General features: G+C 35.2%; 2 protein-coding genes across 2 annotated transcripts; both read left to right on the top strand.

The window, feature by feature from the left end:
* The first annotated feature begins 9,466 nt into the window (after window positions 1-9,466).
* Window positions 9,467-12,498, top strand: LOC120083319 (probable serine/threonine-protein kinase PBL10). The gene is made up of 6 exons (XM_039039018.1): window positions 9,467-9,988; window positions 10,594-10,916; window positions 11,041-11,176; window positions 11,276-11,418; window positions 11,499-11,622; window positions 11,728-12,498. The coding sequence occupies exons 1-6, from the start codon at window positions 9,937-9,939 to the stop codon at window positions 12,147-12,149; spliced, it is 1,200 nt and encodes a 399-aa protein (XP_038894946.1). The 5' UTR covers window positions 9,467-9,936; the 3' UTR covers window positions 12,150-12,498.
* A 7,104-nt stretch (window positions 12,499-19,602) lies between these two features.
* LOC120083517 (factor of DNA methylation 4-like) lies at window positions 19,603-26,248 on the top strand. Its single transcript, XM_039039292.1, has 9 exons — window positions 19,603-19,821; window positions 20,233-20,305; window positions 20,520-21,044; window positions 21,253-22,064; window positions 22,184-22,365; window positions 22,824-22,892; window positions 24,313-24,600; window positions 24,779-24,989; window positions 25,789-26,248. The coding sequence occupies exons 3-9, from the start codon at window positions 20,527-20,529 to the stop codon at window positions 26,019-26,021; spliced, it is 2,313 nt and encodes a 770-aa protein (XP_038895220.1). The 5' UTR covers window positions 19,603-19,821; window positions 20,233-20,305; window positions 20,520-20,526; the 3' UTR covers window positions 26,022-26,248.
* Window positions 26,249-72,089: the final 45,841 nt, after the last annotated feature.

The following is a 72,089-nucleotide window of genomic DNA, read 5'->3' as shown; positions in this document are numbered from 1 at the left end:
TAATTATATCACATGTAATTAATTCCCTCAATTGATTTGAACAATTCAAATTAATCCAAAATTGATTCTCATTAAATCTCTGTTGAGCTAGAGAGGAGACCTCATGGACCTGTAGCTTGAAGCTCCAATGGTACTTGAATAATTAATTAAATTAATTATTCAACATTCATTAACTGTCGGACACTCCACTAAAGACCGACAGTTGCACTTCTTTGCACTACAAATATATTTCTGTGTCCATTGGATATAACTATTGGGGTTGATGCCCTAAATCTCGTAGGGTCCTGTAGTTTGTAAACCATGTATGAACAAACATTTCAGTGATTAATAATATTTGATATTTTATTCACTTATGTCTGTGAAATATATGATATTTTAGTTGCATTAACCACAAACCAATAAACTAATATCCATGGTTATCGTTATAACTTAAACATGTATATAAAGACATACAGGTGGATCGTGTTTAAGTGATAATCTAAATGGTCTGTAGTATATGGATAAGGCTGGGTACCTTATCCTAGTGACATTACGAGTATGACCTACTTTGTAGGTGTTACAAATGTTGTAAAGTGCTACAAATGATCTGATCCTGATCATTTGTGTATTAGACATGCGAACGGGGATATTCTATACAAAGGAGTTTGTATAAGACCAAACCACGAAATGTTTAGTCTCGTTATATAACGTCGTTCATAATTGAGACTTTCATTTTACTAGGATGACCATAGGTAACATGACCTTAATCCTGAGTGAGTTGTGAACTCTTGCCTATGAGATGGTCTTTTGATTTGCATGGGTGAGAGAGGCCAGATCGCCGACTCAAAAAACCTACCATTTTGGGGATTCGTCTGATTAGGGAGCTGGGAACTTAGCTATACAAGAAGGAATTCACTCCTTCCTTAAAGCAGGGGTAAGTAGATAAATTGCTCCCTTACAGGTTGATTCTAGGTCTTGAATAATATGGTGTCACACCCTCTCTTGGCCGAAGAGGGGTTTAGTCATAGTAGGATTATGATATATTGTTCATTAGAGGAATCAGTGGTACTTAAGGAGTTAGATGTAATTACAGGGGAAAAACGATAATTTGACCTAGCTGTACTTACGAGCAATTTGTGAAGGGTCATCGTAATATTGATTGGTTATATCCATGGACATAGAAATATATCTATAGTGAAAAGAGTGCAACTGTCATTCTTTAGTGGAGTGCTCGGAAGTTAACGGATAGTGGATAATATGATTAAAGATTTTAATTAGTTATTCACGTACTATTGGAGTTTCAAGCTACAGGTCCATAAGGTCCCTTTGGTAGCTCAATGGATTTAAATTGAGAAAAAGTTTTTGGGTTAATTTGAAATATTCAAATTAATAAGAGGGAATTTGATTATGTATGATTAATTAGATTAATTCAATTATATATGATATATTTGACATAATGCATTTGATACATTACGATTTGAATGGAGGAACAAATATTTGAATATGATTCAAATATATTTTCTATGAATAAGATTCGTAGTTATTAAATTTAAGATAAATATGATTTATATTAAATGCCATAAAATAGAGAAAAAGAGCTATGGTTTATATATTGTATATGATGCAATATTAAAACTATAGATTATAAATATAATATGATAAGTTAGTTATCATATTTATTTATATTTATTAATTATTTGATAATTAACTTCTTTTTCTCCATAACCACCCTTAGTGGGTAGTTATTTAGATTTGTGGCAAAACGAGATAAATGAAATTGGTTTCATAATTCCAACGAGTGATCAGCATTCACTATTACACGATCGAGTATCTACATGATTCTTCAGAGACTAAACGATCGAGCATCATAGTCTATGTGATAGATTTCATCGTTTATACGACTGCCTTTGTCTGCTACTCGATCATCTTCCTCCTCAAACTCTAAACTTCCCCTCTAACAAAAATTAGCCAGAGTTCACCACTCCTGGATTCTCACACCGAGAATACCAAGGTTACCAAGTGGTAGTGTCTCTGTTGGTTCGAGGATCGAGTTACTGTTTGTTGTTGTTTGAGAGAGATCTTGTTGTTCGACTCATTCGTGAATGATCGAGGGATTAACTTGAAGAACGATTCTTCAAAGGTATAATTTCTTAACTTTTGTTCATTTGTTTCGATAACACGCTGTAATTTAAGTTTTATGCATAATCTGTTCTTGTATGACTGTAAATATATGCATTCAATCACAATAGGATTTGGACGATCCGCTTCCACTCAAAGGTTCTCTGTAAATAAAGTTCCTTTAAGAACCAGTCAATAGTGCGATGATCCTTCACAAATTGCTCGTAAGTATAACTAGGCCAAAATTATCGTTTTGCCCCTATATTTATATCTAACTCCTTAAATACCACTGATCCCTCTAATGAACAATAAGTCATAGTCCAAATATGACCAAACCTCTCTCAGGACAGGAGAAGATGTGGCGTCACATTGTTCAAGCCCCGGAATAAACTTTTAAGGCAGCAATTTATCTACTTTCTCCGACATCGGGGAAGCAATGAATTCCGTCTTGTGTAGCTGTGTTCCTAGCTCCCCGATCAGGCGAATCCCCAAAATGGTAGGCTTATTGAGTCGGCGACTTGGCCACTCTCACCCATACAAATCAAAGGACCGCCTTCATAGACAGGAGCTCACAACTCACTTAGGATTCAAGTCATGTTACCTATGGTCATCCTGGTGAAATGTAAGCCTCAATTATGAACAACGTTATATAATGAGACTAGTCATTTTGTGGTCCGAACTTATACAAACTTCTTTGTATAGAATACTCACGCTCACATGTTTCCACATGAATGATCAGGATCAGATCATTTGTAACACATTACAACAATTGTAACATCTAGAAAGCGGGTCATATTCATAGTGTCACCAGGAGAAGGTATCCACTCCTATCCATCTACCACAGACCATTTAAGTTATCACTTAAACATGATCCACTATACGTCTCTACATACATATTTAAGCTACAGATGATAACCTTAGATGTTAGTTTATTGGTTTGTGTATTTAATGCCACTAAATGTCAAATAAATAAAATCTTTGTACAAAACGATTAACTGGACCTTACGAGATTTAAGGCATCAACCACAAGACTCTAACTCTCTATCTTCACTAGAATGAACTCTGAGCTTGGATACCTTGTTGAAGATTTATGCACTCCGGTGGACTTTCGAGTCTGAACATCCCTCACTTGGGGAATAGGTTGCTCCCTCTGCTTATGTACTTCTCCGTGAATCACTTCCTCATATGCATCCTTCCCATGAATTTCTTCATCAAATGAAGACTCATCAAGATCACCATCATCATCAACATGACCTGGTACATCACCATCAAGTTGTATCTCACCAACATCATCATGTACATCATCAACATTCTCATTTTTCGACTGAACAACAAAAAGGAGTAGAAGTAGTATCATTAGCAGTATCAAAACATAACTCTAAGTAGAAGTGTACTTTGTACTAAGAAGATCTGCACCCTTCTCGTGCTCAAAGAATACTAGATCTCTGCTTCTCACTACCTTTTTCTTTTCTGGATCGTAGAGTCTATAACCATACTCTTCATCACCATACCCAACAAAAATACATGGATTGGTCTTCGAATCAAGTTTTGACCTTTGTTCTTTAGACACATGCATGTATGCCTTGCTGCCATGGACTTTAAGATGCAAATAAGTGGGATCATGTCCCTTCCATGCTCTCTTTGGAATGTCTAAATCAAGAGGAATTGATGGAGATCGATTAATTAAATACACGACACATTGCACTGCTTCACCCCAAAATGTTTTAGGAAGATCAGATATTATAAGCATACACCTCACCTTATCCATAATGGTTCTACTCATCCTCTCAGCAACACCATTATGTTGTGGTGTGCCAAGCTCTGTCTTCTCATGTCTAATGCCATGTTGTGGACAATAATACTTGAACTTATTTGAAGTATACTCACCACCATTATTAGATCGAAAACATTTCAATTTCCTTTCAGTCTCCCTTTCTACCATGACATAAAACTTCCTAAGAACTCGAACACTTGACTTTTTGTCTTCAATATATACACCCAAGTTCTTCGAGTAGTATCATCAATAAAAATGACAAAATAGTTATTGCCACCAAGTGAATCCACCTGAAGAGACCCCAATTCTCCTTGGCTTCTGGTAGACTTCCTAGAAAAGGAAATTCTATGTTGCTTACCTACCAACAATGATCACAAGGGTCCAGAGAAACTATTTTATCAACAGGGATAAGAGATTTACCTGCCAACAATTTAATCTCCTTATCACTTATATGCCCTAGCCTTCAATGCCACAAATTTGGAGAATTCTTTTCTTCTACTACATTCAACTCAGAAGAGCATATGCTCAAGTTTTTTTTATACAAAGAGCAATACAACCCACCTCGAGCAACTATTATTGAACCCTTATATAATTTCCACTTACCATCACAAAAGGTATGTCAAAATTCTTCTTGATCGAGGACATTTGTAGACAATAATTTAAGGCGTAAATCAGGAATATGGTGGACATTCTTTAATGTAAGCATGTACCCAACACTTGTCTTCACATGAATATCACCTAACCCAATTATGCTAGCTGAGCTTTCGTTTCTCATCTTCATATTACCAAAATCACAAAATTGATAGTTCGTGAAATACTCTCTTTTGGGAACATAATGTATGAAGCACCTGAATCTACTACCAATTTTGTGTTTGAACTCTCTACATGATGATGCTCATTAGTTGCTCAAATCAAGGTGACAGCATTATCACTCTAAGAAATAATTGATGCAGTATTTTTATCATCTTCTTCTTTTTGTGAGTCTTGCTTCTTACTTTGTTCTTTCTTCCAATGATAGCAAAACTTTTTTATATGGCCAACTTATTACAGTAATGGCATGTCCTAGTCTATTTGTCTCTAGACTTGACTTCCCTTTTGAGTTACCATGGTCTTTAGGTCCCTTACTCTTGTTTCTTCCATAGTTCTCAGCAATAAGAGCATGTGAATTATCAACTCTCGTCTCCTTTCTTCTTATCTCTTCATTCAACATGCTTTGTTCGATAACATCCAAAGACAAAATACCTTCTGGAGCGGAGTTATTAATAGTCACAACTAAGGTTTCCTAACTGCTTGGCAAAGAACTCAACAGAGCAAAAGTCTGCAATTCATCGTCAAAATCAATCTTCATAGTAGTCAACTTATTAATAATATCCTGAAAATCATTTAAATGCTCAGAAACCAACTTCCCGCCCTTCAATTTCAAATTAACAAGTTGCTTGATTAAAGAAGCTTTGTTATGTGCGGTTTTCCTTACATAAAGACCTTCCATTTTCTTCCATAACTCATATGGGTCAGACTCCTTAGACACATGGTTGAAAATGCTAATATCAACCTATTGCCTAGTAGTCGCCAAAGTTTTTCTCTTTAACTTTTCCCAATCTTTTTCTTCCATTTTCTCTGGTTTTGCAGGTTTAGAAATTGTGCCATCTACTTTTCTTATTGTTTTAATTGGATCAAACAAATCTTTGCAATATAACAAATCCTCCATCATCAATCTCCAAATGGAATAATTGGCTGATGTCAATTTTATCATCGAACCACCTCCACCATTACTAGTAGACTCCATAACAATGATTAAATTAAAACTTGCTCTGATACCAACTGATAGGACCTAAACAATCTAACAACAACTCACTAGGATCTCCTCCAAAACAATCAGCCAAATAATTGTTCTCCAAAACACCACGAATAAATCACCAAATAATCACCAAACAATCAACCAAAAATGGACAACAATTAACAATAAAATTCTAGAAGATTAAAAACAAAGAGCACACACGATTTATACGTGGAAAACCCCTTCGATGTGAGGAGTAAAAACCACGGGACTTGTGAGGAGTCCACCCTTGTAAAGTTCTTTTATTATGATAAAATTGAGTGAAAAATAACCCAAATCAGTCATATAAAGGTTCACTATCCACCAATACTTTCAGACATAAAAGATGAATACTTGAGAGATAAAAAAAATGAAAATCACCCAGTTTTACACGTTCTATTCGGCAGAGATTACGGATAAATCAGAGCTCCAAACAACGATCAACCGTTCAAAATAAGACTTTATGTGTCTCGAACAGGTTGACCAAATTTCAGCACAATCCAACAGTTCAAACTCCGACAATTGATAACTTTGTGGAAGCTGCCGCTGCAAAATCGAACTACTATCTTCTCTTCGATTTTTTGTTTCTTTTTCACTCTTCTTCCCTTAGGTCATCCCCATATCACATAAAAGAAAACCTAGGGCTTACAAGATGGGCTAACCCAAAAACTAGGCCCAACTGGACTCACACAAGTTTAAAATAAAGTCTTGCTTGTGCCACAAGTGGGCTGGGCACCCACAACACATCTCCCACATTCAACATCGTCGACAGAAATCTAAAAACATGTCGACAATTCGTCTCCCAACGTCACGAATTTTGTCGGTAAACATCTAAAATTAGAAGTTCGATTCCTCACTCCAATTTTTTTTTTAAATATCGACGTATTTAAAAATTTAAGAAACTATTGAACATAAAATTGGAAGGGTAAGAAACTTCAATGAACTTATAATTTAATCAAATTAATTATTTGTATACAAAATTTGTATCCTTGAAAATCAATATTGGACTTTGGTCGGTACTACTAAGAAACAATTCTTCTTCTGAGGAATAAATAGTACATTTTTCTACCTACAATAGGACCTGGACCCATGTGATTGCTTGAAGTAAGTGAAGAAAATTGTGGAAAAATAGATTTTATTTTATTTTTAAATTAGGGGCATTTGTTTGTTTCCTAAGAAAACGATAGAAAATTTGACCACAAAAATGTAAGGCTTTGAATATGTAATAAACTGCCAAATTTGAACAAAAACTGTTGCACGATCTCACTGAAAATTCTATTATGATTGGTAGGCGAATTTGTTTTTTTTAATAATAATACTTATGATAATATCTTCCTATTTTTTTAAAAAAGAAATATATTACTAATTACTGTTTTATTTATTTATTTATTTTGAGATTATTCTCAAATAAAAGAAAATGAACCAATTTATTTACAAATATGACAAAATGTCACCATCTAATCGTGATAGATTGAGATAAATATTTATCAATATTTATCACGATTTATCTCCTATTTATAGATGTATATCGCGGTCTTATCATTAATAGATAATGATATTTTACTATATTTAAGAATATTTTTAACCGTTTACCATTTAAGACAATTAGTTCCTCTATTATATATTGCTTTTTTGTGACTATGGAATTCTTTTAAATGTGTAGGGTATATTTATTTATTTTTGGGACAGTTGCAAATATAGATATTAGACTAAAAGTATTAACAAATATAACATAATGTAAAAAAAATTGCAAATATAGCCAAATTTAAATAGTCTATCAGACCATATTATTGGTATGAGTGGACAGTGATAGATCATATCACTAGTAAGAGTCTATCAATGATAGAAGTTTATAGCGGATAGATTTGGAATTCTATCAACGATAGAAGTCTATCGCGGATATATTTGGAATTCTATCAATGATAGAAGTCTATCGTTGATAGACTTGTCTAAATTTACAATTTTTTAAAAATGATGTTATATATTTGATTATTATTCTTAAAAATACTACTAATTGTAATTATTCTTTATTTTTCCACCCATGCACATTGATAAATGAACCAAGTGTGTTTATGACTTAAAAAAATATATTAGTTGACCATATTTTCAGAGCTCACAAAAAAGTACAAAATAAATAAGATTTTTTCTTTTTAAAGAGAAAAACTAATTCGTTGTAGATTTAAGACTACATAAAACTAAAGAAGATAGAGGATTGGAATGTTGTGCTCATACTGAAAGCTGAATTTAGATCATGTTGGACTCGTTTAAATATATTTCCATAAAATTCCTTATCAATTTTATGTGAATTACGAATAATAATAAAAAAAAATCCAGTACAATGGGCTTAGTTAGGATTTTTCAAATCATTAAATGCTTGTGCATAATCCTACTATTAATTTGTAATTTTTTTTTTTTTTGAATTCAACAAATGACTTAATTAGGATTTTTCAAATCTTTTAATGCTAATTGTTCCATGCTCATAAGATAGGATTATTGATTTCATGTAATTTATGTGTAATTGCAAACACACTCTGAAAGTTAATTAGATCATTGATTTTATGAGTGTATTCCTTTCAAATTATCTTCTTAATCCCACAAATTATTTTCTGTAATTACAATTATTTTTCATAAACTTTGATAAATAATTTAGGTTAAACAAAACTATTTGCAATTTAATTCATGTAATTTTCTAAATAATTGTCTCAAAGTAAATTAGAAATTAAATATTAACATTAGAATAATTGAATTAATATGCCTACTTTAGCAATTATAACAATCACTATAACTTAGAATTAATTTATTTGTTTTTTAAATGGAACTTACCAAACATAATTTTACACTACTTTACAAGAGATTTGGGTTTAGAAATCATCAAAAGTAATTTCAAATTAAGCCTAATTCATGGATAGATGATTTAAATTTTGAATGGTTAATATCGTTTATCCCCGTTTTTGTAAATAATGAAGAATGACCTTTTGTCATTGTCAGAATAGACTAAGAGCGTGTTAATTATCCATATTGCCCCTCACAATTTTAGTGAGTTTGAATGAAATTAAGATTATTCATACAGTAGTACTCCGACTCTTCCTTTCTCACTCCCTCGCACTTGCACTCCTCCTTGCTCTCTCACTCACATTTTTCTTTTACTTTTTCGGTCGTGTTTGCACTCACACTCCTCCTCGCTCTCTCTCTTGCACTCTCAATCTCTCATTCGTGTTCGTGTTCCCGATCTTCTTGACTCTTTCACTCGCACTTACCACTCTAAACCATCATTAATGGTGGATGAGAGACCATATGAATAATTCACACACTCTCATACATTTTAATATAAATTAGGACAAACGGTATTAACCATTTAAGGTTATACGTATTAGAAAAACGGTAGAGTATAGATGTTGGTATTCCTATCTCAACGAAGATGGATCACAAATTTAGGAGCAAAAGCAAAGAAGAAAAACAGAACACACGGTTATGGATATTGGCAAAACAGAGTATTGCAGTGATGATTGATGGAATTCTTTTTTACTTTCTTGTCAATTCTATGGCTTCTCGTCCTGATGAAATCAAATGGTGGAGAATCGCATCAGAATTCTGTAGCCCCAAAACCTTATCTGTTTTGCTTCTGCTTCTATTTGACCAGGTAAAAAGCTTTCAAAAGAGTCCAGAAAAAGAAAAGTTTCTAGGCCAAAATGCGGGCCCGTGGACTGACCGCCATTAGTGCAAATTTCTCCACCTTCGTCCACTGGACCCCCTTCAACCATCTCCCACTGCTCCATTTCTTTATTCATTCTTGCACAATTTTCCCAGTCAAAGTAGTCTCTCAACCCTTTTCCCCTCTTCTCTCTCTCTCTCTCGATTTGTTTTCAAAGATTCCTTCGCATTTCGATTCGACCCTTTTAAATGTTTGTTTTCACCTCCTATATCTGCCTTCTCAACTTCGCTTCTTGCTAGGGGCTCTGGTCTCTGAACCGAACCTGTTAATTGAATTTACTCCCTCCCATGTTCATTGGGTTTTGGGGGTTTTCCTGCTCTTTCGGTTTTTGTTCTTGTTTATGCTGTAAGAACTTCAATTCTGAACTTGTGATTGCATGCAAGTGTTTGTGGAGGGTTTTGAGCGATACCCATTTGACTTAACATATGAATCTCCATTTTCGAACTCGGATCTGTTGAAATTTCTTGCTGTAAGCCGCTGAATTTTGTGATCCGTAGGGAGATAAGTGGTCAGACTGTGAGATTTTGAACCAGTTCCATGGGGATTTGCTTTAGCGCCAGGATTAAAGCTGTTAGCACATGCAGTACAGGTAGAGAGCTCTGAAAGAAAAAAAAAGCCATAGAAATGAATATCATATCCATTGTGTTTAAGTTTTTTTGTTCATTTCTTTGCTCTTCTCCATGTTCTTCCCTCGTTTGATTATTGGGAAATGAAAAGGGGAAAAAACATGTTCTCATGATTCTGCTTTTAACAAATGGTTGGAGTTTTGTTCTCTGAGTTTTTGACATTTGATGTCTACAGTACGTTAGTTTGAAGAACTTTTGTTGCTTGAATGATTGAGATCTGTGAGTCAACTCATTAAAACAAAAGCTCTGAATTTAGATACAATGGTAAGCATTTTTTGTTCAATTGTTTGTTTACTGTTTGGTTTTGGTTTCTTTTTTATGCATTCTTTACAACTTGTGTTTCACTGGACTCCCACGAGCCGGCAGCCATATACTTTTGTGTTTGGAATTGGAATATTTTTGTTCTTTTGCATCTTTCTGGTATTTGGATGTGCTTACATGAATCCGAATTTGGGAATGGTGCTCTGCTGACAATCGAAATTGTATATGCAATTCAACTTGATTTGACAATAATAGTTTTAGTTCAAGTATGGAATAGGGATATCTATCTTACATTTAAGTTATGCAGGAGGAAACTTAACCGGTGTTAGCCGAGATGCGATCAATCTCTCTAGTTCAAGCAGCAACAGCAAGTTCTCATCAACATCAATTCCTCGGAGTGAGGATGAGATTCTTCAGTCCACAAATCTGAAGAGCTTTAGTTTTTCAGAACTTAAACTGGCTACTAGGAATTTCCGTCCTGATAGTTTGTTGGGGGAAGGTGGGTTCGGTTCGGTTTATAAAGGTTGGATCGATGAGCATTCATTTTCTGCTGCCAAGCCAGGGTCTGGCACGGTCGTTGCAGTGAAAAGGCTTAACCTAGATGGTCTCCAAGGTCACAAGGAGTGGCTGGTAAGTCGATGTTCGTTACGGTAAAAGATGTCGGGACGTTTATGATTTCTGCTTTATCTTTGACTTCAACAAAATAAGCTATCAAGTATCAATCCACTTACCTTTAGTTTCTTCAATACTGTAGGCTGAAGTCAATTTTCTGGGACAACTCCATCATTCTCACCTTGTGAAACTGATAGGCTACTGTTTGGAAGATGAACATCGATTGCTGGTTTATGAATTCCTTCCTCGAGGCAGTTTAGAAAACCATTTGTTTAGAAGTAAGTTCTCATCTCCTTCACTGATTAAAGTAAGAGGCTCAATCGTTTAGGATTCTCAGTTTATTTATTCTTGCAACTTGTTTTTTTTAAACCTTTCAGGAGGTCTGTATTTTCAACCTCTTTCTTGGAGCCTTCGCTTGAAGATCGCTCTTGGCGCTGCAAAGGGACTGGCTTTCCTTCACAGTGATGAAAACAAAGTTATCTACCGTGACTTCAAGACGTCAAATATTCTCCTTGATTCAGTAAGTAGTTGTTACACTGTAGCAGAATTTCAGTTTTTGGCCGTTTTTTCTGAAGAGTCCATTCTATGGTATGATTACAGAACTACAATGCAAAACTCTCTGATTTTGGGCTGGCCAAGGATGGACCGACAGGCGACAAAAGTCACGTCTCGACCAGAATTATGGGGACGTATGGATATGCAGCACCTGAATATCTAGCCACAGGTAATACTTAGCTAATGATTGCACCGATGTGCTTGTTTTAGCGAAGAAAAGGAATCTTTTCTATGATCTCTTCTGTTAATCTTTTATTTCATCCTGACTGTTTAGGTCATCTTAGTGCCAGGAGTGATGTGTATAGTTTTGGGGTTGTTCTATTGGAGATGATATCTGGTCGAAGAGCAATTGACAAAAATCGACCACCGGGGGAACAGAATCTGGTCGAATGGGCCAAACCCTTGCTTGCTAATCGACGCAAGACTTTTCGTTTACTTGATGCACGTATTGAACGCAACTACTCCATGGAATCAGCTTTTAGATTAGCAATCCTTGCATCACGTTGCCTATCTGTAGAACCCAAGTTCAGGCCGAGTATGGACGAAATTGTTACAACGTTGAATGATCTCCAGGATTCGAAAGGAACTGGAGGTACAAGAAGATCCAGGACTTGTAAGCAAAACACAGACAATGGCAATTCACACAAGGAAGTCGCTGCTTATCCTAGACCATCTGCATCTGCTCTCTTTACATAAGTTTGGGTCTTCGGAAAAACATAACGAAAATGAAAACCCGACGAGGTGATCTGAGAGAGGAGGAAAGAATCCCGGCTTATATATTGTTGAGCGGTTGTATAGTCAGTGTTCTTATTTCCACTAATGCATACTTAAATTGCTACATGGGAAACAGAAGTAGGGAGCAGGGTTGAAAATGCTATTGCTGTAGCCTGTAGTGATGGGTATAGCTATTTTGTGTTTCAGTTTTGTAATGCTTTTCTCCTTCTTCTTACCAGATTTCTGTCAAGTGGGATCTGTGTTATTGAGTTTATTGTAAAATGCATAGTTAATGAATGAAAAAAGGATTTGTATACAACCATTTGGCACTTGCTTTGGTTTATTTTTGGAACTGTAAAACTGAACCGGGTTCTAACTTGAATTGATGACGGTTTTTGGTCGATTTGATTTCGATTTGACGGTTTTTTTTTTTTTTTTTTGTCGATTTTCGGGTTTTTTCCTTGCACCCCTATATTTATACACAACCATTTGGCAGTTTGTAAACTAATGAAATGTTAACTCATTTTTTTTAATTAAAAAAATATTTTTGTTATATGATTGAGTTGGATTGCATAAAAATGAGTGCACCTAAGTATGTGCACCTAAGTATTGCTCTATTATTATCATTATTATTTGATTTCAACAATGGGAGAATTGTGAATTGAGCAATTGGTATTTTATCTGTTAAAATGGGAGAATTGTGAGTTGAGTAATTGGTATTTATATCTGTTAAACTATGTTCATTCAAACTAATTTATTCTCTTTTGTACAACTTAGGCTTAAAATTCGTAATTTAACCTTGAATTTATATCAACTCTCTTTTATATTTCTCCTACCTTCACCTTTTCAAGAACTGGAGAGGATTATTCAAAAGTCCAAATCTGGTAAGAATAGTTTAACCGAGCTTAACTTTTAAAGAGAATTTTTTGTCAAGGATAGAGGTTTGATAATTTATTATTGTAAATTGGATGAAACAAAAAATAAAGAAAAAATTGTCTTTTCACTCCCTTAGTTATAAAGAATAGTTGTGTTTAATTCTTGGGTTTTCAAAATGTATCCTTTTAATCCTCAAATTTTTAATAATATATATGTTTGGTTCATGTATCTCTTCGGTTCTTGAATTTTTAAGAGTAAGTTTAAAAGAACCTTCAAATAGTTTATTATTATTACTTTAAATAATGATATTGCATTTTAAATTTAAAAAATATTTTTTTGAAAAAAGTAATATATATTAATATTGTAGACTTTATTAGAATAATTATGGATGTTTTAATTATTTAAGTTTAAGACTTTATTACTTTAAATTCCTTAGATGTTGTAATCTTTAAGATAGCTAATGGTTGAATTTTAATTTTTACAAATAATGAGAATTTAACATTTTAATTATATCTTTTAAATTGCATATGTATTATTGTTTCTATTAGCAAAATTGGATTTTTTTTTTAAAAAAAATAATTTTTTTTAATAAATAATGACAAAAATAGGGTTAGGGGGAAAGTATTCCCAAAAATAGGTGTTTAAATCGTGTATCGGGTACACGATTACACTTAAATCGTGTACCAGGTACACGATAAGGCCTAAATCGTGTACCGGGTACACGAGTATCTGGCCACTTGGCACGCCCAGTCTGGCGTGGCAGCCATGCAGGTTTGACTGAGGGAATCATGTACCGAGTACACGACTTCCACGCCTTAAAAGCTCCGCTCGAACCCTTCTTCTTCCTCACCGAAACCCCTATTGTTCTTCCTCACTGCCGCTTATAATCATTTTTCCTCACCGAAACCATCGATTTCTCCCTTCTACCTACCAAAATCTCGTTGATTTTCCTCACTGAAGCCTCTATTTCACCGAAAGCTTCCAAAATTTCGATTTTGCTCGACTTTCAGTCCTCCATTTGATCCTCACTGAATTCTCCATTGTGGTGGTCGTGTTACTCGATTTTCCTACATTTTTTGCTGCCGCATTTTACTTGGTATATTTCTTTCTCTAGTTGGGCTGATCTGTATTTATATGTATGTTTTTGCATGTTTTTGGGCTGAATTTTTGTTGGTATATTCCTACATTTTTGTTTAGTTTATGTATAGTGTATGTATAGTTTATGTATGTATAGTTTATGTATGTATAGTTTGTGATAGTGTATTATATAGTTTATGTATAGTATATGTTGTATAGTTTTGTGTATGATTTAGTTTATATATAGTTTGTGTATGATTTAGTTTATGTATTATTTAGTTTATGTATAGTTTATGTATGATTTAGTTTATGTATTATTTAGTTTATGTATGATTTAACTTATGTATGATTTAGTTTATATATGTTTTTGGGCTGATCTTACAATTTTTTTATTTGTTTGGATTGATTTAAACTTAGAAATCTTATATGTATAGCTTATGTATGATTGATTTAAACTTAGAAAACTTAGAAATTAGAGTTTGTTGGGTTGACATATTAACATATATTTTTTTTTTTTATCAACTATAACAGTTTTAAAACATAATAAATATATTGATGCATACTGAAGATTTAGTAATTCTTGAACCTGAAAATGATGGAGATAGTGACATCGACATTGAAGTGGATGAATTATTTGGAAACGACGGTAGTGGTGAACAAGATCTTGAGTTGGTACCATCGGAAATATTCAACCAAATAGATTGGGAAATGACAAATTCAACGTGTGAACTAGGGTCTACTTTGGAAGAAAGGAATGTAGGAGTAGATAACTATAGTTTAATACAAAAGGGAATGTTGTTTAATACCAAAGAAGATTTACAGCTTGCTGTAAAAAAATATTGTGTGACAGAACACTACGAAATTGATGTAGTGGAATCAAATTAGGATCTTTGGTATGTTAACTGTAAATCCTGGAGTGACGGTTGTGCTTGGAGGCTACGGGCATGTCGGCGCAAAACTCATGGGATGTTCGAAATCACAAAACTTCAAAGAGAACACTCATGTTTGTTTTTAGAGTTGACACAGGATCATTCACAGCTGAATTCAAATTTCATGAGTATCGAAATTTAAAATTTGGTTAGAGCTGATCTTGGAGTACCTGTGGCCCTACTTCAAGAAGTCATTAAAAGACAATATGGCTATAATGTCAATTATAGATAGGTGTGGCAAGCCAAGAGAAAAGCGTTAATTGCTGTATTTGGCGACTGAGAGAAATCATATTTGGAGCTTCCGTATTGGCTGAGTGCTGTTGTTCATTACAACCCAGGAACACGAATAGACTAGTTTTTCCTTCCCTCGGATGTGCCAGGTACGACTATTTTTGAACGAGTTTTTTGGTCTTTTGGTCCTGCAAGAGAAGGGTTCAACCATTGTAGGCCATTAATCTAGATTGATGGAACTATCTATACAGAAAGTATAAGGGGAAATTATTGACAGCCTTATCTATTGATGCAAACGGACATATATTTCCCCTTGCTTTTACTATCGTAGAAGGTGAGAATTCGTCCAGTTGGTCATGGTTTTTGTGGCCATTGCGTGAATATGTTATCCAAAGAGAGGGTATTTGCTTGATTTCTAACAGACATAAGGGCATTCTTGCTGCAATTAATAATGAAGAAATTGGTTGGAATGAACCCAGAGTGTACCACCGATATTGTCTTCGCCATGTTGCCAGTAATTTCAATAGAAAATACAAATCGAAGCAACTAAAAAATTTGGTGTTTAAGGCTAGAATTCAACACCAAAGGCGTAAGTTCATTCGGTGCATGAAAGAATTGAAACAATTGCACCCTGAATGTCTTGAATTTTTTTTCCAGACATTGACTTAGAAAAATGGACACAGTCACATGACGGTGGGTACCGCTATGGGTGGATGACCAGTAATGTAGTTGAATGCATGAACGACATTTTTAAAGGTGCTAGAATGTTACCCATTACTTCTTTGGTTAGGCTAACATTCTATCGCAAATCAGTAAAGCACTCGATCGTGGGGACATATATACAGAATATGCCCTAAAAAAACTGAAGAGGTGGGAAAAATGAGCATCGGCACATACGGTGACATCCATTGACAGGGAAAGTCAAACTTTCAAAGTACAAACTAGCATAAGTATGATTTCTCCCTACAAAGGACAACACACCTAAGTTTTAAGCTTGAAAGAAGGGACATGTTCTTGCAATAAGTGGCAATCATTCAAGATTCCATGCTCTCATGTAATTGCAGTTTGTAATTACATGCATATGACATACCTACCACTTATTGATGAATGCTACAAATTGTCTAATGTCAAGCGTTGTTATGAAGGCTGCTTCCATCCAATTCAACACCCATATTATTGGCCAGAATTATCATTTACAGAAGTTTGTTCAAATGCGGACTTACTCAGAGAACAAGGTCGGCCAAAAAGTACGCGAATTCATAATGAAATGGATTGAAAGAAGCAAGCCAAAAAGTGCGATGTACAATTTGTAAAAGAGAAGGACATAATAGACGCACTTGTCCACACCGTACATTGGGTGCTTCGTCGTCTTCGGGTCGTTAGAATTTTTATTTTTATTTTTTTACTTGTATATTTCATGTATTTGTATTCTTTATGTATTTATAATTTTCATGTAATTGTATATTTCATGTATTTGTATTCTTTATGTATTTATAATGAATTTATGAAATGAATTTATTTAATAAACTTATTTTATGTAATTGTATTTTCTTATGTACTTTTTATGTATCTTTTATGTTATCGATTCTATTATGTAATATAATTTGAATTTTTTAGGTAATGGAGCCTGGTCCTTCTAATCCTGTACAATTGTACCAACGAATCACGCATCGTTCACAGACAGTATGGGATAATTCTTCCACTATAGTGTTGAGTTGTCGGAGGAGGGATGCGACTGCATAAAGTACTATCTCATTTGATCACCGCATTATTCCATATGTTTAGGAGGCGGGTTTTCTTGGGGTTGCACAGATTGGTTTCATCCAGCTTGATTGGCACCTGATTACTGCTCTAGTTGAGCGCTGGAGACCAGAGACCCACACATTTCACCTGCCCTGTGGAGAATGCACTATTATGCTGCAAGATGTTGCTATACAATTTGGGTTAAGAGTGGATGGGCAACCACTGACAGGCTCACTACAGTATAACTGGAAGGACGTTTGTGAAGAGCTGTTAGGCATTCTACCAGAGGATTTGAAGGGATCAAGATTAAGTATCCCTTGGTTGGCGTCCCAGTTTCCCGAATTACCTCCCGATGCCGACGACATCAGCATACGTAAGTACGCACGAGCATACATCCTACAGCTTATTGGAGGATTTTTATTTGCCAACAAGTCAAATACTCTGGTGCATCTCATGTTCCTTCCATTATTGTCTGATTTCGAGCATGCTAGTACGTACTCGTGAGGTGGTGCATGTCTTGCATGGTTGTACAAAGAACTTTGTCGGGCTTCCAATACATAAGCGTTGGAAATAACGGGGCCACCGATACTATTACAAGTATGAGCTTATAATCGATTTCCAATTGTAGCACCACAAGTCCAACTATAGGCCCTAGATCATCGTCCACTTAGTGTCAGGTATTATTTTATTTATATATTTATTTCTTTACCATTTTATATAACAATATAAATTAATTGTAGTTTTCATAATTTTAGATGGAGTGGTGTATTAGCTGCCTCTGAACAGTCAGCAAATATATTGCTCGTGTACAGAAAAAAATTCGACATGCTGACACCCAATCAGGTAGTAAATATGTATATAAATGAATATTTAAAAAATTTTATATGTATACTTATTATTATTTTTTGTCAGGTTATTTGGACGTCATATTCACAGATTTGGTCATCCTTACCTAATTATTGTCGTGATGGTGAAGACATCTGGTTGACTGTTAGCCCTCTTATATGCTTCCATATAGTAGAGTGGCATCATCCAGATCGTGTGCTGAGACAGTTCGGTATGCGATAAACGATACCTTCGTTGTCCTATACACTCCTAGAACTACACCAGATCGATTTAAGAGGTAAGCACGACCAAGACTGGCGTCGAATCCATGCGGAGTATTTATCCTACTGGCATAGACGACGTGATCGTTGTGCACAGAGAGAATTAATAGATGGACCAGCTGTATCAGACGACTACTTTCCCTGGTACAATTCGATCACGAGGCGGTTTATCTCACCAGACGGCGCTTACTATTACTGCATGGTAAGAGATTTCAAATCAGACATTTTCCATATGTATAATATGAATATTGTTTAATATTTTTTTTATTCTACAGAATAATTTTATCGACGATGTTCAACAATATTCAATGCAGAACAACCTACCAGAATTGGGTTCAATGTGTCAGCAAACATTGATCAACGTAGAAAGTATTATTCAACAAACAAGATGACTCAATGTTGCTGACATCGATCGAAGACGTATTCTTCGTAGACGACAGCGACAACGGGGTGAACCTAATTTAGAAGGACACGAAGACAACTCACATGAGGAGTAAGGGCCAAGGGTCGTTTTTAAATCCCACATTGTATCATTTTCAAATTGCAAATCTCAAAAGAACTAATTGTAAATATTTTTTAATATCATGGTATTTTTTTTTAATATGAGTGCAAGATGTTTTTATTGTAGATTAAATATATAATTAAGTTTAATAATGAAAGAATTAAGTTTAACAATTTAAAAAAAAATTATAAGCAACAATGAAGGAATTAAGTTTTAACAATTAACTTTAAAAAAAAAAGGAAAAAAATTTATAAGCGAATCGTGTACCGGGTACACGAGTTCGCTTGACCGGTCAACCAGTCAGCTGACGTGGATTAAATGTTACATGGAAATCATGTATCGGGTATACGATTTCACTACCCTAAATCTATCCATACTTTCCCAAAACACCTATTTTTAAAAATATTTCCCCCAACCCTATTTTTATCATTATTTATTAAAAAAAATTAAAATTTATAATATTTTGTTTAAATGAAAATTGTATTGAAAATGTTTAAGGAATTGTTAAGAAAATATATGTGACTGAAATAAAAAATTATTAGAAAAATAAAGAAAAGAAAAATTTTCCGTGGAGACTTGATCTCCACCTCATAGACATCTCTACTAATAGATAATAATATTTTGTTAAATTTGTATATAAATGGACTCATTTTTTTATATTTAAAAATATCAATTTTTATTCTCTCTAAAATTATTTTTCTAATTTTAAATATTATATGATTACTTTAAAAAAATTACTTCAAGACTCCAGGGGGTAAGAAACGTGGATTTAAAAGCTTAGTGAATTAAATAACCCTATTTTTGAAAACTCGAGAAACATTTTAAAGTTCGACCAAACGCACATAAATTTTTCAAAAAAATCTGGAGACTAAAAAATGTAATTTTACCAAAAATAATATAATAATAATAATTAAAAAGAAAAAAGGATTTGAATTACGAAAATCGGAAAATCTTCTCTCGTTCGGCGGAGGACTACCACTGTCAGCAGTGCAGAGTCGGAGATCATTTGTTTCTTGCTTTCTTCACAAGAAAACCCTCCTCTTCGCCTTCTCTCCGCCTTCTCTCCCGTTTTCCTTTGCCTTCTTATCAGGATCCTAAATTTCCCTCAGTTATGGCCTTCTCAATGCTTCCCTCCACCCTCTGAGCCACCGGAGACTCACTGAAAACTTCCTGTTGTTACTACGGGATCGGTACGACAATAGGACATGAATCGTTTTAGTACCTGCATGCTGCATTTCAATATAGACTGTATTGCTCATTTCTCCTTTGACGCTTCTCTGTTTCGTGTTGCCGTTCTGTTTGATTGATTGGTTATTAGTGAATGATTGTTGAAGGATGCTCGGAACTAATTTCGTTTATCGTTTCACGATTGTAATAAACCAACAAGAGAAATACAAGTTGTATATGCTCAACGTCTATATTGAATGCCTTCCTCTAGTAGTTGTCTCCGTTTATTGGAATGAATCATTCTCATTTTGTTTCAATATCTCGTTTAGTAATCATGCTAAAGAAAATATTGAAATATTTACATTGAATGCCTCCCACTTACAATTATTTTGACCGATTACTGAAATGAGTCGTTCTCATTTTGTCTCAAACAGTTGGCCTGTTCTTGATTTAGTGTAATCAGCATTATGATGTTTGATTGCTGAGAAACTATTGGAGTTACCACTTGTGAGTTGTAAATCCTTTTCTCCTAATTGGCAACTTTATTTTATTACTTTCAAATTGATTATTATTTTACCAAATAAAGTTCATATATAGTTTTTGATTATCCTGTAAGTCTAATCTTGTAACTTCTTGAATCCCGAATATTCTACTCACAGTATTTGACTACCATTGTTTTGGTTTACCAGTTGTCTATACTAACCTTCTCTGATTTTTCTAGGTCCAAGATGTCTCTTGGCTCAAAAAAAGAATCTGAGACTGATAGTTTGAAGAAGTATCAAGATTTTTATTATGCGGATCTGAAACAGGGTCTCATAAGAATTAAAGCTTCTGGTTCTAGGTACAGATGTCCGTTCTGTCATGGGAGGAGTGGGAAGGAGGACTTGCAATTCAAGGACCTTCTCCTACACGCTTCTGATGCAGGGAGAAGCTCACAGAGCTGGAGCACAAAGGAAAGAGCAAAACACTTAGCTTTGGAGAGGTATATGAATAAGTATTTTTGTCATGAGGATCAACGTCAATCTGTCCGCAATCAGCAGCGTGATGATTGTGATCAGCCTCAACCTGTCCACAAAGAGCAGCGCCATGATCGTTATCAATCTCAAGCTGTCCGAAAGGAGCAGCGTTACAATCGTGATCAATCTCAGCCTGTCTACAAGGAGCAGCATTATGATCGTGATCAATCTCAACCTGTCTACAAGGAGCAGTATTATGATTGTGATCGACCTCAACCTATCCGTAAGGAGCAGCGTTATGATAGGAATCAACCTCAACCTATCCTGAAGGGCCAGGGTCATGGTCGTGATCGACCTCAACCTATCCTGAAGGGCCAGGGTCATGGTCGTGTTCGACCTCAACCTGTCCTCAAGGAGCAGCGTTATGATCGTGATCGACCTCAATCTGTCCTCAAGGAGCAGCGTTATGATCGTGATCGACCTCAATCTGTCCTCAAGNCTCAAGGAGCAGCGTTATGATCGTGATCGACCTCAATCTGTCCTCAAGGAGCAGCGTTATGATCGTGATCGACCTCAATCTGTCCTCAAGGAGCATCATTATGACCACGTTCAACCTCAACCTGTTTGCAAGGAGCAGCATCATGATCGTGACCAACCTAAACCTAAGAATAAACTTGAAGTCCAGAACCACTCTCATATAGGGGATCAACCTCAACCAGTCCGCAAGGAGCGGTGTTATGATCATGATCAGTTCTTTGTCTGGCCTTGGATGGCTATTGTGGCAAACATACAAACTGAGATACATGCTGGACGACATGTTGGGGAAAGTGGTTCCAAACTTAGAGATGAATTTATTAGACAAGGTTTTAACCCTTTGAAGGTTCATCCTTTGTGGAACCGCTTTGGTCATTCTGGATATGCAATTGTTGAGTTTAACAAGGACTGGGATGGTTTTAGAAATGCCATATTGTTTGAAAATAGCTTTGAAGTTAATCATCATGGGAAGAAGGACTATAATGTTTCAAGGGACCGGGGAAAGGAATTGTATGGTTGGGTGGCAAGGGACGATGATTACTATTCAAAAAATATATTTGGGGATTATCTGCGGAAGAATGGGGACCTGAAAACTGTATCGGGTAAAGAGGCTGAAGATAACAGTAAAGCATTAAAGCTTGTCTCAAACTTGGCCAGTACATTGGAAACTAAAAATCTACATCTTAAAGAGATCGCTCACAAGGTGCTAGAGACTAATGCATCCTTGAATAATATGATGGAACAAATGGATGAGACAGTTAAAATTTACAATGACAGTAAGATTTCATTTTCTTTGGTAGATGATACTGTGATTATGTGCACAAATATTTGCTTCTTGGCCATTGTATCTTTCCATAGCTTACTTTCTCTTTATTTTTTTGTTTCACCTCTCTAGAAATTAGAAGAATGCAGGAGGATGCACGGGATCATTTTAAACATATTGTCTCAGAACATGAAAAGGTTAAACTACAATTGAAAGATCAGAAGAAGGAACTTCAGCAAGGTGAACATCAGCTGCTTAATCGTGAGGCTAAAAATGATAATGAGAGAAGAAAGTTGTATCAGGAGAAGAAAATGGTACTCAAACTTCTGTCTTATCTCGTCTTGTGAAGTTTTCTTAGAATCATTTTGGCGTCCTTCAGTTCTAGAGCTTTTACCCTTCAAAGATGTGTATTTTGTTGGAGAATCTGTAACTTGGACTTAAAAGGTCAGGCTATAAATTTTGAAATTTTGCATGATATTTGAAGACCTGGTACCATCTTACAATTTTTAATTCAACATACTTAAATGCAACATTTCCAGCTTTCAATATTGCGCTATGTCATGCTTCTAGCTGTATAAATTTCTGCTGAGTACCCAAAGTATCCTCCATCGTGTTTTCCATTTTGAAGCATTTAAATTATAGCTCTATTAATTGATCGCTTTGTTGGATACTCTTGTTGAGAGTCTACTCTAAAGAATACACCTCCTTGACGGGGGGACAAAAAGTTATAATTTTCTAATATGAGCTCCTTTTTCCTTTTTTCTTTTATCAGAATGAAAGGGCCACTTTGGAGCAAAAGAAGGCAGAAGATGAAGTCTTGTGCCTAGCAGGCGAACAACAAGTGTGCATCATATTTATTATTTCTTATTGTCTTTCATTGCTTCTATCGTATGCCTTTAATTGTAGAGATTTGTGAGGGTTTTCATACTTGGTGGGGGGGAATTGGTAATTGGTCTCTTATTCTTCTCTTATTCTTCAAAGCAAAGGTCTTTTTGGTGACTAATTGTGGAATTTTTCCGATCATCCTTTTTTCTTTTTTTGTTGTCTCTTCCATTAAATGTAGACCTGATGTTTGTAATGGTTGGGATTCGAAGTTCCTTAAGAAGTCATCTATTTTATTATAATTCTTTTTTCACTGCAAATGTTATTCAGCATTATTGATGTACTGAGTAGAAAATTATTAGCCAAGCCTAGTTTGTTGATTGGCTTTTTAGGGGGCTGTCTCTCCCGCACTCCTTTTCTCTAATGTTTGCCCATCCGCCTTTATCCCCCAAGCCCCACTATTTGTAAACTTAATTCAAAGTTCAAACTAACTAATGACTATTATACCTCTTTACAAAACTACTATTACATTCGTGGCCGGCATATCTTCTTTTCAGAATAATATCATGTTCTTTGTACTTCTTCAATCATTATTGCCTGTCAGTTCTAGATTTATCTTTCAGCTTAAAATTGGATTTTCATATTTTGAGAAGATGTATATGTATATTTACTTTTCAGCTTAAATTAGGATTTTCATATTGTGAAAAGATGTATACTCATGTATATACAAATGATTTAGAGCCTTCTCAACCTTCTGATTTCTTGAGTTTCATTCAGGTCTGAAAATCTTTTAATTGGAAGAACAATTTGGTGCAAGGATCTCAGTAGTAACTTTTCATGCATTTTTTTTCTTAGCATGCTGAATCTGACCACCACCTCACCTCCTTTTGGTTCAGCTCATTTCGTATGGTTTGGAGGATTTTCATATAAGATTTAGGTTCTTACTTATTTGGTTTTGATTTGTAAAACATTAATATTGTTTAAAAATCCTCATATTTAAAATTTGGGCTTAGTTTAGCTATTACGAGAACCAGGATTGGAATTTTCATGTCATTTTTGCCCCTTAGCAGAGGATGTCTCATACTTTTATTTCTAAATATCTATTTTGCAGTATGAATACATATTTGTATATAATTACTTATCTATTATATGCTCACTTATCTATTATATGCTCTTGTGGAAGCCATCGCAAGTTGGCCTGATGATTATTAATCCAAGTGAAAAAGGTATAGGGACGATGGGAGTCAATCCCTAAAATGGGTCAACTGCTTAGGATATTAAGATCTGATAAATTTTTCCTTCTACCAAATGTTATATGGTCGGTTGGTTATTTTGTGAGATCAGTAGATGCATAAGCAAGCTTAAATAAAATGTTTTTTGGGTGGTAATTTAGACTAATTTGTGATGAATAGGGTGTTTATAATTAGTTCTTATTGCAGAAAGAGAAGGAGAAGCTTCACAAAAAAATCATAGTGCTGGAACAGAAACTTGATGCAAGACAAGCGTTAGAGTTGGAAATTGAAAGGTTGAAAGGTTCGTTAGAAGTCATGAAACATATGGGTGAGGATGGAGATGATGATGCCAAGAAAAAAATGGACCAGATTCAACAAGACTTGAATGAGAAGGAAGAAGAATTTGAATACTTTCAAAACATCAATCAAAACCTTATCATCAAAGAGCGTAGAACCAATGATGAAGTTCAAGATGCGCGCAAAGAATTGATTAATGTATTTATCAGAGATTTAAATTTTCATATTGATTTCTTGTTTGTGCTTAGTGAATACATCAACTTTAAAAAGGTCGAACTACATTGCCAATATCAAAGTATCGAACTACATTGCCAATATCGGTACTAACTTTTGGATAATTCTTTCATCCCTTGTAATTTAATTCCTTTACTCGCAGGTGTATGCTGGCTCGTCGACCCGAGCCTTTATTGGTGTCAAGAGAATGGGAGATCTTGACAGCAAACCATTCTGCACAGCCACAAAGTTGAAGTATGTCAAGGAAGAAGCAGAAGAGAAAGCAGTAGAGTTGTGCTCACATTGGGAGGACCAGCTTTGTGACCCTAGCTGGCATCCTTTCAGGATTATAGAGGACAATGCAGGACAAGCTAAGTTATGCATTTAAAATAAAATGTCTACGTTTATTCCCCGTTATCATTTCCTTTTGGCTTGTTCTGACATATATTCAAATGGGATAGAATTTGAAAATGAAACATTTAGGTCATGTTTGATAATAATTTTATCTTTAGTTTTCTGTTTTTGAATATTAAGTTTACAGCATTGACGTTCATTGTTCAGTTTTTTATACCAAGTGTAAAACCTTAACCAGATTTCAAAACAAAAAAAAAAATGTTTCTGAAACTATGCATTTATATATTATATATACTAAATCAGTGTATGATTTTGGAAGTAGATAGAAAACAAAGAAAACAGCAAGTAATTAAGCATATTTTCCTAAAAACAAAAAACAGGAAATAAAATGGTTATCAAATGTGTATAATGTTGCATTTATTTCTGTTTTGATTGATTGGGAATTCTTATGATCTTGGAAGTAGATGGATATTGTTAGAAGATATGATATTAAATTTGTCTTCACCCATCAGCTTAAGCTTTTGGGTCAATTGGAAATTTAAGATGGTATCAGTGCAGTTGGTCGAGGGAGGTCTTGTGTTCACACCTATGCAATGTTATTTCCTCCCTAATTAATACTGATTTCAATTAGTTTGTCTCTTCTACATATTTCAAGCTCACAAGTGAGGGGCAGTGTTAGATAATATGATATTAGATTTGTCTTCACTCATCGGTTTAAACTTTTGGGTTAATCGGTGATTTAAAGTAACTTTCTCCGATTGTTTATATCACGTGGGTACCTTGGCTCTTATAATGGTGAACATGGATGAATCTTTGTTCAGGAAATTATTGATGAAAATGATGTGATGTTAAAAAATTTGAAGAATGAGTATGGAGATGAAGTTCACAGGGTGGTTGTCACAGCCTTGATGGAAATGAATGAATATAACCCAAGTGGTAGATACACAGTAATGGAGCTGTGGAACTTTAAAGAGGGAAGAAAAGCTACATTAAAGGAAGGAGTAGCTCATATACTGAAGCAATGGAAGCTGCACAAAAGAAGGAGAACTTGAAGGCAAACTGGTAGGTTTTCCTTTCTCATTAATCATTACTTCATGAATTGAGTTCAGCTTCTGATTTAGGTGATGGGGCAACCATTTTTTGTTAATGCGCTAAGCTAGGTGGAGATTTGAACATTTTATCTCAAGAAAAGGAATAAATGCCTTAACCATTGAACTTTCCATTCAAAATTTCGTTAGAAATTTTCTATATTAGAAACTATAGGATCACAAATTTCTGAATTGATTTCATGATCTGATTGACATGATATCCAACTTGTATTAGGATGGTCAGAAATTAGACACTGTTAAGGGCATTCATCATGTTAGAACTTTTTTTTCCCCACAAATGGAGATAACATTTAGCTTAATTCTATATTTATTATAATTTCTATATTGGTGATTGTTGTTACATTAATGTCTTCTTTGCAATATTTTACTTTTGTGGACTTAGTTTGGTTAATTTACGAATTTGATTCATATGATTTGAACAAAGTGTTAATTTGGTTCCTATTATTTTAGAAGTTTTAATTTGATCAATAGAGCTTCGAACTTCATAAACTTCACTCTATATGGCTCAATCTCTCCGAATGTCACTCATGCTCTTGTTATGTATACTCTTACAATGTCACGCATGCTTATGCATAGAATGTCACTCATGCTCTTGTTATGTATATTGAAAATGTAAGTCTCGCTCTCTCTAAAAATCTTGCTCTCTCTTAAAATCTCGCTCTCTCAATGTATTGCTCTCTCCATAAGTGTTGCTCACCCTAAAAGTCTCGCTCTCAAAATCTCGCTCGCTCTCAAAATCTCGCTCTCTCAATGTATTGCTCTCTCCATAATTGTTTCTCTCCCTAAAAGTCTCGCTCTCTCTCAAAATCTCGCTCTCTCAATGTATCCCTCTTTCTATAAGTGTTGCTCTCCCTAAAAGCCTCGCTCTCTCAATCTCACTCTCTCTCAAAATCTTGCTCTCTCAATGTTTGAACTTTGATATAATGTTTGAACTTTGAACTTTGAACTTTGATATAATGTTTTATATATATTGATATAATGAACAGAGAAATAGCTCAATTACAATAAGACAAAATACAAAGAGATAAGATTGTTTTATACATGTTTTACATACATAAAAAATACAATAAAAAATACAATAAAAAAATACATGTTTTATACACATAAAAAATACGAAGTGTTCGCCCATAACTGACATGCTAACTGCATCCTATATTCACTCATTCTCTCCTGAGTGATTACGGAAGAATCAACACTAGTCACCAAATGTTCTAGTAGTTCTATTGCAAAGATGCCACAATCAAGCAACCCATGTTGTATGTTGGCGTTCATAGGTTGGGTGATTTTCCAACGAGATGTGGATAGGTCCGATTTTGAACGATCCACGTCATAGTAGTGAAGTAGGGATGGTACTGTGACAGTCAATGGCTCTAGCCAAGTCCCCATCTTTGTCATTGGTATGTATAACGGAAGTGAGTCGAACACGAATATATGACCTCTGTTAATGTCCATTGCAAAGACGATCTAGTGCTTACTGATGTTCATTCATGTATACACGAAATCCACATCTACCTATTTGACATCGAATTTTTTGGTGACGTAATTCTTATACGTGTCTTCATCCTTCCATACTAGGGCAACCTATAGTCACGACTTATTCTTTATGCATTTAAATACCTTGCTACGAGCATTAAGGTGGCTCTGCAAAATAAAATGAGAAGTTAAGTAACGAAATATATCATGGTAAAATAACTCTGCACAACAAAATATATAAAAGTTTACCGTTACTCCAATTGGCAAGATGGTGAATTTGTGCATGCACATGTCAGGTCGGTTATAAAAATTTTCTTTCATAAAATGAAATAAAGTATTTATGGTCTGCACAAAAAATTACTGTCAGTCAAAGTACAAGATATCCAATTGTAAAGAAGTCAAGACTAGGAAACTTACATTGCACTCAACCCACGAACTCGGTTCAATCAATTCCTTGAAAAATTGCTTCGATAGTGGCTTAAAGGAATTATCTCGAACCTCGTTATTGGTATTCTCATATGTGATCCAGCCCATCGTTTCTGTAAAGATATTAAATGGAGCGTCATGTGCTACATTGTACCCAATAATCGCTCTGAATAGTGACGTAGGCACACCCAGGAGATGATACTTAACCTTTTGAAATGGAAGGTGTACCCTAAAATCCACACTTTTCTTCTTTAGTTGAGCTGGAGGTGTATATTTATCAACACCTTTTCCCTTACGACTAGTTCTTCGAGATTCCTACATAAACAGATAACAAAAGGTTACTCACCAAGAAATATTAAAAAATATAATTTCAAATCACGAAATATAAACAAAGATTACTGATAAAAAAAATTACTGACCAATGTAACTCCTTGGTCGTAACAATATTAGAAATGTCGGCCTCTGGGATGTCAGACATGTCAGCCTCTATATGTGGCATGGTGAGTAAGTCAGACATGTTGGCTCTGGATATGGGATGTCAATAGGTAAGGTAGACACGTCCGACTGTGTATGTGGGACGTCGGCTTCTATAGGTTGGACATCAGTGAGTGATGTTGCGGTATCGGGCTCTAGAGGGGTGATGGGAGTAGGTGTAGTGGTGGTATTTTGAGGCACTATAGGGGGATGAAAGTATGAGAGACAATCACATCAGTGGTATCGGGATCCCGAGGTGAGATGAGCGACATTGTGGCATCGTCACTTGTATGTGAGATGGGTGACCTTGTCGTCTCCTCAATCACCATGGAACCCTTCAATTAGTAAACATAAAATGATGAGTTCACGAACACGTAAAAACTAAATATAAAGCAACGATAGTAAATGCAAACCTTGCACATAGACTGCAACAGTGATATGTTTGTCATATTTTCCTCGATCTTGGATACATGATTATCTAAACTCAATATACGGCCATCCAACCTCGATAGTGAGTTGTCAATGCTCTGCAGGTACAAATAAATAGAATCGTTGGGATTGGCTCCCTCCCTGTGACCAGCACACTTTTCATCCATAGATCGCTCTTTATGGGAATCCACAGATCAGGTGGGTTCAACTCATCCTCATCGCGTACGCCCCCCACCACATCATGGAACATATCATCACTAGGTATGTATGTCCCTCCCTCCACCCTTCCACATTCAGGAGCCTTGTGCTCAAAATGCTCGTGTTCATCATTGTTACCTCTACGATGATCATTAGTGTCACTTTCAGAACTACCCTTCCTACTCGACCTACTGTCGCTTTCAACACCATCATCATTGGCACTTAGATCAAATATAGGTCGTTTGTCCATTGGGGTATCCCAAAACTCCCTCTCAGTGTCGGTCATGACAAGACTCCCTTTAACCTTTTTCTGCATTAACATCCCAGTAAAATGGTTAGTGTCAATTTAACAACCAAATAAACATATTATGCATAGAGTACACTTACATTGTTAGACTCGAATATGTCTCTCTCGAGTACTTTGAAGGACACTGAGTGGGAGCATGGCCATCGTAATATACAAGACAAAACTACCTTGCTCCGCTCCGCAATGTTCCCAACTATCGATACTGCTAGGATCTCATACGTCCATACTTAAATAAAATTTAACATATATTAAGAACAATAGTAATGTTAAATCAAACAACATGATTATTATGTTAAGAAAATTTACCTGGAACGCTTGTGGAAATCCACGAAAAGAGTACTTCACGACATAATTTTATTTTCTTTCACCTTCGTCTTGTATAAACTAATCTTATCATTCAATGCAGTCTTTAGTAGGGATGGCAAAATTCCCCGCGGGGTCGGGTCCTCGATTGGATCGGGGCGGGGAATCTCCGGTTTGACCGGGTATGGAGGTCAAATCGGGAATTTAAATTGGGTCCCTAGTCGCCCCTCTCTATCCCGACCTTGAACTCCGATCCCCGCCTCCACCTCGATTTTTTAATTATTAACATATATAACAACAACAACAACAAACAACAACAACAATAATAATAAGAAAAAAAGAAAATTGAAACAAAACTTTTCATTATAATTTTTTTTTCTAATTTTAATATATATATATATATATATATATATATGAACTACTGAAACAGTAGCTTAGCTACTGTTTTTAGTTAATTTTTCTTTTAATTTTAATTTTCTAATATAAAGAAATTTTATAATAAAAACATTAAAATACTTTTTAATTGTTAATTTAAACAAAATATATGTTAACAATAATACTAATTTATTACACAAAATTTACAATTTTAATATAAATTACTAAATTTTAGATAATAAAAATAATAAAATAAAAAGCGGAGATTTTTTCCGTGGGGATCCGAATCCTCGACCCCCAAAATGGGGAATGGGGTGGGGACGGGGATTAAACATCCCCATGGGGACGAGGATGGGGGATGCATCCCCGCCCCACTCCAGCCCCGTTGCCATCCCTAGTCTTTAAGGCACCGAGTGTCCTCTCTCAAATAATGGTAACCCGGTTTAGACTGTTGAAGTACTCTATGTTTTGAATGTCCTTGAAATGTTTAAGGTCCACTGCACTTTTGTGCTTATTTTTTCCTATCATTGCAACCTCCGTTTAGTACACTAATGTGATCTTTACAGTATCCTCGTCATCTTCAACTCCAACTCCTTGTATTTTTCTTCTAGTAGACTGATATGTAATGTGTCCTTCATCACTTGGCTACCGAAATACTTGATTGCAAGTTCATATGAGGACTGCTCATTCTGATCAACTCACAAGGGGATCGCCACAAACCAGTCATCAACAAAAAATTATCCTTCGACAACGTGACGACCTTTCCACCAACAGAGAATCTCATTGAGTCAATCTCGTGCTCTTCACTTCTCTCAACAACATATGATGGATAATTTGGCTATTCAAAACCATATCAATGTCTACAAGTCGCCTAAAAACTGTTCTCTTGAACATCTCTAATTGTCATAGGGTAAACTTCTCCTTTATAATCTTGTTCGCATTAATATGGGCCAAGCTCGTTACTTGACCGAAAAATCAATCGGTTATAGGTATTTTGAAACGTGTTGACATCTTAAATCACTCCTGCATGAAATAAAGATTCAACCAATAATTCCTTCAGAAAAAATTGTAAATAAAATATTCTGTTTAAGTCTCGCTAGAACCACTCTCATTAAACATTGTCTCGTTAGTGCGCTCTCTCTGGTGTTGCTTGCATTAGTGTCGCCCCCTTGGGTGTCGCTCTCTCTGGTGTCACTCCCTTTGGTGTCGCTCTCTCTAGTGTCGTTCTTTGGTATCACTTTCTCTGGTGTCGCTCTTGCTGATTTCACAGTCACTTATCTCACTCACATTCTTTCTTTTTACTCGTCTTCAACCTTAGAACACATCGAAAACTAAAAAAACAAACAAAAAAAATCATAAGTTCACAATATTTTTAAACCCAGAATGACCCACCCTTTCCAGTGTCGCTTTCTCTAGTATCGCTCTCGCCGATTTCACTCTCACTTATCTCACTCACATTCTCTATTTTTACTGGTCTTTAACCTCCAAACACATTGAAAAAAAAACAAGCAAAAAAAATCATAGGCTCACAGTATTTCTAACCCTAGAATGAAACACCATTTTCCCATTACCGACTAGTGTAAGAAATCCTCAGGCATAGATTGAAATCATTTATCGATTAGATTCGATTTGTCGACGAAAATGGAAGATTTTGCAAGCTCAAATGATGGATTTTAAAATGCAGCGAAACCGTCCAGAGCTTATGAGCGATATGAAGCCATTATGTTTGAAAAGTTTTTAGTTTTGGTTGGTTTTTAGTAAAAGGATAAGAAGAAAAAGAGGTTAAGGCATTTACGTAATTTGGTATGGCGATGATGTCAGCAGAGGGTCAATTGACATTATTTTTAAAAAATGGGTCATTTGATATTTTAGGGCAAAAAAATGGGTCGTCCGTACAAATTTCCCTATTAATTGATGTAGAGTTGTAAACACAATGATATGAGGCCACGTTTACCATGATATACCATACCCCTATTATTCATTCCTTTCTTATGTGAGAGAATCTTGATCTCTAATAAAAATTATGTAATCGTAATAGGATTTTATTGATAGCTCAATCTTAATGAGTGACAATCGCAAACATATTTGGATTACTTTTAATCACGTTTACTTAGAAATATGAATCTATCACATTTGCTATTACCATTATTGTTACGATTACCATGTAGGATTAAATGGTAATGATAATAGTAAATGTGGAAAATTCATAATTCTCATGTTGTAACAGTAATAATAAGGGTAATCGTAACGACAAAGGTAATGATATCAGCTAGTGAGTTTCATGCAATTGAATTGAGCACCCTTCACTTATCAATCAATTTATATTTTTTATTAGAAATTTGGGAGTCGACCCTAGATGTCAGTCGTGTATAGAACACAAGTAAAACACACAAAACGTAATCAAATGAGACCCACTTTTTATATTACAGTTGATTTATTACATTTCTCCTAGAGTAAATATGGCCCAAGGAATAATGTAATTTAAAAAAACAATATAAGTGATAAAATTATATTAATATAAACCACCATATATGCAAGGTTGATTTGTTTGTCCCCACAAATATAAACTGTAACGACCTGACTTTCTAGAAGTAACCTTAGGTGTTACTATGCATGCAAAGTTTGTGATAGAAAAACGTAAAATTCAATTGTGGTTGATAAATAATAACCAAAACACAACAAATGGATTATTTAATGAAATAGTAAATAATTAATTATGGAGCTTGCATAGATAGTGATTATATAATAAATATTAAAGTTTATATAACAAGATAAAACTAATTGCAAATATAGGGTTTTTATAATACAGATTTAGGCCCAGAATTATGAAAAGACAAAAATGGACATGACCCATTTTGAAAAGCCTTCTTTCACAGTCTGGCCCACCATCAGGTATGAAAAATTGATTCATTACATAATCAATGGCCCACCTTCTTTCGAGCCCTATCATCGAGAAAGACAAATCAGTTCCCACCCTTCATCTTCCTTGATTTCGCTCCAAACTTCACAAGGTACGTTTCTTCTTCTTCATTTCTTCATTTCTTCATCTTCGTTTCTTTGTCTCTTCTTCCTCGTTTCTTCATCTCTTCATCATTAATAGCAAAACTTTGAAAATGTAGGGTTTCGTTCTTCTTTCATTGACAATAATAATTTCGATTCTGTCTAAAATGATATTTGCTGATATTTTGTTGATAGTTGTTGTTAACTCAATGATTTCCTTCAAATTAGGGTTACATGCATTCTCCAACTTTTTTAGGTATTTCATTCACGATTTTATAACAGTCATTGTGACAATCTTTGCTCATATTTTCTGATATATTATTGATATTTCATTCATTTTTTATTGTACTATGCTCGATTATATTGTTGCCAATTATTGTTACTAAAATTAGTATAAGTATGTTTGATTTCAATTTCAAAAAAATATTTGTTTGTTGACAGTTTGTTGATACTTTGCTCATATGTTGTTGATATATCATTACTGATGGTAGTCATTTAAGTAGTGACAGTAATGATTTAATTAGTTCCGACAGTAGTGTTTATTGATAGTTTGTTGATAATGTGTCTGATTCTATTGCTGTTGATTGTAATAAAAATATGTTGATAGTTTGTTGACAATCTCTATTTCTTGTATTGTGTGTATTGTGATTATTTGCTGATTCTTTAGGGGTGATAAAATTTTTTATAGGTACTACCAGTGATACTCTTTTATTGCTATCACTAATAGTATCTATCACGGAGAGTATCACTAAGAGTATAACATTAGAAGGATATAATTGATAGTATCTTTAAGTGATATCTCTAATAGGCTACTATCAATGATAAGAATGTAATGTTTCAATATGTTTTTTTAGGATAAATGGAGAAAGGAAAGAGAAAATCATTGGAAGGATCAACATCTGGAAAAAAGCACAAAAAGCTAAAGGTGTACAATCTAATGATATTATATAAATTTATATACATTTATGGTTATTTTTTTCTTTTATTTATGTTGTTGTTATATATACAGAAAAATGTATTAATTGTTCCAGAAAGTGAATGGACAAATCCATTGAAAGTCAGCTCCTTCATAATTTAGAAGTCTTATCTAACATAGGAAAATTAGATGAGTCATCACTCCAACAATTTAGGGAAGGTCCTTTTGGGCACTTCTTAGATATGAAAATGAAAATGATATCCATCCAACTCATATCATACCTAATTAGAAGGCAATGCATGACTATGAAACAAAATATCTTGGCCTTTAATTTAGAAGGACATATTTCAGAACGGCCTCAAGGATTTTTGTTTAGTAACAGGTTTAAATTGTGATGATTGTCTTGTAGATGGTATCTATAGTGGAAAAAAATCGATGGACAACACAATTAGGAACTTCTTTTTCAAGACAAATACGAAAATTATAAGGAGAGAGCTCCAACATACTTTTAATTTGTTAAGTTCTGATGCCAATATACCCATTGATATAAAAGTCAAACTTGTACACTTGTATTTTCTAGAAAGCTTCCTAATTCCTACACAAGGGCATAACAAAGTAAGTTGGAAATATTTAAAAATGTTGGATGATAAAGAAAAGTTTAGATCTTATTCATGGGGCATGATTTCCTTTGAACTAACTATAGAGTTTTTTAAGATGGTTGTCATCAATAAGCCTTCCATTTTTCTCCAAGGATTTCCACTTACTTTGGTATATTGGGCTTTTGAAATTATACCAAGATTATCCAATCCCACTATTGGATTTGCACGAAGAATAAAAAGGATGGACCTAGACTTACTCAATGGGAATCTCAAGAACCTAATGATTGGCAACACATCAATAACAATATTTTCAAACCCACTGGTGTAAGTCTTTTATCATTATTATTTCCTTTATTCATATATATTATTAGCATGCAAATGATAGAAACTATCACTGAAACATCAGCTTCTATGACATAGAAGATACTGCTGATTTTACGTTATCAGTGATGGCTTCTATCACTCATTTCAAACTATTGTGATATCTTCTATCATTGATAGCATATTATCGTAGATAGAAACAATCAGTGATAGCTTGAAATCAGTGATTATTTCTATAAACATGCTATATCACTAATATCTTTATCAAACTTTTAGTTTGCCGATGCTTCATTGGTTCCAACTGAACAAGAATTACAATTAAACTATTATGGCTATTTTGCGGAGCTAGAAACAAGGGAGATGGATATTGAAAAGGAAAAAGAAAAAGAAGGAAAACAAATGTCATCTGGGAGAAAATGTGCATCATTACAAGAAGGAATTGAAGAATTAAAAAGAGGACAAGAAGACATTAAAAAAGGCATCCATGAAAAGCACAATGAGATTCTTGATATATTAGGCCACATAAAAGAAGCTATCAGTGACAAACTTCTACAAAAAAAAGGAGATGGTGAAAAATAATCTCAAGAATCTCTTGAGAAGAACAAAGCGTCATCATCTAATTTGGAGCTTTTAGATGTAAGTTTGGAAATTCTAGAGGTAAAATTTGTGATTTTCTTTTTATATAAACAAATACAATAACATAAATGATATATGCATGCAGGTTGAAGTTTAAACTACTAAGGACAAGGAGGCTCAAGAAAAGGATATTCAAGATAATGACCAGTAAAAACAATTGCAAGATGAAGACAAAAATCCTGAAGATGAAGACAAAGATCCTGAAGATGAAGAGGAAGATCAAGAAGAAAAAAAGGATAAAGATAAAGAAGAGGAAGATAATATAGATAAAGAAGATATGACCAAAAAGAAGGTAAGTATTGATTGATTGATATTTTTAAGTATAGGATTAGCCTGTTATCAATGATATCTAAAATCAATGATAACCAACTACCAGTGATAATATACTATCACTGATAGTTTGTTATCATTGATAGTATAAATGATAGGAAGCTTTATTTACTTCACTGATACTGATCGCATATTGATAGATGTCATATTATATTTGATTCCATGATTTTAGGTTATTGAAAAGATTCTTAAAAAAAGTTCAAAACAAAACCAACCAAGAAAATTTTGGAGAACGAAAAAAAAAAAAGACAAAAAGAGGTCTCTCTAAACGTGTCTCCCAAGATGTCTACCAAGGTGTCTCCAAGCAAAGCTACAAGGCATTCTCCAAGGTGGAAGGATGACGCTTCAAGCTTTGATCTCAAAATATCACAACTCTGATTCCTAATTCTTTGACAATAGATAGACTTGTTTATTGACAATTGATAGACTTTTGTTTGACTTTTGTTTGACAATGATGGTTGTTTTTTTTACAATAGATAGGCTTCTATTTGATAGTGATTGTTATACTTTTGGAAATTAGATTGTAATTTTACAAGATCAGTGACAGTTAGATTGGAAATTATTTCAGAATCAATATGAATCTTTCATAAATGTGATTGATATAGTTGCAACTTTCAATTTATTTTAGTGTTCTTCAACAGGTTATTCAGTGTTCTTCAACAAGTTGTTGGGTTGTTCAAAGTTTAAATACAACTACATAGCTTCTATCACTAATAGTATGGTATCAGTAATAGACATGCTATCAGTGATAAAATCTATCATTGATGGATTTCTTGCAAAAATGCTTATCTAAGTTACTTTTTGCGAGTTGTTCAATAGAGGAACACTCAACAAAAGAAGTTTGATGCTTTTGAATTCATTGTATTAATTGCACTTCCTACTTAGTCTTTGCAAGTTGTTCCAATCATGAGTGATATGATTCCAAAGAGGCGAACAAGAAAGAATCTTTGAGGTAAGAGAAAAGGAGAACATATGCTACCAAAGAATTGGGTGTAAAAGAAGGAGAGAGCATTGAAATAGGTGCCTTATTTTTGAAAATTCTCTAAATTTGATTCATCTTAATTACTTTATTTTAATTAAATTTCTTCACCAAAAATGAACTTAGTGAAGGAAATCGGATCTGAGATTTCTATGAGTAGTGGAACAAGACTATTCAAAATTACAATCATGAATGAACATATATTTACAGTCGATTTCAAATAAACGGTTATACAAATAATACAGAAATTACAGCATGTAAAAACTTAAATGTCTAAAGGGAAAACTCTACGCACAATGGCAGAAGTGTCTCCACGCTCCATTGCGCAACCGCTCGAACAACAATGACTATGAATGCTCGATCTACATGACTGCAAAACAGCAAGGAACACAGCACGAATACTTCGCGCTCGTCCTCAATGATTGCCTTGGCCACGAACTCCTCCGCAATACGAACAACCTCCACAGCACCACGAACGGCCTTCAAAGAATCTCGACGGTGTCGAGTTGAGTCTGACACCACCAACAAGGCTACCTTGGTATTCTCGGTGTGAGAATCCAGAGGGTAGGCTCTGTTCGGACTTGGTATGAGGCAAATGAATGGAGGAAACACCGATTGTGTACGCGACTAGGCAAGTGGGAGATGGCGGAGACCTATCGTATAGGTCGATGCCCAATCGTTTAGATAAAGCTAAGCGATCGTCTAGCAAAAGCTATTCGATCGTTTAACTCATCGTTTAGCTCGGTCTGTCGCCTACAGAAATTACACGATTGTTTACTTTGGACCAACGATCATCTAGCAAAACTATGTGATCGTTTAGTAACTACTGCACGATCGTTTAGCTCTACTCTGCACGATTGTTTAGCTAGCCCAACCGTCGTTTAGTAAATCTGTATTTACTTGACGACTTCGTGAGTTTCTCTTTCACGATAGAGAAAACTCAAAACCTTTTCAATCATTTGTAAAACTTCATTTTGAAAATAGGAAACCACTTTCCTTTTAAACTCACAGTTACCATGATCCAATAATTACCCACTACTTTGGTTATTTAAAAGAAAAATAATTAATTATCCAATAATTAATATTATTATAAACATAAATGATAACCATCTTATCATACTATTTATAACCTATAGTTTTAATATTTCATCTCATAAAACATATAAACCATAGTTCTTTTTCTATTCCATGGTACTTAATGTAAATCTCATTTACNAATTGCACTTCCTACTTAGTCTTTGCAAGTTGTTCCAATCATGAGTGATATGATTCCAAAGAGGCGAACAAGAAAGAATCTTTGAGGTAAGAGAAAAGGAGAACATATGCTACCAAAGAATTGGGTGTAAAAGAAGGAGAGAGCATTGAAATAGGTGCCTTATTTTTGAAAATTCTCTAAATTTGATTCATCTTAATTACTTTATTTTAATTAAATTTCTTCACCAAAAATGAACTTAGTGAAGGAAATCGGATCTGAGATTTCTATGAGTAGTGGAACAAGACTATTCAAAATTACAATCATGAATGAACATATATTTACAGTCGATTTCAAATAAACGGTTATACAAATAATACAGAAATTACAGCATGTAAAAACTTAAATGTCTAAAGGGAAAACTCTACGCACAATGGCAGAAGTGTCTCCACGCTCCATTGCGCAACCGCTCGAACAACAATGACTATGAATGCTCGATCTACATGACTGCAAAACAGCAAGGAACACAGCACGAATACTTCGCGCTCGTCCTCAATGATTGCCTTGGCCACGAACTCCTCCGCAATACGAACAACCTCCACAGCACCACGAACGGCCTTCAAAGAATCTCGACGGTGTCGAGTTGAGTCTGACACCACCAACAAGGCTACCTTGGTATTCTCGGTGTGAGAATCCAGAGGGTAGGCTCTGTTCGGACTTGGTATGAGGCAAATGAATGGAGGAAACACCGATTGTGTACGCGACTAGGCAAGTGGGAGATGGCGGAGACCTATCGTATAGGTCGATGCCCAATCGTTTAGATAAAGCTAAGCGATCGTCTAGCAAAAGCTATTCGATCGTTTAACTCATCGTTTAGCTCGGTCTGTCGCCTACAGAAATTACACGATTGTTTACTTTGGACCAACGATCATCTAGCAAAACTATGTGATCGTTTAGTAACTACTGCACGATCGTTTAGCTCTACTCTGCACGATTGTTTAGCTAGCCCAACCGTCGTTTAGTAAATCTGTATTTACTTGACGACTTCGTGAGTTTCTCTTTCACGATAGAGAAAACTCAAAACCTTTTCAATCATTTGTAAAACTTCATTTTGAAAATAGGAAACCACTTTCCTTTTAAACTCACAGTTACCATGATCCAATAATTACCCACTACTTTGGTTATTTAAAAGAAAAATAATTAATTATCCAATAATTAATATTATTATAAACATAAATGATAACCATCTTATCATACTATTTATAACCTATAGTTTTAATATTTCATCTCATAAAACATATAAACCATAGTTCTTTTTCTATTCCATGGTACTTAATGTAAATCTCATTTACATCAATCCTCCACTAGATGTATCTCATACATCATACCGATTATATCATATATAATCAAAATATCTATTGTCAATTTGAACATTTCAAATCAACACCAAGAACTGATCCTCAACTGAATCCATTAAGCTACCAAGGAAACCTCATAGACCTGTAACTCGAAGCTCCAATAGTACGTGAATAACTGATTAAACTCTTTAGTCACGGAATCCACCATTCGTTAACTGCCAGACACTCCACTAAAGACCGACAGCTGAACTCTTTTTATCTCAGATGTATTATGGACTATGACTGAGTCTTCTCTTCTAAAGAGAAGTTGTGACCACTATGTTCAAGCCTCGGAATCAGCCCTTAAGGGAGCAATCTCTCTATTTATTCCTGCTTCGGGAAAGGAGTGAATTCCATCTTATGGATTGAGTTCCCAGCTCCCAGATCAGACAAGTCCCCAAAAAGGTAGGTATGTTGAGTTGGCAATTTGGCCATTCTCACCCATACTAATCAAAGGACCTTCTCAAAAGGCAAGAGTTCCCAAAACACTCAGGATTGAGGTCATATCACCTATGGTCGTTTAGATGAGATGCAAGTCTCTAGTATCAATGGCGTTATATACAGAGTCTAGTCATCTCATGGTCCAGGTCTTATACAAACTCTTTGTATAGGACACCCCCGCTCCACGTCTCCACGTGAATGATCAGGAACTACCATTTGTAGTAGTTTACAACACTTGCAAACCTCTACAAAGCGGATCGTATCTGTAGTGTCACCAGGATTAGGTATCCCACCTTAATCCTTATACTACAGACCTATTTAGGTTATCACTTAAGGCATGATCCACTTGTATATCATATATACATGCTTAAGTTCACATAAGATAACCAAGGAGCTTTGTTTATTGGATATGAATAAATGCCAGAATTAAATAACACTTATTTTATTCATTGAACAATGTATATCTTTACAAAACAATGAGACTCTGGGAGAATTAGGACACCAATCTCATCAATCTCCCACTTGTCTTAATGACTCGAGAGACTAATGTACAATACAATCTAAAATGTACAATATACAATAAACTAGGGCATACCCCAGTATCATCTCCCACTTTCCCTAGACAAGATGCGGCATGTCCTACATACCCAAACAATCTAGGTGACCCTCGAACACTTTAGCTGTGAGGGCCTTCGTAAAGGGATCAACAACGTTATATTCTGTATAGATCAGATCCTTATCTCCATATACAAGCATGTAGTCCCTCGTTCTCTGAAGATACTTGAGGATCATCTTGATCGCCGTCCAGTGATCAAATCCTGGATTGGAATGATACCGACTAACAATCTCTACTGCATAGCAAATGTCGAGTCTAGTACACAACATTGCATACATCAAGCTTCCTACAATAGAAGCATAGGGAATTCGTCTCATCTCCTCAACCTCTTGAGGTGTCTTAGGACATTGATCCTTAGACAGAATGATTCCATGCCTGAAGGGTAACAAACCCCTCTTGGAATCTTGCATCCTGTACCTGATCAACATTTGATCAGTGTACGATGCCTGAGACAGGGCTAACCGTTTGTTCTTGCGCGAATAATTTGGATCCTGAGAACATACTGTGCCTCACCCAAATCTTTCATGTGGAACTGGGTAGCTAGCCAAATCTTAATGTCAGTCAGATACCCTACATCATTCCCAATGAGTAGGATATCATCCACATATAGTACCAGGAAAGCTACTGAGCTGTTGATGATCTTCTTGTAAACACAAGACTCATCAACGTTCTGATCAAAGCCAAACGACTTGACAGCAGTGTCAAATCTGATGTTTCAAGATTTAGATGCTTGTTTCAACCCATAAATGGACCTATTAAGCTTGTCAACTCTTTTCTCTTGATCTGGAACTATGAACCCCTCTGGTTGAGTCATATAGATGGTCTCTTCAAGATTACCATTCAGAAAGGTAGTCTTGACGTCCATTTGCCATATTTCATAATCATAAAATGTGGCTATGGACAGGAGAATCCTGATAGACTTTAGCATGACAACAGGTGAGAAAGTTTCTTCATAGTCAACTCCCTCAATTTTGGTATAACCCTTTGCCACGAGTCTAGCCTTAAAGCTTTGCACCTTTCCATCTACACTTCTCTTTCGCTTATAGATCCACTTAGACCCAATAGGTCTTACCCCATCAGGTGGATCAACAAGCTCCCAGACGTTATTGAAGTACATAGACTCCATTTCTTGGTTCATGGCCTTAACTCATTCATGTTTGTCAACATCCTCCATTGTTTTCTTAAAAGACAACAGATCCTCGACCCCATCATTCGTAATGTCGTTTTGGGCTTCAGTCAAACCCATGTAGCAATCCGGTGGGTTCATAACCCTCCCACTATGTCGAGGTAGTCTCAACTTTTGAGTTGGTTGACTAGATGTCCCGACCTCAACAACTCTTGTTGATCTATCGGTCTGTTCAACAACTCTTGTTGAACCCTCAGTAGTCTCAGTCTTATTTGAGATCTCATGTAAAACGAGCTTACTTCATGGCTTATGATCCCTCATGTGATCTTCTTCCAAGAAGATAGCATTAGCGGAAACAAATACTTTGTTCTCACTTGGATCATAGAAGTATCCTCCTCTCGTTTCCTTGGGGTAGCCTACAAAGAGGCGAAGCTTCGAATGTGGTTCTAACTTCTTTGGGTTAGTCACTAGCACATGTGCTGGACAACCCCAAATCTTGAAGTAGCGTAAACTACCTTTACGACCTCTTCATAACTCAAAAGGTGTTTCAGAAACACTTTTTGAGGAAATGTTGTTCAGGATATAACATGCAATTTGCACTGAATAACCCCAAAACGAGTCTGGAAGATGAGCATAACTCATCATAGACTGAACCATGTTCAATAAGTTTCTGTTTCTTCTTTCAGATATACCATTTTGCTGAGGTGTACCCGGGGCTGAGAGTTGGGACGCAATCCCATGTTCTATCATATAGTTCTGGAATTTCAGGTCCATATACTTTCCACCACGATCAGATCGTGGTGTTTTTATCTTCTTACCTAACAAGTTTTCAACTTCAACCTTATACTTCTTGAACTTGTCAAGGGCTTCAGACTTACGTTACATTAGGAAGAGATACCCAAACCTTGAATAATCATCTATGAAAGAGATGAAATATTCATACCCACCTCGAGCTCTAACATTCATCGGACCACAGAGGCCTGAATATGCAAGCTCTAAGGCTTCCTTGGCTCTGTAACCTTTTCTAGTAAAAGGGTGTTTGGTCATCTTGCCTTCGAGGCATGATTCAAATACCGGCAAGGAGTTTTCTTCTAAACTTTTTAGAAGTCTACTTTTCACCAACTTCTCAATCCTATTGAGGTTGATGTGACCTAACTTAAGATGCCAAAGATGGGCGTTTTTCTTTGAAGAAACCTTTAGTCTTTTAACTATTGTTGTCGTACTGAACATTTCAGTGTTAAACAAGACTTTTATAACTAACGACCTTAGTACATATAAGTTATTTTCCATTGAACCATAACCAATCTCCATTCAATTCTTGAAAATAAACACTTTATTCTCAGAAAAGGAGATGGTGTAGCCTAGTTCAATGAGACAAGAAACCGAGATTAAGTTCCTCTTAATATGAGGAACTACAAAAACATTATCCAATAACAGATAACGTTTCTTGTCAACAAATAACTTCAGCCTGCCTACAGCAACAATCGACACAACCTCACTAGTACCGACTCGAAGAATCATCTCTCCCTGTGGTAACGTTTGCCATGAACTAAATCCTTGATAAGAGGAACTGATATGATTGGTAGCACTTGAATCAAGGATCCAGGCAGAATCATCATTCTTTACCAGACAAGTTTCCAAGACCAATAAATCATATTTATTGTCTTGTCTTCTCTTTTGGAGAGTAGTGGGATGGAGGTCGTTTGCCACGAAATTTGTTTCACATGATTTTTTCCACTGTAAATAATCGGTCATTTTTAAAAGCTTTAAACGGAAATATGAACGAGTTGTTGAAAAAAAAATACATTGACCTACGTTAGGTTTTAAGCAAATACCCGTTGTAAAACAAAACAACATCCAATAAGATTTTAGTAAAACTAACATGAACCCCGTGTGACATCTAGTTTCGCAATGACACTTCAAAGGTTTAGGACAAAAGCCGCCGAAGGGAGGTCAGTTATCCCTCCTCTGAATTGAGAAGTTCTCAATCAGTCATTAATATCAGAACAACTTTTGTTCCTATAACGACAAGCCATCATTGATTTGGCCAAGAGATCATTAACTTACTTAACGATCTCCCATAAGTGTGATCGCCATTTTAAGCCCTAGAGGTCCATCCCAAAAGACCAATCCGAAGGGAAAAATCTGATTAGGGCAAAATCTAAAGCGACCCTATCCATTTCTGGATTTCACCTTGATATTGACCAACTGCACAAAACCCATCCAAAGAGGGACGCTCCGGAGGTGACACGAGTGTGTACAGAATGATCTCATGGTGTGAACCAATGATAGAGACCATAGGACGTGTTGACACACACCCTTCACCCACTTACTATAAATATTCTCTCCGTCCACCTTGATATTGACTCATGCAAACACCATCCGAAGGGGGATGCATCTTGGGCATTTCGAGGCCAAGCATGAATCTCACGGTATGAACATATAGAGAGAAATGTGAGTGGAATCATAAACATATTTGATACGCCTCTTCCTCCCACTGAGTATTTTATAACCTAGTGTTTAGCTGACTTAGAAAAAACACGGCTAAGGATTTTAACTAAGTGACTTTTAGGTTTTTCCAAGAGTAACTTTTACCTTTTATAGTTGAACAACTTTTGATCATCATCCACTAAACTCTTTAACGAAATCTCTGACCAAAACGTTGCATGCTTATTGAAAATCTATCTAATTCACCTTTCCAGGTAAGGGTGTTACGTTTCCGTCAACTTAAGAATCCCAGCCTAGCCAGAACCTGCCTTAGACAAAAGGTCCCTTATAGATAGGTTTACAAAATTTAATCTTTTATTCCAACCAATTTAATCCTATTAAACCGATTTTAAAAGATTAATCTAGGTTACTAAACTCTTTATAACCACTTGAACTTAGGTCTATCTCAAACCAATTTTAAAACCCTTTCAAAAACTTGAGTTCATCCTACTATGACTGGGTCTTCTCTTCCAAAGAGAAGTTGTGACCACTATGTTCAAGCCCCGGAATTAGCCCTTAAGGGAGCAATCTCTCTACTTATCCCTGCTTCGGGAAAGGAATGAATTCCATTTTGTGGATTGAGTTCCCAGCTCCCAGATCAGATAAATCCCCAAAAAGGTAGGCATGTTGAGTTGGCAATCTGACAACTCTCACTCATACTAATCAAAGGACCGCCCTAAAAGGCAGGAGTTCCCAAAACACTCAAGATTGAGGTTGTGTCACCTATGATCATTTAGGTGAGATTTAAGTCTCTAGTATCAACGACGTTATATACAGAGTTTAGTCACCTCATGGTCCAAGTCTTATACAAACTCTTTGTATAGGACACCCCTGCTCCACGTCTCCACATGAATGGTCAGAAACTATCATCTATAGTAGTTTACAACACTTGCAAACCTCTACAAAGTGGGTCGTATCCATAGTGTCACCAGGATAAGGTATCCCACCTTAATCCTTATACACAGACCTATTTAGGTTATCACTTAAGGAATGATCCACTTGTATATCACATATATATGCTTAAGTTCACATAAGATAAATAAGGAGCTTTGTTTATTGGATATGAGTAAATGCCAGAATTAAATAACACTTATTTTATTCATTGAATAATGTGTATCTTTACAAAACAACGAGACTCCGGGAGAATTAGGACACCAATCCCAACACTTAGTTCTATGATAATAGTCATGACCTACTTTCCTAAAAGCTTAGAAAAGTTGAGATCGGATAGTTATGACTGATAGCTTAAAAAAATGGAGATCAGTAATCGATGGTATCATTAATAACATGTTATCAGTGATAGAAGCTATCATTGATAGCTTGATATCAATGACAAAAGCTATCACAGACAGCTTGATATCATTTCTTTCGTTCCTGTGCTAAAGTAAAACAAAAGCTTCATAGGCAAAAGCATCATATTGACTAAAGAATAGATATATCAACAACAAAGTTTGTTTAACTAACAAAACATTAGTAACAAGGTCTCTGATATATTTATGACAAACATCAATAACAAGTTGTCACAGTATCTAATGGATAAATTGATGACCACAAGCAACAACTACAATCTGATGGATAAATTAGTAAAAAAAACATCAGTTGCCTCACTATAATTGATAAATTGATGACAAACATCAATTACAAAACAAGCTTCTTCATTAAAAAACTAGTGACAATTTGCATGTCCTACAATTAGGGCCATAACGATGACATCAACGACACTTCAAGCTCCTTTTCTTTTCACCAATTGATAATATTCTTTATTTATGTTGTCGAGTCAGACGTTTAACTATTAGAGGTAATACATTAACACTAACATTGACAGATCTCCAATCAGAATGATTTCCAATAGGATAAACTGATCCTTTATAGGTTGATAACAGTATACTGGAAAAATAGTAGTCTAACACAAAATCATATATATCTAAATTTAGCCCATGAATAACAGCACAAGCATGATCACATGGAATCTCCACCAAATCCTAAACACGACAACTACACGATTTAGAGTCCAAATTTAACAAAAAGTAATGTCTCCATCAACTACTTTATATTAGTTATTGTTAATAGGATCAACCTGAAAAATAAAATAGTCAACAAAATATAATCAACTAAGTGAGCTAATGGATTGTCAATGAAAACTAAAATATAAATGAAAATGTAAGTGATACTATCCCTACATGATTAAATATTTTCAAGCTATCAGTGAAAACAAAAAATATCAGTGATAGCTTCTATCATTGATAATATGTTATCAACGATAGGAGCTATCATTGATAACATGTTATCAATGATATCTTCTAATAGTTAAGGTATTTGTATCTTGAAGCTTCTTGACTAACTGTGTTGCTCTCGCAACTCAGACTCTGCCTAACTAGTCAAAACGGTCTTCGTGGATAATGCTGATTGACCTTTTTCATAAAACCAATTTTGAAGTATTTCTCTAATATAATCAAGTAATGATGCACCAGGGAACTCCCTAGGTTCTTTCAAAATATTATTCAAGAGCTCGGAAGTATTAGTAGTCATCATATTATACCTTCTTCTCCTATAATGCACACGTGCCCATTTCCCAAAACCAACTTTACTGAGATATTCCCAAATAGTAGGATATATTGATTCCATCAATTTCATATAAAACTCGAACTTATCAATTGTATAAGCTTTTGCACAACTATAATATATGTCATCAATTAAAGAATCCTTATAAGTCAACTTCATATTTTGCAAAAGGTGTCATAGACAAACACAATACTCAACATTTGAAAAAACATTCATAAAACCTTTTGGAATGCTAAAATGCCGATCAGAAATAATGACTAATCCTTCTTGTTCACCAAAAGTTTTCTTTAGATTCTAAAAAAACCATCTCCAGGATGCATCATTTTCAGAATCAACAATAATAAAAGCAAGAGCAAAAATCTGATTGTTACCATCAATTGTTGAAGCCGTCAAAAGAGTCCTAACATATTTACATTTCAAGAATGTGTCATCAACCGATATATTAGGCCTACAATGCTTCCAACCCTCAATTGATGCTCCAATAGCATATAAGAATACTTAAAATGGCCATTTATGTCAGCTTCATAGGCAATGAATGTATCTCAAATAAGAAAATAAACAACTAAGCCAGATACAAAAGCTATATAATTGATTTGTGCTTATCTATGATAGGTTCTATCATTGGTTGGAGTCTATCACCAATAGCTTCCATTATTTTCATGTTATCAGTGATGGAAGCTATTAGTGATAGACTCCAATCAGTGATGGAAGCTATCATTGATAGATCATATAATAAATCGAAAAAAAGACAATAAACCTAGATTCTTTTCTTCTAACTTCATCAAAAACTTTGGAATCAAAGTATATAATTCACATGCATCGTCTTTTAAAGACTTCATTATTTGCCCTTTTTCCCTCCATGCTGTATAATAGCTAATAGCTACTCCAAATTCCTTATGGACTTTATTTACAATATTACTAGAAGTTGAGGTATGAGAAGAACTAAATCTAAAATCATTGCTCAAGCATTCAACTATTAAGGACGAGGAAGCTTGCCTATGAGAAGTTTGAATACTTTTTATAGAACAATATGTTAGGAATGGTTTCCTAAATCTCCTTGTAATCTCGTAGTTTGTAAACTCTGTATAAACATATTGTTGTTAATAAAATAAGTGCTATTTTATAAGCATATACTCAATCCATACAACTAAGATCCGAGGTTATTTCATGTAATTTAAATAAGTATGTAGAGACATACAAGTGGATCTTATTTAAATGATAACCTAAATGGCCTGTAGTAGATAGATAAGGCAGGATACCTTATCCTGGTGATACTATGGATATGACCCGCTTTGTAGATGTTACAACTGTTGTAAAGTACTACAAATGATCTGATCCTGATCATTCATGTGGAGACTTGCAAATGGAGTATCCTATACAAAGAGTTTGTATAAGACCAGACCATGAAATGATTAGTCTCTTTATATAATGCCGTTAATAATAGAGACTTACATTTCACTAGGATGACCATAGGTGACATGGCTTGAATCCTAAGTAAGTTGTGAACTTCTGCTCATAAAGGCGGTCTTTTGATTTGTATGGGTGAGAGTGACCAGATTGCCAACTGAACAAGCCTACCATTTTGGGGATTTGTCTGACCGAGGAGGTGGGAACTCAGCTACACAAGACGGAATTCACTCCTTCCCCGATGTAGAGGCAAGTAGATAAATTACTTTCTTAAGGATTGATTTCGGTTCTTGAATATAGTGACCATACCCTCTCCTGGTCTGAGAGAGCTTGGTCATAGTAGAACTATGATTTATTGTTCATTAAAGGAATCAGTGGTACATAAGGAGTTAGATGTAACTACAGGGGCAAAACGATATTTTGGCCTAGCTGTACTTACGAGCAATTTGTGGAGGGTCATCGCACTGTTGATTAGTTATTTCCAATGAATACAAAAATATATCTATAGTGTGAAGAGTGTAGCTGTCGGCTTTTAGTGAAGTGACCGGTAGTTAACGGATGTTGGGTAATTTAATTAAAGAGTTTAATTAATTATCCGAGTATCGTTGAAGCTTCAATTTACAGGTCCATAAGGTCCCCACTATAGCTCAACAGGGATTTATTTTTTGGATTAATTTGAAGTGTTCAAATTATTGAGGGAATTAATTATATATGATATAATTAATTATAATATATTTAATATATTATGAAAGGAATTTGGATACCAATTATATGAATGAGATTCATGTAATTAAATATCAATATGATATATATTGAGAGGAATTAAATATTTGGATATGATCCAAATATCATTTATATGAATGAGATTCATATAAATGGATTTAATATAAATGTGATTTATATTAAATGTCATGTGTAGTTGAGAGAGAATAAAATCTATTATTTATGTTGTATTTGATGCAATAAGCAACTATAGACTATATGTAATATTTGATATAATATATAGTGTATATATATAATAAAGTAGCTATTATATATATATATATATATATTCCTTTTTATTAATTTATTTGAAATTAATAAAAGGGAACGAGTTATAACTCCCTCCCACATTCTCTCAAGATAACTAACGTGTTTTTCAAATTGAAGAGAGAGATCATCTTATTCCAGTATTCACAGTCTAAGAGAAGAGTTCTCTAAGAAAAATCTCATCATATCCTTCTCCTTCCCTCTACCAAGGATTCAAGCAAAGGTCATAATTCCTTCTTGAATCCTTTAATCCCAAAAGAGAATACAGAGGGTTCTCGATTGGTAGTGTCCATGCATGAAGAAGAAGGAGATCCATGAAGAAGGAGTTTTGTTCATGATTGTTCGAGATTGTTCGAGGGATTCATGAATAAAGGTTCTTCAAAGGTGATATCTCTTGAACTTGTTTCTTCTTTAAAAGCATGTTGTAATTTAATGTTAAATATATATCTCTTGTATGTTTACTGTAAATTATATTTTCAATCATTAATGGAATTTGGACGATCTGCTTCTGCTGAAGGATCTCCTAATGTTCGAGTTTCCTTCACAATCATGAATATCAATAAACTTTCTAAGCATCCACAAAACACTGCACTTGTAATGGGATGTCCTCACGTACCATTGACAACCATCTTGAATACATTGGAACACAATTGCTCTTGAGTTTGATGTTACAGTCTTAAATTCAGAATTCTTCTTGACGACTATCAATTAATTTTTTTTTTGATAAAATCTCTTTACAAATCATTTTCTTTCAAATCACGAGCAATATGTATATCCATAATCACTTGGAAATCGGCATCATCAATCATAGGCTTAGAAGAAGGAATAACATACAAATAATTCTCAGCTCCACTAGAAACAACATTAGAATACACTTGGAAACATGAATTACTGACGTGAGGAACCAAAGGATATCATGTATTGTGTTCCTTAACTAAAGCCAAAAACCAAGCTATATCCTTATCTTCACGAATTTGAACTATATTTTGAACCTCATTCATAACAAAATCTAATAAAGTTGAAAGTTCTATAGAAGAAGTAGACACATCCAAACAAATCTCCTTCACTATTAAACCCTTAAAATCTTCTAAAACCATTACATCGTCTACTAAAACTTCAATAGATTTGTAATTCACATAACAGTGTTTTTCATTCCATATTCCACTATGAAAAAAAACTATTGGAATAACCATGCTTTAAAATTCCTGCGAAAATAAAACAAAAACTCTTAGATAACAATATCAATAGGTTCTAATATCTATCAAAAGCAATTGTAAATCTATCACTGCCACTGAGACCAGTCTATAACTAGACATGTCTTTGATATCAATAAGAACCAATAAACACATAAAACATGATAGCAGTCACATATATTCTATCGGTGATAGTCATTATCACTGATAACCAACTGCTATCTTCCAATTGATGATAATAGCTTATCCTAGGCTCATAATATTTCAGTTGCAGAAAAAATCAAACGATCAAAATAGATATGCTTCTAGAAATATTATACAATTTAAAAGGAAATATCAACGAGAAGAAGGCAAACCTCAAAATAATTAAAGAAAAGAGAGAACAATGCAAGCCTTAACTTAAGCGATCAAAACTCAAAATATGGCAGAAAAAGTGAACAATGTTAGAAAGCAAAACTGAATGAAAGCACAACAAATTCCCCTCACCATCGACTCTGTTCATAGTGAGCTGAAAAAGGCATCGGATTCTTGATAAAAATAAAATAAAATAAAGAACACAGTAAAGGAGCTAAGAAATCGAAAAAGAAAACAAAAAAAATAAAATCGAAAAAAAAGAACACTCAAGTACAATAACTCACAGTCGAATATGTAAGAAGGAAAACAAAAGCGAACGCACGAATTGAATCCAAGAGATTAAATCAGAGAGCTTCAAATTTGGATTTTGTTCTTCTTCCTCTCTCTGAAACGAATAAGCTTAACTTCCTCCCTGAAACGAATACGCACCTCCCTCTGAAAAAGGAAAGAAAGGACGAAAACGAGTACACGAATTGAATACAAGAGATTGAATCAGAGAGCTTCAAATTTGAATTTCATTCTTCTTCCTCCTTCTGAAACGAATACGCGCTTGAAGCTTCTCTGAAAAAGTTAATATGATAAAGGGAAAGAGAGGTCAATTTTGGAATTTTCAAAAAAAAAAACCTTGACCGGTCAAAATTTGCTAAAATTGCAAATATTCCAAACGTGGAATATAGGATAAGTTATTTTTCCTTTTTGTATTATTTGATACAAATTTTCTAATTTATTTGGGATTCCTTTAATTAAAAATTTATATTAAAATAAGGTTTAAAAATAAAACATTTGACTGAATCCAAGGCTAGCCCTTATATTCTTAAATAATTCAACAAAAATGATAAAACAAAAGAGTGATGTGGAAACTCATGACTAAACTGTTTCCATGGCATGTATAGCAACAACATCATGTCAACGGCCTTCAATGCCCTTGCCTTTACTTTGGAGAAAAAACAAAAGTGAAAATGGAGTTACTAAAATACTCTGTAACTAACCCCATCGGTGAGGTCAGTCATGCACGCCCATGTCACACAAACTAACAATTATGCAAGACTTGGATACATCACAAAATAAAATTCTATGTACGCCTCAGTAAATGAGTTGTCATCGTACTACATCGATTCAACATATAGTACTTGTATTAACAATACAATAATAGTAGAACATACAAATACAAAAGATAAATGATAATCGCATATGTGCACCATTATATATTTGTCATCACACACCACATCGATACCAAACAATACATGTATGAACTAAGCAAAAATAGTAGAACATACCTGCATATTATGTATAGCACACCAACTCAGTGGATAATTGGCCAATAATCATTCACAACCAGTAAGCCCTACTGTTGTCATCGAGGAAGCCACTTACCTTGATTTGAACCCAAATACTATGGAGATAACTGCTCTTTAGCTTACAGAACCTTGCTTCAAAACCCTAACGAAAACATAAAGGTTAACCCCCAAATACTAACATTCAAAAACATCATAATTCCATGATTAAAGCTTAGATTCAACCAGTAAACTCACCTTGAACCGTCTTTAAATACTCACCCAAAAGTGTTTTGATCCTAAATCACCTAAATTCCACCGCCAACAACAGAAATCTAAGCAAAACGCGAACACCTAAGGGTCAAAACCTAAATTGCAGCAACCAACATACATGATTTAAAAGATTTCACGGCCTTAGCAATACCCAAAACGCCACCAAACGACCTCAACCTTACTGAATAGTAACTGTAAGCTACCTCAAAACTCCGAATCTACACCCTGAGCATCATGGTAAATAAGTTTTAATCCAAAAATTTAGTAGGCAATCAAACTAACCAAGGAAACTCAAAAACTCCATCCAAAACTCTTACCTACATGCAGTCACGACTAGCATCAACAATGACTGAAGATGAACCAAAATGGGAACTTAATCGACACACGACACCAAGACGGGTGATAGAGGTGGTGATTGATTGAGCAACAAAATGTTATGAATAAGTAAGGTCTAACTGCAAGCATACACTATCGGTGAAGTAATAAACTCGGAGTATTCTAAGTGTGGAAGACCACAAGACTGGATTGATTTTTAAGTTAATTATGACTATACATCAATGAAACCGAAGTACCAAGAAGAGTTTGTATTGCAATGAATGGGAAAAAGCTTTTGAAAAAGTCAACAATGATATCGAACAGGGGTTAACAGTCAGCGAAGTGCGAAGCTTCCTTGGATTAGCAGGATATTATAGACTATTTGTGAAGAATTTCTCAAGTATAGCATTACCCTTAACTAACCTCACCAAGAAGAATAATCCTTTTATCTGGAATCAAGCATGTGAGCAAAGCTTCCAGGAACTAAAAGAAAAGTTGACCACAACCCCTATTCTCACTATACCTGACGGATCAGGGGGTTTAACTGTGTACAGTGACGCATCGAACAAGGGGCTTGGTTGTGTATTGATGCAACATGGAAAGGTAATAGCATATGCTTCAAGACAACTAAAACCTCATGAACAAAATTATCCCGTTCATGACTTGGAGTTAGCTGCAATAGTCTTTGCCTTAAAAATATGGAAACATTACTTATATGGGAAAAATATCCAAATTTATACAGATCATAAAAGCCTTAAGTACTTCTTTACCCAGAAAGAGTTAAATATGAGGCAACGAAGATGGTTAGAATTAGTCAAATACTATGACTGTGAGATCCTCTATCATCCAGGAAAAGCTAACATTGTTGCTGATGCTCTTAAGTAGAAAGTCAACTCATACAGCAACTCTAAGTACCATCTCCAAACACATAATGGATGACCTGGAAAGAGCTGAGATCCCACTAATACCATACACCTTCACAACTCGAATAGCACAGTTAATTGTAAGACTTGCATTAAGAAAAAGGATAATTGATGCATAACAAATAGATAAATACATAAACAAACAACTGCAGTCAGAAAATGGAGAAACCAATCAATTGTCTACAGCCCCAAACTTTGCACTTCTCTACCGTGGGCATCTATGTGTACTAGATGATGAAGAAATCAAGAAAGAACTATTGAAGGAAGCTCATGAATCATGCTTTTCAATACATTCTGGGAGTACCAAAATGTATCAAGACTTGAAAGCACATTACTGGTGGTGTAACATGAAAAAGGATATAGCTGACTATGTAAGTAAATGTTTGGTTTGTCAACAGGTGAAAGCTCTACGGCAACGATCACAAGGACTCCTTCAACCTTTAAGTATTCCAGAATGGAAATGGGAGCATATTTCTATGGACTTCATCTCAGGACTTCCGAGAACTTTTAGAAGCCACAACATGATTTGGGTGATTGTGGATCGACTCACCAAATCTGCCCACTTCCTACCCTACAAGACTACTCACACTACGGAAGCACTAGCTCAAATGTACATAAAAGAAGTCATCTGGTTACATGGAGTCCCAATATCAACTGTTTCAGATCGAGACCCTCGTTTTGTCCAAATTCTGGAAAAGTTTGCAGAAAGCAATGGGTACACAACTAAATTTCAGCGCAGCCTTCTATCCACAAACTGATGGCCAAACAAAACGAGTTAATCAAATCCTAGAGGACATGTTGAGGACATGTGCTTTGGATTTTACTGGAGCATGGGATTCGTAAATACACCTTATAGAATTTTCTTATAATAATAGTTATCAGGCGACAATTGGTATGGCTCCCTTCGAAGCCTTGTACGGAAAGAAATACAAATCCCCTATACACTGGGATGAAATCGGGGAGCAAACACTATTAGGGCCTGAATTGGTACAACAAACATCAGAGTCAATCAAGTTAATTCGAGAAAAAATGCGAATAGCCCAAAGCAGATAGAAGAGTTATGCTGATAATCGACGAAAAGAATTGGAATTCAAAGTGGGAGATCACATATTTCTAAAAGTAGCACCAATAAAAGGCATTATTCGTTTCGAATGAAAAGGAAAGCTTAGCCCTCGCTTTATTGGACCCTTTGAAATATTAAAACGTATTGGCCAAGTAGCTTATCAATTAGCATTACCACCCACCTTTTCTACAATACATAATGTCTTTCATGTATCGATGCTTCGGAAATACGTGTCTGACCCATCACATGTAGTAAATTATGAACCTCTACAAATAAGTAAAAACTTAGAATATGAAGAGACTCCATTTTGCATCCTAGCAAGAGAAAAGAAATCACTTCGTAATTGGGAAATAAGTTTAGTGAAGGTTCTTTGGAGAAATCAGCAAGTAGAAGAAGCTATATGGGAACGAGAAGAAGAGATGAAATTCAAATACTCTTATTTGTTTAAGAACCAAGAAACTTTCGAGGACGAAAGTTCTTAAGGGGGGAAGATTGTAACAACCCAAATTTGTACGCATACACTACAGGAAATTAAATGTCAAATGTTAAGCAGGACGAAATTTTATTTAAAGGGTTGGTAAATGTAATACCCTAACCTTAATTTAGAAAGCAGGAAAACAAATAAAATATATAATTAAGAATGAAAAATATATAAATTTAATATGAAAATCGAGTGGAAATTTAGAAGGGAAAAAATAGAAAATTTATTCATTATCCAACAATAATGAATAAGGGAGCAGAATCAGGGAGAATTAATTAGAAGTTGAACGCTAGCTAATTCAGGAGACAACGGGCAGTAGATAACCTTTTGTTTGGGCACTGCTCATTGGAAGAATTGGAGGTGAATTAATTGCCCATATACTCTTAAAATTTGAAAAAGTTAAAAAGAGGAAGTGGAATCTACAAGCAGTGAAGGCAACCATGCGTGAAAACTAGCGAGATTGGAGAGATAGTGGGAAAGAGCGGGAGCAAGAGCGAGAGTGAGAGTAGGAGCGAGAGCGAGAGCGCGACCAGCAACAGTGACAGCGAGAGCAAGAGTCGCGAGAGCCAAACCAGCGAGAAAGCTGAAGAGAGCGAGATTTGGACAGAAGCGTGGATATCGTTGAATTTGGCCACGATCTTATAAATATACCAAGAAAACCGTAAAATTGAATACAACACAATGAATGAGACGTAAGAGGCAAACTTAGCCAAGATAGTATTCTTATTGAGAGGAATCATTAAACCCTAAAGTAATTTTAAAGACAGCCAACCTTTACGAATAATTTAGTCACACTGAGAAGACTAACTACTATAATAAGGACCCTTGCCGCTGAAGATTTAACCCATTCTCACAACAATCTCAGTAACAAAGAATGTTCGTTGGAAAGAAGTAAGTGTGAGTGAGGAAGTTTCTTTGTGAGGTTAAAGAGAAAAAGGCCGGTAGAGTCTGTTCCCAAATTTCTGGCTTCATTCCTTCTAGTTTAAAAAAGGGAAAGCTCATACTGATCAATCATAAGGAATTATAAGGAATAAACTAGATCCATAAGAAGTTTATCTCACCCTCTCTTTAAATGTTCTATGTAGTGTATCTTATTTATGTTGCATGATTTATGTTAATGTTATATGCATTAACATGCATTAGACACGATTTCTCTAAAGGGAACCTCATGCATTATGTTTGTTTCACATTACGTTAAAATCAAGTTTTGATTAGGTGTAAGTTTGCTTCCAGTCTAATCTTGCGTTTTATGTTAATGGTTGATGGTGGATGCAACTCTGACCCTATTGATCATGGCATGTTCACTAATCATCAGATAGGTTTAGTTTCCGCTTAAGTCTCAATCTTTCCTATCAGGAGGGAGAAAATTTATTGCTTCTATGGGGCTGGGCAGGGCATGTATGGTTGCACCCTCCAGGCTAATCTTAACGTTATTGTTACGCTAGGAGAACTAGTAGGTATGTATGGTTGCAACCCCTCTAGTCCAATATTACGTTTATGCTAAATGGTCAATGTTGGATGCGACTCTGGCCTTACTGACTGCAATGACCCGTAATCATCAGATGGGTTAGTTTTCGTTTAGGTCCTCATCTTCCTACCAGGGCAGAGAGATTTATGTTGGAAGCCTAACCGACCACCACATGTTATTATAGCGTTTCTCGGTCCCAACCATCATGTTTTCATGACATGTTGCTTTGTGATTGTGCATTTGGTCACTACTCTATGTGAGAACTACTTACTGGGTATATTATATACTCATCCTATATTTTACAGACTTTTGTAGGTAGACACAGCGTAGATGCAGAATGGACGTCGCCTCAATGGTCCACCATCACAACTCACTATTATAGGCACATGCATTTTGTACTACCACGCTAAGTTTATGGATCCTGGTTGTTTTGATAAATATAACTTTTTTATATAGTTTTTCTATCTAATTATAAATTTTAGAATATGTACTTTGAAAATTTTTGACCAAATCTCATCCCATGATAAGAAAGTCTTAAGTATGCATGTCGTAGTGTCGGATCATAATGTGTAAGGATCCAGTCGTTATAGTTTTGGTATCAAGAGCGAGGTTTGGGCCAAATAGGCTTTATTGTAATTAGAAAGAGTCGTGGTGTTTGATGGGTTTCGGCCTGTTAAGTGAATGCCCATAGCTATGCCAAATACGCTGGTATGGAATTTTCGAACAAGTAATTTAGTAAACATAAGTATGAGTTAAAAAAATTGATTTGAGAATACAGGACGTTCCAGTCCTTCAATATTTGACGAGTTCATCTGTGCATCCAACTATAACATTGAATTGGAAGAAATATAACTAGTTTCCACCACATGAACATCCCAGAAGAACAGAAAGTAAATTGTGTCACCTTTCATGTTAAAGATGATATAAAGTTCTGGTGGGAAAACTGTAACGACCGGATCCTTACATACTATGGTCCGAACGCTACGAACATGCATGCTTAGACTTTTCTATTATGAGATGATTTTTGGTAAAAATCTCAAAAGAACATATCTAAGATTTTATTAATTAGGTAAAACTATATAAAAAGTTTATTTTACAAAAACGCCAGGATCCATAAAACATTAACAGTGGTGGTACAAAATGCATATGTCTATAATAGTGAGTTTGATGGTTGGCCATTTGAGCAACGTCGAATTCTGCCATCTACGTTGTGTCCTTACCTACAAAGTCTGTAAAAATATAGGATGAGTATATAATATACCCCAGTAAGTAGTTCTCACGTAGGGTAGTGACCAAATGCACAATCACAAGCAACATGTCATAAAAACATATGGTTGGGACCGAAAACGTATAATAACATGTGATGGTGGTCGGTTATGCTTCCAACATAAATCTCTCCGCCCTGATAGGAAGATGAGGACCTAAACCGAAAACTAACCCATCTGATGATTTTAGCGGGTCATGCAGTCAGTAAGGCCAGAGTCGCATCCACATCGACCATTAGTATAAACGTAAATATTGGACTAGAGGGGTGCAACCATACATACCCTGCTAGTCCCTAGCGTAAACATAAACGTAAGACTAGGCCTAAAAGGGTGCAACCATACATGCCCTACAGCCCTGGAAGCATAAATTTCTCTGCCCTGATAGGAAGATGAGAACTTAAGTGGAAACTAACCCATCTGATGATTAGCGGGTCATGCAGTCAGTAGGGCCAGAGTCACATCTAACATCAACCATTAACATAAACGTAAGATTAGACTGGAAGCATAACTTACACCTAATTAAACTTGATTTTAATGTAATCATGAACAATCATAATGCATGGAGTCCTTGTAGAGAAACGTGTTCTAACATGTAATGCAATATAACAATTAATATAATCATGCAACATAATAAAGGTACACTACCATAGAACATTTAAAGAGAGGGTGAGATAAATACTTACTGTGATCTAGTTATTCCTTATTATTCTTTATGATTTGATCAGTAGAGCTTCCCTTTTTAAAACTAAAGGAAATTTGGGCAACACCTTACCCGATCTTTTCTCTTTTAGCCTCACAGAACTTCCTCACTCACACTTACTCTTTCACATGATTCTTTGTTATTGAGATTTGTTTGAGAATGGGTTTAATATCTTCGGCAAAGGGTCTATTTATAATAGTTTTCAGCTCTTCCCAGTGTGACAAATCATCTACAGGTGCTTCTTTAAAATTACTTAGGGTTTAAGGATTCTCTCAATAAGACACCTAATCTTGGCTAACGTTTTCCCTTACGTCATCATTCTTTATTTGTATTCAATTTTAGGGTTTTTCTATGTTAAATCTATAAGATCGTGGCCAAATTCAATGCATAATCCACGCTTCTGTCCAATTCCGCCTCTCTTTGTTCTCAGAATCTCGCTTTCTCCCTTTTCTCCAGCTTTCTCGCTGGTTTGGCTCTCGCGACTCTCGCTCTCACTCTCGCTGTCGCTGGTCTCGCTCTCGCTCTTGCTCCCGCTCTCTCCTACTGTCTTTCCAATCTTGCAATTTTTTACGCGTGGTTGCCTTCACTACTTTTGGATTCCACTTACCCTTTTTAACTTTTTCAAATTTTAAGAGTATATGGGCAATTAATTCATCTGCAATTCTTCCAATGAGCAGTGCCCAACCAAAAAGTTATCTACTGCCCATTGTCTCCTGAATTAGCTAGCGTCCAACTTCCAATTAATCCTCCCTGATTCTGTTCCCTTATTCATTATTTTTGGATAATGAATAATTATAAATTTCCACCCCTTTAAATAAAATTTCGTCCTGCTTAATATTTGACATTTAATTTCCTGTATGTGTACAAATCTAGGTTGTTACATTCTTCCCCCCTTAAGAACTTTCGTCCTCGAAAGTTTCTTGGTTCTTAAACAGATAAGGGTATTTGACTTTCATCTCTTCTTCTTGTTCCCATGTAGCTTCTTCTACTTGCTGATTTCTCCAGAGAACCTTCACTAAACTTATTTCCCGATTACGAAGCGACTTCTTTTCTCTTGCTAGGATGCAAACCAGAGTCTCCTCATATTCCAAGTTTTCACTTATTTGTAGAGGTTCATAATTTACTATATGTGATGGGTCAGACACGTATTTTCGAAGCATCGATACATGAAAGACATTATGTATTGTAGAAAAGGTGGGTGGTAATGCTAATCGATAAGCTACTTGGCCAATACGTTTTAATATTTCAAAGGGTCCAATAAAGCGAGGGCTAAGTTTTCCTTTTTCGTTCGAAACGCATAATGCCTTTCATATTCTATGTCATAAGTGATGCGGCCACATCACACCAAGATAGGAAAATATGCATGAACAAAATACTACTCCTATTCGGTTTTGTATTAAGTTCCTTTAGGAGATATAAGCAGTTAATAGCTAATGTTTCCATGGTTGGCTGAATCTTAAATTAGTTAAATTCAGATTCTTTATCCTACAGTTTTCCTATTTGTAAGGTGACTGACCTTTTATTTCTTGGCTCCTGGTTGTGTATCCCTCAATAACATCCACTTATACCCTAACATTTTTAGTATTGGAGTTCTGCTAAATTATTAAATTAAGTGGTCAATTTAATTTATTAATGTTATCTTTAAATTCAACAAAGAGAATGCATAAATCAAATTGGTATGAGGTGCAACATTAAACCATAAAAACCCTAGAGCATCCACATTGTTGAACCCCTAAAGAAATTTGGTTCGTGACTTTTGATGAAATAATAAAAAAAATTTATTCAATCAAGAAACATAGCTACACTATAGAGTTCGATTGGGATGAGATTAAACAATATAATTTTATTGGATATTTTTAATTAGATATAATAAGTGATAAAAATTTGAAAAAAAATAAAATTAAGTCAAAATCAACCTAACTTAATTGGTATTACTTGTATTATCAATTTCAAGATATTTTGGATGTGTAGAATTTTTTAGTAATCACTTTTTAAAATTTAAAACAGTTTAATTAGGTCAATTAATGTATTATTTCTTAAAACTAAGAATAATATTGACAAAAATAATTCTCTCTAGGCTTTTAAAATTTTAGTTTTATAATGATCATTAGTGGCATACAAGGAGAATATAATATCTGACAAAGGAGCAAAATAGTAAAAATATTTTTCTCTCATTACCCACGTTGTGAGACAGTGAGATGGTTTAAAATTCATTAGTGTTTTCTTTTTACAATTTTTGTTAAATTATTCTAATTAAATTACATTTACCAAATCATAAATAAAAATTGATACAATCGTAATCAAATTACAGTAAAAATCACAAATATAATTGAACGACTTTTAATAGAGTTTATTTAAAATTATGAATTTTACCTGCCCTCTCTTGCATCTTCTTCTTCATGCGTGAGTTCAGCAGCCAGAAACCCTCTCCCAGCTGACTATCCAAGACGCATTGCTTGCCTCACCGGTGTTCATTTGTCGTAGTCGTCCACTCGTTCAGTCACGCCACACGTTGCCGTTCGAACGATCGGTTGTGCTGCATGCCGCTGTTCGACCGATCCGTCGTGCCCTTCGCCTCCATTAGTCCGCTCAATCGCACCGTCGGTGGTGACATATGATCTCTCTCTCATCGTCGGTTCTCTCTCTCTCCCTCACGATTTTCTCTCTCATCGTGTGTAGCGACCGTCACTTCCCTTCTGGAAACTGGTTGCGTGTTGTCGGCCCTCGAGCAACGTCGCTCGTCGCCACTGCAGGTACGAGATTGTGTTTTGGGTTGGTTTCCAATGCAGTTTCAGTGCTTAGATCTGTTGGGTGGTTGCGATTTATTTATCTGTTTTGAACTCCGATTGATGAAGTTGGAGGGAAATTTTAACATACCGTCTAGCGAGACTTGAGATCAAGTTGTGAATTGTCAGTGAGTTTCTTCTGGGTTCTTTTGAATCTTGAACACCCAATTAGTTTTGTACGAATAATACTTGTGCTAACTGGGCTTTTTATTTGGATTGGACGTGTTGTCCAACAAGTGCGAAGTGGTTTCAATATTGTTATGGAGATCTCAATTGTAGTTTGGAGTGGTTTTGGATCAAGTCATACTTTTGGACGTGACTTGAGATCTTGTTAGGCAAAAGGGAGATAAGCGTGTTTGAACATATTTGGACTTGATATCGAGGTAAGTAATTTTACTATGCTGAAGGACTATGAGATCCAATGCGAAAACGAGAATCGGTCCCAATTTTCAATGTCACATAATCGTAAAAATACAGAACTCTAAGTATGCATTCTTAACAAAAAATTAAGCATGTTTAAATAAAAAACAAAGAACGAAAAGAGATTTGTTTACTAACCTCTTGAAGAAAATAATTCTTCAGGATCTCCTCTCTACGAACGATCACGAACGACTACGATCATGAACTCTTTGATGATCACGAACAAAGAACTAAATAATCAACACTTTAGATGTTACCACAAAAAAACCTTTGTATTCTCCTCAAGGTTTGAGAATTATAAGAGTGTGTGGATTCTGTTGATTTTTGGAAGAGGGAGCAAGTTTTTATTGAGAGGAGAAAATTTGGCCGAGAGTCTTTTGTAATTATGAGAGGGTGAGAGCATTAACCAAATCTTACAGAAAAAGAAAAAAAAATTACTTTCTTCATAAAACTGTTTTTCACGTTATATTTTTATGAAATAGTGGGGTGGAGGGAGTTACATAACTTCCATAGTTCCATTTTATTTTCAAAACTTAAAATTATATACCAATATTATATAATATCAAATATAACATAAGGTTATTAACCTCTCATAAAATCTATAGTTTTTATATGATCAAATTCATAAAAGTAATATTTGAATCAAATTCAAATATTTATTTTCTCTCAAATAAAACTCTATATTATAATGTATCAAATACATTATACTAATTATACATCATATAATTAAATGTATCAAATACATTATACTAACTATATCATATATAATTAAATTAAATTAATTATATGATGTATAATTAATTCCTTCAATTTAATTTGAACAACAGTTCAAATTAATCCAAAATTGATTATTAATTATCTTAGTTGAGCTACAAATGGAACCTTATGGACCTATAGTTTGAAGCTCTAATAGTACTTGATCAATTAATTAAACTCCTTTAATTAAATTAATCAACTTTGATTAACTATCGGTCACTTAATTAAAGACCGAAAACTACACTCTTTGCACTACAAGTATATTTTTGTGTCCATTGCATATAACCAGTCAACGGTGCAATGACCCTTCACAAATTGCTCGTAAGTACAGCTAGGCTAAAATTACCGTTTTGCCCCTATAGTTACATTTATCTACTTACCCCGACATTAGGAAAGGAGTAAATTTCGTCTTGTGTAGCTGTGTTCCCAACTTCCCAATCAGACGAATCCCCAAAATGGTAGGCATATTGAGTTGGCGAAGTGGTCATTCTCACCCATGCAAATCAAAGGACCACCTTTACAGGCAGGAGTTCACAACTCACTCAAGATTCAGATCATGTCACCTATGGTTTGAAGGAATCATTGAACGTCCTTGAGAGGAAACGTGATCGAACTCAAATCCCAAATTTTACAGAAGAAACATAAAGGATATGCATTTAATCACAAAAACAACATACAGGAAAAAGAATTAAGAAAAAGAAATAATAATAGAGAGATGAAAACTTACCATTGAATAAGGTTTTCTTCATGTTTATCCTCTCTACCACCAAACCACGAACTCGAAACTTACCATTAAATGGCCATGAACTCGAAACCTTAATTTAACCCAAATGACCACCACCAAAAAGAGTCCTCTGTATTCTCAAGGATGAGAAGCCAGGAGTTTTGTGGGCACTGGCTTTTTGGTGAGGAAAAGAATTAGAGATTAGAAGAGAGTTTAGAGATTGGGAGAGAGACTAACTATTACATAATACTTATGTAAAAACCTAAAGGATGAAGAAGATGAAGAATCAAATTCAACTAACCTATTCCCACTAACACGTAGTAGAGAAAAAAGGGAAGGGAATTACAACTTCCACCCTAAAATTATTTTTTTAAAATAAAATTAATTTTAATAAAAACATTAATATATATTTATATGATAAGCACTTTATCATATAATATATATTAAACTATATGTTATATCAAATATAATATATAACCTATAGTTTAATATTGTATCCAATATAATATAACCTATAGTTTAATTCTCTCAACAACGATATTCGATATAAATCCCATTTAGATTAAATTTAATTATATGAATCTAATTCATATAATTAATCTTTGAATCATATTCAAATATTTACTTCCTCTCAAATAAACTTTATATTATAATGTATCAAATACATTATAGTAATTATATCATATATATAATTAAATTAAATTAATTATATCACATATAATTAATTCTCTCAACTAATTTAAACTATTCAAATTAATCCAAAATTGATTCTTATAAATTCTCGTTGAGCTACAGAGGGGACCTCATGGACCGGTAGCTTGAAGCTCACATGGTATTTGAATAATTAATTAAACTCTTTAATAAATTTACTCAACACCCATTAATTGTCGGACACTCCACTAAACACCTACAGTTGCACTCTTCGCACTACAAATATATTTCCGTATCTATTGGATATAACCAATCAACAGTGCGATAACCCTTCACAAATTGTTCGTAAGTACAGCTAGGCTGAAATTAACGTTTGGCCCTTATAGTTTACCAATTGAAGGAACTCTTATCAAAGAGAACCTATGAACGAAAGCAAGATCGTTCCAAATTCATTATGATAGAATTAAAAGCATTCACAAAAAATACAAACTAGTTATGCATTTTCGAACAAATTACGACATGCTTTCATAAATTAAATACAAAAGAATGAGAGACTTACCTTTGAAGAACTCTTCTTCTGATTTTCTCTCACTCTCGACAAGAACTGGGATCAGCAACCTCTTAGTGTTGTTGCAATTGTCTACCCAAATCTCTCGTTGTCGCTTAGAACATGAATAGTCTTCTCCATGAACAAGCAGCCTCTTGGACACCACCACTCAGTGACCTTGGTATTTTCAGAGTGAGAATCCAGGAAGTGTAGGCTCTGTTGGATTTAGTAGAGGGAATGAGGAAACAACGATCGCACTCAACAACCAAGCAAGTGGGAGAGGTTTGTGTTTATCGTATAGACTTGTGCTTGATCGTTTAGTAAAGGTACACGGTCGTTTAGGAAATTAGCTTTGATCGTTTACACGATTGTTTAATAAAGCTCGCTTAGGTGCGCGATCGCTTAGTAAAAGCTATATGATTGTTTGGCAAATGCACGTGTACACGATCATTTAGACAAACACTTTAAGCTGTCATGTAGTCTCTCGTGAGCTAAACGTAGGCAGTGTACAACCAATGAAGCAATACTACTAATTCTTCTCTAAAATGAAAACAATTTTCATTTTATCCTTCAGTTATGAAAACTAAATACCATCTCCCACTATCACGCACGGTTAAGGAGAAACCACCAACAATTATCTCATAATTGTTTTATTATAATAAATAAAATAACTAACTTATCATATTATATTTATAACCTGTAGTTTGAAACCATAGTCTTTTTCTCCTTACCTTGATATAAATCATATTTATGTCATTTTTCTCTAATTAATGTATCTCATACATCATGTCAATTGTATAATATATAACTGAACCAGTTTAATCATATCATATATAATCAAACTCCCTCTTATCAATTTGAATACTTCAAACTAAACAAAAAACTGATTCTCAACTTGAATTCATTGAGCTATCAAGGGGACCTTATGGACTTATAGCTTGAAGCTCCAATGGTACGTGAATAGCTGACTAAACTCTTTAGCCACGAGATCTGCCATCCGTTAATTGCTGGACACTCCACTAAAGACCGACAACTGCACTCTTCTCACCACATATATATTTTTGTGTCCATCAGATATAACCAGTCAACAGTACGATAACCCTTCACAGATGCTCGTAAGTACAACTAGGCCAATTTACGGCTTTGCCCCTGTAGTTACATCTAACTCCTTAAGTACCCTCAATCTCTCTAATGAACAATACATCATAATCCTATTATGAGTAGACACATCTTGGGCCATGGGAAGGCGTGTGGCATTACATCGTTCAAACCCTGGAATCAGCCCTTAAGAGAGCAATCTATCTACCCCTACTTTGGGGAATGAGTGAATTCCATCTTGTGTAGCTGAGTTTCCAGCTCCCCAATCAGACAAATCCCCAAAGCTCCCCAATCAGACAAATCCCCAATCTGGCCACTCGTACCCATGCAAATCAAAGGTCCGCCCTCAAAGGTAGGAGTTCCCAACTCACTCAGGATTAAGGTCATGTTACCTATGGTCATCTTAGTAAAGTGAAGTCTTTGTCATGAAAAACGTTATATAATGAGATTATACACATCGTGGTCCGGTCTTATACAAACTCCTTTGTATAGGATGCCCTCGCTCGCATGTCTCCACATGAATGATCAGGATCAAACCATCTGTAGCATGTCACAACATTTGTAACAATCTACAAAGCGGGTCGCATCCATAGTGTCACCAGGATATGGTTTCTCTCCTATATCTATATACTATATACCATTTAGGTTATAACTTAAGTCATGATCCACTTGTATGTCTTCACATACATGCTTAAGTTTCAACGACAACGAGGAATCTTAGTTTATTAGTATTTGGTAAAGCAAATAAAACATCTCATGTTTCATAGACTGTAGTGAAGAAAATATCTCATATTATTATATCACAAGCGTTTGTTCAATACATGTGTTTAAAAACTATAGGACCCAACAAGATTTTAGGGCATCAACCCCAACAACATCTAACATCTTAAGTACCACTAATCCCTCTAATGAAATAAATCATAGTTCAACTATGACTAAACACTTCTTGGGCCAGGGGAGGGTGTAGCGTCACATTGTTCAAGCCCCGAAATCAACCCTTAAGAGAGTAATTTATCTATTTACCCTTACTTTGGGAAAAGAGTGAATTCCGTCTTGTGTAGTTGTGTCCCTAACTCCTCAATCAGAAGAATCCCCAAAATGGTAGGCTTATTGAATTGGCGATCTGGTCACTCTCACCCATACAAATCAAAAGACCGCCTTCATGGGCAGGAGTTCACAACTCACTCAGGATTTGGGTCATGTCACCTATGGTCATCCTAGTGAAATGTAAGTCTCCATTATTAGCGATGTTATAATAAGACTAGTCATTTCGTGGTTTGGTCTTATACAAACTCCATTATATAGAATATCCCCGCTCACATGTCTCTACATGAATGATCAAGATCAGATCATTTGTAGCACTTTACAACAATTGTAACATCTACAAAGTGGGTCGTACTCATAGTGTCACCAAGATAAGGTAACCAGCCTTATCCATCTACTATAGACCATTTAGGTTATCACTTAAATATGATCCACCTGTATGTCTCTAGATACATATTTAAGCTACAGAAGATAACCTTGGATGTTAGATTATTGGTTTGTAGGTTTAATGCTACTACATGGCAAATAAAAATCTCATATTTTATTAAATAAATAAAATGTTTATACAATACAATTATAAACTACAAACCCTATGAGATTTAGGGCACCAACCCCAAAAATCTTCTATTTGTTCTAAAATTAGTGTGGTGGACAATGTAAAAGTCAAACTAATATACAAGTACACAAAACAATGAACTAGGGCATAATACGCACCCAATACAAAATCTCCCACTTGTCCTAGACTATATGTGGCTTGTCCCGTAGACCCATACTCTGTAGATGACCCTCAAACGCCTTAGCCAAGGCCTTTTTAAACGGATCAACAACGTTATGCTCCGAAGCTATCTATGTGGCGATCACAACCCTTCGATGCACAATCTCTCAGATGAGATGATACTTCCGCTCTATGTGCTTCCTGTGTTTGTGACTCCGAGGCTCTCGAGAATTAGTCATAGCACCACTATTATCACAATAAAGGGGGATAGGATTTTACTGAAAGAACCCCTGTGAAAGGGACCACAGTGAAAGTGAATCATCCATTTTCGCAATCGTCTTTTAAAAACATTTTTACAGCACATGCATTAGAGAAAAACTAAATTATACAGCATGCCAAAAAAAAAAAAACCAAAAAGGTTTAGGAAACTTTACCCTTGAAGACGTTCTTCAATCAAATCTGTCGAACACTACTATGAAGGAGTCCTCAGTATTCTCTAGTGAGAATCTAGGAAATGTGGACTCTAGAGTGTTTTGGGATTGAGGGATAAGGAAGATTTTTTTTTTTTTTTTTTTTTTTTTTTAGAGAAAAAACCTTGGGAAGCCAAAAAGAACTTTTTTGAGAACAACTTGTTTTTCTGTATCGTTCTTTTCTTTTTAAAAGTATATCAAAGAGAGGCCTCCACCATTTCTTATGTGAGTGATGGAGAGAAAGAGATGGGGAGGGAGTCTCCCTCCCCTTAATTACTTAAAATTAAATAATTAATAAATTATTTAATAATAAAATAATTAATAAATAATTTAATAATAAAATAATTAATAAATAATTTTAATTCACAATTAAAAATATAATAAATATATATAAAACCAGCTTATTATATATTATGCAATCATATGTTATATCATATATAACATATAACATATAGTTTTAAATTGTATCATATACAATATATAACCTATAGTTTCTTTTCTCTCTCTTATGGTATTTAATATAAATCATATTTACATTAAAATTTAATTATATGAATCTAATTCATATAATTAACCTTTGAATCATATTCAAACATTTAATTCCTATCATATATTCTTTATATTATAATGTATCAAATACATTATAGTAATTATATCATATATAATATCACAAACTTAGTTATATCATATATAATTAGTTCCCTAAATTAATTTGAATAATTCAAATTAATCCAAAACTTGATTCTCATAAAATCTGAGCTATCAAGGGAACCTCATGGACCTGTAGCTTGAAGCTCCAATAGTTCATGAATAATTAATTAAACTCTTTAATTAAATTGATTACCATCTGTTAACTGTCGAGCGCTCCACTAAAGAACAACAGCTGCACTTTTCAAACTATAGATATATTTCTGTATCCAATAGATATAACCAATCCTTAATACGACGACCCTTCACAAATTGCTCATAAGTATAGTTGGGCCAAATTATCGTTTTGCACCAGTAGTTACATCTAACTCCTTAGGTACCATTAATTCCTCTAATGAACAATAAATCATAGTCCCACTATAATTAATCCCTCTCAAGCTTGGAGAGGGTGTTACGCCACAATGTTCACACCCTGGAATCAGCCCTTAAGGGAGCAATTTATCTACTTTTCTCAACATTGAGGAATGAGTGAATTTCGTCTTGTATAGCTGTGTTCCCAGCTCCTCAATCAGAAGAATCCCCAAAATGGCAGACATGTTAAGTCGGCGATCTGGCCACTCTCACCCATACAAATCAAAGGATCACCTTCATGGGTAGGAGTTCACAACTCACTCAGGATTCAAGTTATGTTACCTATGGTCATCCTGATGAAATGAAAGTCTCTCTTAAGAACGTTGTTATATAATGAGACTACTTATTTCGTGGTCCATTCTTATACAAACTCCTTTGTATTGAATATCCCCGCTCATATGTCTCCACATGAATGATCAGGATCAGATCACTTGTAGCACTTTACAACAATTGTAACATCTACAAAATGAGCCATACTCGTAGTGTTACCAGGATTAAGTATCCAGCTTTATCCATCTACTATGGACCATTTAGGTTATCACTTAAAACATGATCTATCCATATGTCTCTACATACGCCATTGAAGGCAATAGATAGAAAAGCCAACATAAGAACGAGTTTAACAGTCTTCAATGGTTGAAGTTACGAGATAACCATGGAACTTAGTTTATTGGTTTGTGATTAATGCAACAAAAATGGGAATAAAATATCATATATTTTTATTAAATAAATAATGAGTTTGTACATAACATTTACAAACTATAGGACCCTATAAGATTTAGGGCATCAAACCCAACATTTACATGTCTGAAACCACTTCCAAATCAGTCAGGAATTTCCTGAGCTATACAACTTCTTTAGCAGTTTCACAAGCCACTACGTACACAGCCTCCATGGTGGAGTCAACAATGCCCCTCTGCTTGATGCTCCTCCAAACTACTGCTCCTCTGTTAAGAGTGAACACTAAGCCTGATGTGAAGTTCCTAGAATCCTTATTAGTTTAGAAATCAGAGTCTGTATATCCTATAAGGATCAAATCTTTAGAACCATACACGAGCATGTAGTCCCTCGTTCTCTGTAGATACTTGAGGATATTCTTAATAGTGGCCCAATGTCAAATCCTTGATTAGATTGATATCTACTAACTATCCCCACTACATAACAAATGTCAGGTCTATTACATAACATCGCATACATCAGGCTGCCAACAGGCGATGCATGTGGGATCTGTCTTATTTTCTCAACCTCTTGAGGTGTCTTAGGACATTGTTCCTTAGACAATATAAATCCATGTCTAGAAGAGAGTAAACCTCTCTTGGACTCCTCCATAAAAAACTTTGACAAGCATCTTGTCAATATACGATGCCTGGGATAGAGTTAGTGATTTGTTCTTTCATCTCTAAAGATTTGAATTCCTAAAACAAATTGAGTCTCTCCCAAATTTTTCATTTGGAATTGGGTCGCTAACCAGTTCTTAACTTCAGTTAGTAGACCTATTGAAGGAACTCTTATACAAGAGTACCTATGAGCGGAAGGGGATCTTTTCGATTTCATTGTGACAAAATTTCCACACATACATTCTAACATACAGATATGTATTGAAAACACTAATTACTGGCATGCTTTAAAAGATAAAAACAAAAGACCGAGAGAATGTATCAGTCCAAGACATTCTTCACAAGAACTCAGTCTCACCATAAACTAACTCCTTACACTCTTACTCGTCCAGCAAGAAATCGCCTAGCACCACCACGGTCATCTACACGAACAATAGTGCACGAACAAAAGGAAATGGGGATAACACCACCACTCAAAGCCCTTAGTATTCTTGGAGTGAGAAACCAAAGAGTGGACTTTGATGGAATTGGTAGAGGGGAGGAGGAAAAGCAATCGTGTACTACGAACAAGAAAGTGGGAGATCGAGAAGACTATCGTATAGTCGACTGCTTGATCGTTTAGGTCAGGGTACACGACTGTATAGATAATTGTGGGTGATCATTTAGAAAACGCGGGTGTGCGATCGTTTAGTAGGCAGGCATTATCGTATAGGCTATTGATGACGGAAATTTAGATTACCAAATCGTCAAGGACTTGATAACTAAGATTACGTAGACGCAATATGCGATGCATGTTCTAAATGTATGCGTTGATTATCATGCGTCGGTGGTTATGCGTTGGAATGAACTATGCGTTAACGAATGTATGCAATGACCATGCGTTCTGTCACAAGTTTTCTTATGCTCACGCCAAGTATAACGCAAACGTAAGTTTCTCGGGTGATCCGAGGTCGAACTAAAGGACTTGTAACTAAATGCTACGCGGTAATGTGTATGCGGCAGTTGAATAAAAGAATGAGAGGTAGAGATACGACAACTGTTGACACGTAGTAAATGCATGGAAAATAGATAAAATGTGAGGATGTCTTCATCCCAACCCTAAGCTTGACTGCAAGGGCAACCTCAGCCAACACAAGCTATGCGATCATGCTACACACACTTCAGCCTAATTCTAGGACGTATGCGATGTATATGTGATAGTACCAAGAAGCCTATACCTAAACCTCTATAACCTGCTCATGTGCTCTTGCCGCATGAGTGTGATAGCCGCATACCACCACCATATCCTACTTCCTGAACGCATGCAATATCCTCTCCGTAGGGTGCATACACTGTGTGATAGCAAATGGAGCTTATTCCTAAGTTCCCCATTCTTGCTTGTGCGTTCCAATTCACTCTCTCGAGTTTTAGATTTGGATTTTAGACTACTCTTCCAAGTATGCCTAAATGATGAATGATGCACTCAGAAGACAAGGTAATCGCATGAACTTGGCTGACGCAAGATTATTCCTATCTCTAGTGAACAATAGCTTACATTGCTTAATGCGACCAACCACTTACCCTCCCCAACAGTTAGTTGTTCCTGACTTTACTCATAGACAAGCGTTACGTCCGCCTATAGACATGCATTTCTACAACTTCACACTAAGCAAATAAGGTTTTCTCACACACTCACACAACGCACACCTCTCGGTGGTTTGCTACATGCTTCTTATCTCTAATCCATATGATTAAGTATACGATACTCTGGCAATCTCACTAAGTGATGCAATGAAAGTTAAGTATATTAAGTAAAGGAGATGGAGATGGAGTCGAAGGAAACACAGAAATGCATTGAATACATAATGATTCCTTAATCCCAAAATGCAATACAATACAATGTAAGAAAAGATGAAATGACTAGCTGGAAGCAATGTCTTGCTTCCAGCGGATGTGTGTCAAGGCTACCGGTGGTGCCATGGAAGGGTGGTGGAGCTGTCTCTTATACACATCTAGATGTGTATAAGAGACAGGCCTTAAAGCGAGCCTCAGACGAAAAACCCTGGATGATCTGAAATTCTGCTCATCAGCTT

The sequence above is a fragment of the Benincasa hispida genome, chromosome 8, assembly GCF_009727055.1.
Source record: "Benincasa hispida cultivar B227 chromosome 8, ASM972705v1, whole genome shotgun sequence".
NCBI lineage: Eukaryota > Viridiplantae > Streptophyta > Magnoliopsida > Cucurbitales > Cucurbitaceae > Benincasa > Benincasa hispida.
Note: the sequence above shows the minus strand (reverse complement) of the source record. Positions and strands in the feature narration are given on the sequence as shown.

Excerpts from the sequence above, each read along its gene's own strand:
- LOC120083319 (XM_039039018.1), top strand. The coding sequence starts at position 9,937 with ATGGGGATTTGCTTTAGCGCCAGGATTAAAGCTGTTAGCACATGCAGT. Across the intron at positions 9,989-10,593 it reads TGTTAGCACATGCAGTACAG|GAGGAAACTTAACCGGTGTT; the intron begins GTAGAGAGCTCT and ends TAAGTTATGCAG. Across the intron at positions 10,917-11,040 it reads AAGGTCACAAGGAGTGGCTG|GCTGAAGTCAATTTTCTGGG; the intron begins GTAAGTCGATGT and ends TCAATACTGTAG.